The 72,089-nt window shown below is 38.0% G+C and overlaps 3 protein-coding genes and 1 long non-coding RNA gene across 4 annotated transcripts; all 4 read right to left on the reverse strand.

The window, feature by feature from the left end:
• Nucleotides 1–31,687: 31,687 nt before the first annotated feature.
• On the reverse strand, nt 31,688–33,539 carry LOC141632370 (uncharacterized). The gene is made up of 4 exons (XM_074444923.1): nt 33,396–33,539; nt 33,029–33,207; nt 32,821–32,941; nt 31,688–32,625 (listed from the first exon to the last, which is right to left on the reverse strand). Exons 1-4 carry the CDS (start codon nt 33,537–33,539, stop codon nt 32,458–32,460), a joined length of 612 nt encoding a protein of 203 aa, XP_074301024.1. The 3' UTR covers nt 31,688–32,457.
• A 4,160-nt stretch (nt 33,540–37,699) lies between these two features.
• On the reverse strand, nt 37,700–39,645 carry LOC141626434 (uncharacterized). Its single transcript, XR_012536019.1, has 3 exons — nt 39,470–39,645; nt 38,596–38,748; nt 37,700–38,154 (listed from the first exon to the last, which is right to left on the reverse strand). It is a non-coding gene; the product is annotated as an uncharacterized LOC141626434 (long non-coding RNA).
• A 1,416-nt stretch (nt 39,646–41,061) lies between these two features.
• Nucleotides 41,062–41,970, reverse strand: LOC141632371 (uncharacterized). Its single transcript, XM_074444924.1, has one exon. It carries the CDS (start codon nt 41,968–41,970, stop codon nt 41,062–41,064), a length of 909 nt encoding a protein of 302 aa, XP_074301025.1.
• A 185-nt stretch (nt 41,971–42,155) lies between these two features.
• LOC141632372 (uncharacterized) lies at nt 42,156–43,421 on the reverse strand. The gene is made up of 2 exons (XM_074444925.1): nt 42,616–43,421; nt 42,156–42,528 (listed from the first exon to the last, which is right to left on the reverse strand). Exons 1-2 carry the CDS (start codon nt 43,419–43,421, stop codon nt 42,156–42,158), a joined length of 1,179 nt encoding a protein of 392 aa, XP_074301026.1.
• Between the last annotated feature and the right edge of the window lie 28,668 nt (nt 43,422–72,089).

Raw genomic sequence — 72,089 nt, forward strand, 5'->3', positions numbered from 1 at the left:
GCGCAACCTCTTGACACATATGAGAGCATTCTGACAAACACCGAAATCGCTCATCGGATTCTACTTGAGAATTCATGACGTTTCTATTGTGGCTTACCAATGAATCATCATGCTCTTATGCATATGATTCACTATTGGACATGTGCATGATTATTCTAATGGCGGAAACATTAGTTACTAATAATCATGAGATCAACCATTGATAGGTTCAATGAACGACCATGACTGCTAATGGCAATTCCATTTTCATCTATATGAATAACCTATGTGTATGTTGATATGATGTGTATTTCTTAATACTAATCCAATATTTCTTGTCGTAATTGTATTCATCATAGTCCAAATTCATCCAGAATTGAATACTCAAAACTTCCTCTGTGAATGAAGGTGTTAGCTCGTCATTCTTTAATGAGTGGTGAGTTGTAAACATTCAAAGGATGATAGCTCCCACTAAATTCCATGTCTTCACATGATAATTTCCTAACTCCCACTCAGTTCCACATATTTCGAAATTGACTTCTCAATCGAAACTTTTCAAGAATTGAAATATAAATTGCATTGCCAAGTTATTAAGATAAAACCATATATGTTCCCATCATATCCCTTCAAAATACCTATTTCGAAGAGGTCTCTTTTTAACCTTACGGAAAGAGATTTTAAATCTCTAACACACTCATGTCATAATGATGTGTAGCAATGTCATTATTCAAATATAAATAATATCTAGAACACGTCCTTCGAAATACCCTTTCGGAAGGAGGTTTAACCATTTCATAATGAGGTTAAGCAATGACATTTGCGTGGTTAAAACTTGGCCATTGAAGATATCGGTATATCAATCTTTGCAACTCGATCATAACTAGTATGTTACTATGATTCATTTAGGCTCTTAAGTAAATCTCAAGGTGGAAACTATTGGTCAAAATTTATCATATAGAACTTAGTCAAAAACTTGTTAAGACTTTATATTAGTCATTTTTCTTCCAAAACTTTCTTTTGGTCTCCTCGTGTAGTTATCATAAGAATATGTTCTTTCGATTACTTCACTTGGTCCTTTTTGTCATATAGAACTTACTTGAGACCATAGATCTCATCTATTCGGTATACTTATGTAAATAGATATACCTTCATTCAAATCATTCTCTCTTGCGTAGATCTTCATTTACACAAGTACACAATTTTTATCTTGTCTCGTGTGTTGTGTCCTCATTTTTCTCCCACTCTATCTTTAGAATAAATACACTATAGATTCAAAGATAGCATATGAGACACAAATAATGATTTGAAGTATAAGGAGAAATATCTCATAGATTGACTAATAGTTTAAGATTTCATATGTGTACTTGGTGATTGACATTCCTTTAAGAGAGTTCATAGACTCAAAATCGCTTTATAAATGATCATACACAAGCCTTAAGCATGTGGACATATAATGAAACCCGTCATTATATTTGTCTATTAGATCACTTTAAGTTATATGTTTCTAAGAACAAGCATTTAAACATGAATTTTAGAACAAAAGGATAAAATGATTAAACGGGTGACTTGGGTTGCAAACCAAGTCACCATTATCCAAATATAACCCATTATCCAAAATACTTTTCCATGTCGAACACGGAAACTTAAGGTTCTAAAATCCAAAACATAATTTAAAATAAGACAATGAAAAGCAAAGCTCCATGAAAGCTATCCCTAGCTTCTTGATGGTTTCTCATGCTTGCTTTTCCTTTCCCTTGTCTTTGCTTGGTGGAGGCCCTATTTACAATAAAAAGGGAGATACATTATCACAACTTTGCATCATAATACCATAGTTGAATTAGAAACATAAAAGAAGGATAGTCATTTACCTACTGGAGTGATCTTTCCAGCCTTAATATAACCAAGGTATTTGGAACAATTTCTTTTCCAATGTGCCATACCATTACAATAATGGCATTTATCAAGAGGACCCTTCTTGATTTTTGAAGTGCTAGCTTCACAAGTCTTGGCTTTGGTGAATGTGGGAGTTTGCTTCTTACCCTTCCTCCCATTCTTCTTGAACTTCCCCTTACTCTTAGTGCTTATGTTAAGCACATCTTTTGGAGGGTTCACATTTAACCCCATGTCCCTCTCGGCTTGCACAACTAACTTGTGCAATTCTTCAAGAGACACATCCTTGTCTTGCATGTTAAAATTCACCCGGAATTGAACATACGCTTTCACTTTGGACAAGGAGTGTAGAATCCTATCTACAATGAGTTCTTTGGGGATTTCAACCTTTTGAATTTTCAAGGTCTCGACAAGCTCCATGAGTTTGAGCACATGAGGGCTAACCTTTTGGCCCTCTTTGAAGTCGAGATCAAAGAATGCCGCGGCCGCCTCATATTGGACGATCCGCGGAGTTTGTGAAAACATTGTCACAAGCTTTGAGTAAATCTCATTAGCATTGCCCATTTTAAAGGCTCTCCTTTGGAGATCCGCCTCCATCGCAAATATTAAGACATTTTTCATTGCGGCGGACTCCTTTTGGTAAGCCTCATATGCTTCCCTAGTGGCGGCGGTCGACCTAGTAGTAGGTTCGGGTGGAGAGGCCTCGGTAAGGTAACGAAGCTTGTCGTCACCTTGGGCGGCCAATTTGAATTGGGCATCCCAATCGGAGAAATTTGACCCATTCTTTTCAAGTTTACATCGATCCATGAAGGATCGGAGCCATGAAGTATTAGCGAGAGGTGTGGCGTTTGGTGTTGGTGTTGCCATTTGTAATGAGGAAAAAGAAGTGGTCTACAAAACAAAATATAAGGAGTAAAACAAATGTCGTTTTAATAATAATACTCGTAAAAATGTATGATTTAAACAGTTTTATGCATTTTTCTAGTGACCTCTACCCAACTAGATAAATGATTCCAAGACCCAAATTCATATTAACTTGGGCACGGTGTGGCCAATGAAACCCTTATCAATATAACTTGGTGGATTAACGTTTAATCGATTCTACTTTTAGAACTCTTGGTCGATAATATTACATTAACATATATCTTTAGCCCAAAACACATTCAACAAGGGGACGGTGTGGCCGATAAAACCCTCATTGAAAAAATTTTGTTGAATTCAATCCAAATTTCGAATAAATGTGTCCATGATCCAAACCCATATTTAACTTGGGCACGGTGTGGCCGATGAAACCCTTATCAACATGAATTCGGTGGATAGACATTTATCACCCACTTCCCCTACGTAACTAGGTTTGTACCCCGGTGTGGCCGAGTGCACTCCCTCACGAAATAGGTTTTCATGGTTTCTACTCTTTGGTAAGGCTATGTCTCAATTGATTGTTTTAGCGAGAGGTCATGTCAATTTATTATCTATCACGTTTTAAGTGAACTAAAGCGATGAACTACGATAATTTTAATTGACACGGTCGATAAACTCGATAAAATAAGGATGCATGATTTAGTTATGGCGATTTAGCGATGCATGTGACATAAAATAAAATGCAAGCATAAAATAAATAAATCCTAGTATGGCCTTCCTAAAATAGAAAAACTATTTAACTATTACATATTCGGAAACCAACTCCATTGGTCCCTTGAACTTCGGTTGTGACACGCATCTCGAGGTAACACCGTCTTTATGTATCGCCATTCTTGAAGAAATCCGTCTTTGGGAACTCCGGAATGAATAAAATTACATAATAAATTACATAATTTCCTATTATACATTTGTAACTAAAATAAAATAAATCTATTAAATTACAAAACGGTGATACGCGATCACAATAAAATTACAACCGAATCGATATTCCCATACATTTCGGGAAATACCAATTAAAATCTAAGGCCATACTAAGTAAAATTACATAATTCAAAAATTACATAAAATAAATTACGACAATCATAAAGAAAATGCAGCATTATAATATGTATGACCATGCCCAATTTTTATGCTAAATCGCCTTTAATTAGCCAATATCGTATATTACTCGGTTTTTACGGATTTGCGTGATTTCAACATTTTATAATCACAAAAATTACATAAATTCATATTTATGCATAAGTTAATTACCCCAACCTCTTAGGAGTCAAAATTTAGTCTTCACTAATAATTTGACCATAATTAACTCATATTTATAAAATTGTTCATTAATGGACTAAAAATTACAAAAATAAGCTATAAACTTCAAATAAATCACAAAATTTCAAATAAATTTGAAATTTGAAATTTAAACTCATGAACATTCTGGAAAAATACCATGACACTCATAATGTTCAAAACTTAGGTTAAAAATTTCGAAATTTTTCCGGAAAAACAATGTTGCGGTTTATCGGTTTTAACTAAAATAATCATAAAAACATGGGAAAAATTATGTTCATCAACTTTTCAATTTTAGATCTGAAAAATATAATAAAATGTAACATTGGACGTTTTTCCTTAGTCATAGATTATGTTTTATTAATTTTTTTCACTAATAATGTCACTATTTATGCTATTTTTCTTCAAAAATCCATAAATCATGCAAAAAGACTTCATTATAGCCCATTATTTTACATACATCTTGTAAAATTGCATGTGACAACATATTAATTTTCTATGACCATATTCGAAATTTATCTTATATTAACCTATTTTTCACCTAAATCCGAATTTAATAATGAAAAATCCATTTTTCGAGCATAACAAGTCCAAAAATTATGAAAATTTACAGGTTATATTTAACCAAAATATCCTAAAACATTTTAGGACCAGAAATTTTAACATGCATGAATTAATTTCATGATATATCATAATAACACAAAATTTACAAGTTTTATATGTTAATCTTTATAACTCGGAAATACTTTTAACCGATTTGCATGCAAACAACCATGGCTCTTGAAACCGATTGAAGGAAAAGAAGATCTATATACTTAACATATTCATATATGTTATAATTTAATTTGTCATAAAATTAACTAATGATCTTATGCATGCAAACTATTAAACAAAATAAGGAAGAAACATTGTTATTACATTGTGATTTTCGGTTTAATGGGCACAAGAGAGATCACCTTTCTCTCTTGTTCTTAAGCTTTCCCTTTTGGATGAACTAAGACCCAAGTGTAGGATCTCTCCCAAAGTTTTATACCCAAGGCTCACTCTTAATTAAAATTAATATTATAGATACTAGTACAATATTAATCTTGTATGAAATTGACCCAAAATAATTTGGTATTTGTCTCTCTAAAACCGGTTAGAGGAGAAGAGGAAGGAAGAATATTTTTTATCTCTCTAAAATATTTTTATGAGATGAATGAATGAATAATCAATAATCTTATTGAGTATAAGGTAAAAAGGAGAGGAAAAACCAATTGGTTTTTGCCTCTAGAAAACCGGGTGGGAGAGAGGGCAAAGGGGAGCCAATGCATGCATAAATTGTTCTTTACAATGAGCATTAGGTTTGCATGGCTAGTGACTAGGGTAATCATCATGCCCTCCACTAATATAATCAATATATAATTAGCTTAATCCTCACCTAATTTTCGGTCCATATGGATAATATGGAATCCATATTATTTTTGTCAATTTATCAATTTGTCACATGTCATATGTAACATAAATTTGTTATGTATTTTTAACATATTAAAAATCAACGTATTAATAAAAATGTCATATGCAAAAATCGACTTAGTAATTCATAATTACTTGTACCAAAATAATTTACCAATTTATAAATCGTATTTATAATAATTCATTCAAATTTAATTGTTTCCTTAAACAATAATTTCATCTGAGTAATGATACAATTCGATTACTCAGACCGTATCTCATTTTATTAAATTTCAATGTGATACGTAAATTTTACTTCCAAAATCGTCCGTCAATTTTCAAGTAATTTAATTAACTCGTAACGTTATACGATTAATTAAATGATCAATTAAGAGTGTTGCCCTATAGGTATGACCTAGGGGATCAACTGATCACCACCGTCGCACGACAGTAATGTCAAACTCTAGTCAGCCAATCATTACTGATATATGTTGATCAGTTCACAGTAAAAATACTTCATAATTGTATTCTTTATAATGAGATTTAAACATGTGATCATCATGATCAACAGTCGTGATCGCATTATTGTCGGAGGACACATATTCCAACAATTATGTAGGTCGCAGTTTAGGTGAGTGACTGTGTTCTCTTTCTCTCTTACATACATATTCACCCTTTGCTTTATGAGAGAAGAGTGACCACGTGAGAGTCCGATTTTGTTGGTCTTGCAAGGTCGATAGGTCAGCCTTGTTTATAGACATCTTATAACTCGTTTGCGTATTGACTGTTATGGCTATGACTATTAATTTTTGACTGCATTAAATTGGTTTAAGTAGACAAGTTATAGCTAGCTCTGAGCTTTCTTTTTCCGTTCCGTTAGTTTGCATTTAATTTGCTTGGGGACAAGCAAAGGTTTAGTTTGGGGAGATTTGATTCGTGTATTTTATATAGGTATTTTGTACTTTATTTGCATGCATTTCTATGCATTTTGTGTAGTTTTTACCTACATATGTCCCCCAAATTGGCTACTTTTGTTTGTCTTGTATTATTTGCAGGTATAAACCAGAAATGAGCATAATCAAGCCTAAAATGTGTCCCTATGCATGCATTTAGGAGATAAGTTGAGTCGGAGCTTGCAAACTACTATTTTGAGATGCGCAAAGGAGTAAGATAGCTAGGCGAGCAAAGGAAAAACTTCAAATTACTTGTGCCTACTTTGAAGAGCCATATCTCGAGTTCTACAACTTATTTTCAGGAGATTCTAATTGGAGATGAAAGCTTGCCCTCCTAGCTTTCCAACTCCACCAGAAACACCCTATTTTCCCAAGTAACGAAGAAATGGCAGCCGTTTGAAGTTCAGTGTGCGAAGCAGGAATTGTGCGCTGGAAAGTACTCGATCGAGTACAATTGTGTTCGATCGACTCCTTTTTCTAGTCGATCGAGTAGTGCCTATTTAATAAGTGCTCGATCGAGTACCTAAACTACTCGATCGACAGGTTTTATCTTGGTTTTGCTCGATCGAGTGATATAATAGTCCTCGATCGAGTATTTAGCTATTATACTCGGGATTTTTAGTCCGTGATTAGGTTTATGTTTGTAAAATCTCGCTTCCCTATATAAAGGAGGTCGGGATTAGGTCATAATTATCTTGGACACTGTTCCTTGACATCTGATACATTACTCTTTTCCCCTTTTCACTGTTAAATACTACCTTCTCTCTTCTTCTCCCCCTGATACCTTTTCACATTATTTTTCCTCTGTTACTGCTGCTACTTTATTTCCTCTCCTTTTCCGGATTTACTGTAACTTTCTCTCTTTCCCTTTTCTCCTTTATTTATGTTTATGTTTATTTCTCTCTTTATTTTTGTTCTTCCCTTTATTATGTCTAGCTAATTCTCTCTGCTAGGATTAGGGGAGTCGATGATTATTGTTAATTGTTAATTGTTAATTAGTTTGCAGATCTGTCATTGTTATTATGTCTCTGTTGTTTATCATTGCTTAAATTGTATCCTGCTAGTTGAGTCGACGTAATTAGCTTATTTAACATTGGTAAGCCTTGACCTAGACCGGAAGGTTGGAAGGGGTGAGACCTGCAATGAGTATTAGGGCACTTTAGTGAGGGCGGAAGCTAAGCTATTACTGTTTTAGGGCGAATTGAGACCGGAAGGAGATATTCGTTGCCCCTTAGACCGATAAAACTGACTAATCTGTGACCATAGCTGCAAATGACCGATGATCATTGACGACCCGACATCCTAGTTCCCTTTTCTTATTGTTAATCTCTCTTTTTATTTCCTCTTGCCTTAATCTCGTTAGTTTAATTAAATCAATTCAAACCTCTACACTGTGACATTAGACAGATCGAATAGACAAGTGAATAGTGACCGCCTCCCTGTGGAGATCGACCTTACTTATCGCTGACTTCTGTTAGTAGTACTTAGGTATTTATTTTTGGTACATAATGACCGTATCATTCCGTGCAATCGGGCTCGTCACCGTTAGAACTTAATTCTACCACATAAACACATATCACACACGAGGTATATATATGTAACCGTTACTAAATCAGTCAACGATCCATATACGTTCCTTATCTCAGCTACAGCAACAACCACGTCACAAACCAGACAAATGTCTAAGACTAGCTATTCGCCGGCAAAGATTAGCCTATAACGCTACCACATCCCAATTTCTACAAGTCGTTCCATACCCACACCAATCTAAACAGTCATCTAGCGATAATCATCCTATGGTACAAAAATTGTCAAATGGGTCATTCAACTTAATCTTGCTATGCACAAAAGTTTTCACATTTTATCCATCATAATTTCCAATCACAACTCGGCAACCATTCCAACCAGTTCCAAAACTTTATCACTACCATCGTCACTGCATGCAAGACTCACATTGGTACACGTTTACGGTTAGCAAACATACATGTCAATACGCTTCAAGCATCTACACATATTAACTACCCTTTCCCAGTGGCTGGCTTAAGCACGATGGGGCCAGGATTTTGAAAAAAGGGCGCCTACTCACCCAAAATCTAGCATCGGCTGGGGCTCCCAACGCACATACACCAGGTTCATTTTAATTCGACATCCTATATTCATTTGGTTCATTGGTTCATGTTCCAAAATCGTCGGCTCTAATACCACTTTGTAACACCCCCGGACACCAGGATGCCTTACCAAGGACCATCCCAGTGTATGAAGGTATTACCATCTCGGTCACCCGAGGTAGTAGATCAAATAGACAATTAAAGAACATTTATATTACATTACTTTAATTCTTTACAACCCAAAATCCAAACTAAATGCCAAGTGATAACTATGGCTGCTAAAGAGCTCATGCGTCAAGACATCTATGCCGGTAGCGTGGTGACTCGATTCCCTCCATGCCCAACAGCAACAAACCACTGTATCTGCTAAGCCAACTGCTCTCCATCCCCGAATGGATCACCACAGTTTTGAAAACATAACACGGGATCAGTTACTGCATATTTACAAAAAGACAAGTGCATAAAGTAACCAGCTGATCATCCTCCAACCCCAGTCTCCCAATCTCACACAGTAACCGACTACACACCAAGGTGTGTAGCCCTGCCAGACAACCCATCGCAACAGGTAGCCCACGCCGCCAGTGGGGGACCACAGCTAATCCCCACCAAAATCCCGCTCATCAACGAGCGATAACCCTGTCCCTTAATGTACACATCCCCTCCTGTGGCGTGTTCCACAGAGGGTGAAACTATGGCGTGAAGCCACTCCCGCAAGTGACTCCACTCAGCCAAGGACGCGCCTCGCGAAGACCACCAACAACCATCACAACACCAACACCAACTCCAATCCAACAACAGCAGATAATCACAATATCAATCGTATAAACAATTACCACATAATCTCAAATAAATTAAATAGTAAACCGAGTAGGGAAACCCTACCTTATCGCCAACCATGAAAATGCATCCACATATAGCCAAGCAATACTCCGAGACGCATCCTACAACGATAACCACATCCCATTACAGAACTACCCCCAACAAGTACTGGCAGAGACAACAAAACAGCGACTTACCTAGTAACGCGGGCCAACGGTGACACGGACGATGACCACGCACGCATCCTCCCTACGCAAGCCCCGTCCTTCCCATGGTTGAGGTCTAGGCTACATATATGAGAGTGGATGGAGGTAGGGGTGATAGGTAAGAGAGATATACTAGGGTTAGGGGAAGAGAAACTGTCGAAAATGAGAAAATGAAATAAAACTTGCGTTTTTATAGCGACTCGTCAACAGCAGTTATACTCGGTCGAGTACTCACATACTCGGTCGAGTACTCACATACTCAGTCAAGTAAGCTCTACTCAGTTGAGTATTCACACTACTCGACCGAGTAGTCCCTACTAGGTCGTGTAGACACTATCGTATGGTACCTATCTGATACGTGCATTTTATATAGTCTTATTAGCCTACTTTATGCACGTATTTCTATGCTTTTATCGTGGTTTTATGCTACAAAATGCTCCGAATATGCTACTTTGGTTTGTTTTGTCTTATTTGCAGGAATGAACCCAAAAGTAGTGAAATCAAGCCTTTTACCATCCTTTTAGCATGCATTTGGAGGAAGAGTGAATTTGGAGCGGGAATGAAGCTATTTTGAGGTGCGCATTGGAGTAAGGAAGTTAGGCGAGCCGAGAGAGTGCTTCAATTTGCTAGTTCCTGCTTTTAAGAGCCATATCTCGAGTTCTACAACATATATTCAGGTGATTCCAATTGGAGATGAAAGTTTGTCCTTTTAGCTTTCCAATTCCACCGGAATCACCCTGTTTGACCAAGTAACGAAGAAATGGCAGCCGTTTGAAGTTCAGTGCGCGAAGCAGGAATTACGCGCTGAGAAGTGCTCGATCGAGAACTATTTCTGTTCGATCGAGAGCCCATTTGCTCGATCGAGAGCTACTTCTTCTCGATCGAGTGATTAAAGGGAAATAAGTCTTCGATCGAGAGGAATTCTAAGGAATAATACTCGATCGAGAGCCTTAAGTGCTCGATCGAGCAACAATCTTTGACGGGCTTGGACTTTTTAGTTAATTTCCGTCAATTAGGTTTAGCTAATCCTATTTTCTTATAAATAGGAAGTCGATGTCATTGAAAACTCTCTCACACACACTATATACTCTCCCTTTCTCTCTGGTTCGAATACGCTGCTACTCTTTCTCTTTGTTACTTTTGTTCTTCCATTTCCTGGATCATTTATTTACGAATTTCTCTTCCCTTTTTCTCCTTAATTTCTTAATGTTGTTTATTGTTTCTCCTTTATTTCCTGTTCTTCCTTTAATTATGCATAGCTAATTCCCGTAGTATGCTAGGATTAGGGAAGCCGTGGTAGCAATGTTTTAATTGTATTAAATAGATTAGCCTTCACGATAGGAATTGTATTAGGCAATTTAACCGTTATCCCATCGAATGAATGCATGCAGGAGACCATAAATTTAGTTAACCCCGACCTAGATCGAAAGATTGGAAGGGAAGGCTTGCTTAATTACAATAGGGTATTGCAGTGAGGGCGAAAGTTAAGTCTGTTTTACGCTCTAGGGCGGTTTAAGGACCGAAAGGTGACGACCATAGCTCTTCTTATCAATAGTCTAATCGCCTTAATATTCCCGATAATATAAGATCTGATAGCTGCCACGGTGGACCGACTCCTAGCATATTCCCTTCTCTCTTGTCTTTGTTAATTTCTCTTATTTATTTCTCTCGCTTTAATCTCTAGTTTAGTTAACACAATTCAAAACCCCATTTCGTGACACCTCGACAGCACCGAATTAAATGGATAGATAGCAACTTAGCCTCCCCGTGGAGATCGACCCTACTTACCGCCGACTTCGTTAGCGAACTTAGGTATTTATTTTTGGTACAAAACGACAAAGATCAAATTTTGGCGCCGTTGCCGGGGAGGCGACGCTTTTTATCTGTTTTATTTTGTTTGTCCTTTCGCCTCAAGGGAAGATTGAGCACCTTGAGGTCGTTCTTATCTTTTTCTTTAGTGCTTTTTTTTGATAGGCCTACGGGTTTATTAGACAAAGCACGAGGGAGATTATCGAAGGGAAGGCTTGAGTACCTTCGATCCCTTTTGCCAAGATGACATCTGTCTCCCGACTAATTGCTCGCCAAGCCCAAGCCGAGAAACCCGCTAGTTGGGAAAGGAAGAAATCTTGGGGATGTGGTGCTGCTGAGCACAATGCGGCTGTAGTTGTGCCACCACATCCACCCCATCAATGGCCACCGCATCAAATTTTGGCGCCACCGCAACAAGATCCCCGTGATATACGAAAAAAGAAATCGCGGAGCCGAGATCCTTAGTTCTGAATTTGGTAGACATATGGATGCCCAAGTCACCGAAATTGCTTTGAGTTGCAGTCCGAAATTGCTCGGTTAACATCACTGGTTGGTTGCTCTCGGCAACCAAAAGAGGTGTGCTTGACCAAGAGCGGTTTTTCCCATGAAGAACCCGCGATGCCCAATGCCGAAAATGATTTCTATATTTCGGATGACGACTTTCTATCGTATTTCCGAGTGTATGCAAGGATGTCGGCACAGACAGAAGAAAGTCCTCGATCGAGTAATATCTCTTCTCGATCGAGTGACATGCATGAGGAAAGTGCTCGATCGAGCGATTTTGTTACTCGATCGAGTGAGATGCGGGAGGAAGTTGGTCGATCGAGTGAGTATTTTGCTCGATCGACTGATTTGGCCATTGGGAGCTTAACTCCGTCACTTGGGTTCATATTGGATGACGAGTTTGACGATGATGAAGGTTACGGTGAACCTCCCTTATTCACGCCCAAGTCGGATACACTTGAAGCCGCGATTTACGGGATGGACTCCACTGAGGAGGTTGATGAAGAAGCAGCTGAGACGGTAATTGCTCCTAGCACGGATGAGGTAATGCATTCCTTTGTCAGTGATTCCGTCGTTGAGAGCGACCAACCCGAGGTAGTAAGCGATAATTTCATTATTGTTTGTTTTAACAAAGATGTTGCCTCGTTTAATTTATGCTCCTTCTTCTAATGCTACACCCTCTCATATGTGGACGTTTAAATTAGCAAATTCTCACCGTACATGTCATCTCAAAATTGCTAATCTGAGTCGGGACCCTTATATATTGACTGTTGCTCCCGCGCTCCTTTATTATGTGGATAAATTTAGGAGCTCACATAGGAAATTTGTTAGACTCAAACGGTTGTTTAATTTCATTTCCTATTTCTTGATTCCACTTTGGTGCTACTTATGTCTTTGTAGCACATGCGCAGCCTATTTGACAAAGTTGTCGCGCGCTTTGAGTCAATTTTTTGATTGTGATTAATTATAGAGGCTCGAAGAAAAAGAAGGTCGAGCTGGGACTGATGGGCTAGCGCTACCCGGGAGGCAACCCGGAGATTTTATTTTGCACTTTATTTAATTTCAGTTGTAATAAATGGTTTTATACCATAGACTATCTCAGTATGCTTGTTTTTGTCAGTTGCGGGCTGTTTTTCATTGTGTTTTGCAGGTACACGCTGAGGATCGCTCGATCGAGTGGTTTTTCCACTCGATCGAGTACTTTTTCTGAGAAATCCTTTCGATCGAGCTATCATTCCTTTCGATCGAGTGCCTGCAGGAAGAAATCCACTCGATCGACCACTATTCCAGTCGATCGAGCAGTTTTAGACGCCCATTCTACTCGATCAGCCACTATACGACTGCTATCGAGTGCTATCGACTTGAATTAGCTTCCTGAGACGGTTTTCCGGGCCCTTAGCAACCTCCCATTTCATGGTCGGTTTGGGGAGGTCCCCTTATTCGCGCATTTTGTGAGTTTTTTCGCTTTTACTCTCTTTCTCCTTCAGTTTGCATTTCCTTTCCATGTTTTGGTACAATGGGGGCATTGTACGGTTTGGTTTGGGGAGGTTATGCATCCATATCTGTGTCTGCATATTGTTTTTAATGCATTTCTGTTATCACGTTTTATTTATGTTTGCATTGTTGTTTATTTTCGTTAAAATTCAAAAAAAATTCAATAAAAATTGAAAAATTGATAAAATTCAAAAATTTCACGTTTATTTTAGCATATAGGTTGAGTCGAACGCTAGATTTCAATGATGAAATTGCACCGCAAATTGTCTTTTTGCTTAAGCCTTGCATTAGACTATATATTCTTTTAGCTTTGTCTTTTGCATAATCTACGAGTTAATGTTTAATTTAGTCGAACGAATAGACTTGACCAAATTTTGGCACCTACTTATAATTTCTAAGATTTAGAGCCCGTATAAACTGGTGTCATTTATGACCAGTTTCATGTAGGATCGTGAGTAGTTACTCCTTGCATAGCATGTTCATCAAATTGCACATATATGAAATTCAATTGCTTTTTGCCTGCATACATTCGGGTTAGTGGTTGGTGTCACATGCAGGGAGGTGCTTACAAATTCCCTTTCTTTCATTTTTACCCATTTAACTCCACATTAGCCAAATTTGCCAGTTGACCCTTAACTACATCCCAAATTTAGCCTGCCTTGTCAAGCTAGTTTAGATTGTTCTCAGTATACTTTGTTTATTGTATCAAATCTTGGCTCATATCATATTGATTTGGAGTTGGTAATTTATGAAGAAAAGGAGGTTGATGAGAAAAAAAAACGTGAAAAAGAAAAAAAAAAAGAATTGAAAAATGAAAAAAGAAAAAAATCAGAAAAGAAGAAACCGAAAGAAGAAAAATAGAGAAAGAAAGGAAAAATTTGAAAAAAAGATGGTTAGTTGTTGAATCGGTTTACCTCCTATGTTCTATCTTATATCACTTGAGGAGTATGTTTGGTTTGGTTTGGTGAGATTTTATGCCAAATGAAGGGCATGTGCTTAATTCATAATTGCTTAAGAATCGGATGTTGATATATGGCTTTGTTTAGGTACTAGCTTGGCCGCCTATACCTCCACATTCCCATAAATGTTTTGCCTTTTCTTACCCATTGCCTCACTTTACCATATTTTTGTAAGCCCTCGGCTGTGACAGGACCTTGTTTGGTTGGAATGTATGTTCGGTAGCTAGAATTGTCTATCATATTAGTTGCATGCATGTTTATGTGGGTCGTAGTTTAGGTGAGCGACTATATTTCTCTCTCTCTCTACATATATATGTTCACCCTTTGCTTCATGAGAGAAGAGTGACCCGTGAGAGTCCGATTTTAAAGGTCTTGCAAGGTCGATGGTTCAACTTTATTATAGACATCTTACAACTCGTTTGCATTTGACTATTTGCTACAGGTGTTAGTTTGCTTGCATTAAATTGGCTTAAGTGGGCATTTGTAGCTAGCTCTGAGTTATCTTTTTCCGTTCCTTTAGTTGCATTTTAGTTTACTCGGGGACGAGTAAAGGTTTGGTTTGGGGAGATTTGATACGTGCATTTTATATAGTCTTATTAGCCTACTTTATGCACGTATTTCTATGCTTTTATCGTGGTTTTATGCTACAAAATGCTCCGAATATGCTACTTTGGTTTGTTTTGTCTTATTTGCAGGAATGAACCCAAAAGTAGTGAAATCAAGCCTTTTACCATCCTTTTAGCATGCATTTGGAGGAAGAGTGAATTTGGAGCGGGAATGAAGCTATTTTGAGGTGCGCATTGGAGTAAGGAAGTTAGGCGAGCCGAGAGAGTGCTTCAATTTGCTAGTTCCTGCTTGTAAGAGCCATATCTCGAGTTCTACAACAGATATTCAGGTGATTCCAATTGGAGATGAAAGTTTGTCCTTTTAGCTTTCCAATGCCACCGGAATCACCCTGTTTGACCAAGTAACGAATAAATGGCAGCCGTTTGAAGTTCAGTGCGCGAAGCAGGAATTACGCGCTGAGAAGTGCTCGATCGAGAACTATTTCTGTTCGATCGAGAGCCCATTTGCTCGATCGAGAGCTACTTCTTCTCGATCGAGTGATTAAAGGGAAATAAGTCTTCGATCGAGAGGAATTCTAAGGAATAATACTCGATCGAGAGCCTTAAGTGCTCGATCGAGCAACAATCTTTGACGGCTTGGACTTTTTAGTTAATTTCACAATTAGGTTTAGCTAATCCTATTTTCTTATAAATAGGAAGTCAGTATGTCATTGAAAACTCTCTCACACACACTATATACTCTCCCTTTCTCTCTGGTTCGAATACGCTGCTACTCTTTCTACTGTTACTTTTGTTCTTCCATTTCCGGATCATTTATTTACAGTAATTTCTCTTCCCTTTTTCTCCTTAATTTCTTAATGTTGTTTATTGTTTCTCCTTTATTTCCTGTTCTTCCTTTAATTATGCATAGCTAATTCCCGTAGTATGCTAGGATTAGGGAAGCCGTGGTAGCAATGTTTTAATTGTATTAAATAGATTAGCCTTGCGATAGGAATTGTATTAGGCAATTTAACTGTTATCCGGTCGAATGAATGCATGCAGGAGACCATAAATTTAGTTAACCCCGACCTAGATCGAAAGATTGGAAGGGAAGGCTTGCTTAATTACAATAGGGTATTGCAGTGAGGGCGAAAGTTAAGCTGTTTACGCTCTAGGGCGGTTTAAGGACCGAAAGGTGACGACCATAGCTCTTCTTATCAATAGTCTAATCGCCTTAGTATTCCTGATAATATAAGATCTGATAGCTGCCACGGTGGACCGACTCCTAGCATATTCCCTTCTCTCTTGCTGTTAATTTCTCTTATTTATTTCTCTCGCTTTAATCTCTAGTTTAGTTAACACAATTCAAAACCCCCATTTCTCGTGACACCGATTGCACCGAATTAAACATGATAGATAAGAACTTAGCCTCCCCGTGGAGATCGACCTCTACTTACCGACACATTAGCAGAACTTAGGTATTTATTTTTGGTACAAAACGACAGTATCACTATCCTCACCTAGCCTCTCACCTATCTCCCCCTAAGGTCTTTCCTGGTCAAAGGGTCGGTCAAAAGAGTCCTTAAACATTATGGGTATTACAAAGACAATTTTTATAAAATTGACAACAAATTAGCAAAAAGATATCGGATGAGGCTTTAATGGTCAAAGTTAAATAGGAGAATTATAAACGGCCTGTATATAACGTAAACAGAATGATTGGTCATGATCGATATTGATGGCAGGGCAGAGCATGTATGCAAAATGTTCTGCAGCACATATCCTTTAGTTCAAAATTATTGATTTAGCACTAAAAACACATTAGTTTGATTTGTTATGTAGTTTACCTGTGGAAGCATTGAGTAAAGAGTGGTTGCTTTAATCCCCAAGAGTTTCTCTCTATTCTTAGTGAATGCAGTGAATGTATAGTATCCAGTTTCGTTTGATGCCCTAAATGTAATGGCCATTCTGCATATATACAACGTTTTATGGTTTAATCTTTGAGTTTTCTGTGGATGCATGCTGTAGTGTTAGATTAAATTACCTTGGAGTGGAAATAACTCCTTCACTTATGCACGCAGTACACGTGTATGGAATACCCACATCTTTAATGTCGCATCCGGTTCCACATTTGCTACATCCAAGGTACATGTGCACATTCGCGCACCTAAATTTCTCTAACCTCACTCGTAGATTGTGATGCTCTTCTTGTAAAGTGTCGTTTGGCTGTAATATGAGGAAATTAGTCGAACTTCATTCAGCAGTATTACACATCAGGTAAGGAAAGATTAGAGCGATGGAACTATACATATAGTGACGATCATATACATTCCCATGTTTTTTTAGATTATTATGGGGGTGTGTGTACGTGTAGGCCTTATTTGATATTTTTGCTAAGTAGATAATATGTATAGAATAATTGCATACATTCTTAGCAGCAATGTGACTGATTGTAGTTATAGTTTGCTCGGGATTTGGAGTGCGCACTTGAGAGACATGCTGTTGTTTGGTCACAAGCAGTCCCACGTTCTTGCAGTCCATGTCATTACATAAGTTTAGGAATCAGTCATTCTGAGTATAATAAATAGTATATAATTTACGAGTTATTACCAGGTGCGAAGTGCATTAGCTGCTGGGCCCAGAGGTTCTAAGATGATGGTAGATGAACAGGTTGTTGAAAGGGTAAAACATGTATGGTCAGAGTAGTTGTTAATAAAGATAACTAATGTGATACTTGCGGATCTATTTTCAGCACTCAAACCTCAATAGAGGAAGTACCTCTTTGGAAACTTGATCTTAGGTCTGTAAATCTGACTACTGGAAAGGATTGTGCTATAGAGTGCATGGATTCACAATACTGAATAGCTTGTTTACCCCTGGCCACCGTTAGCACCTTTTCATGACTTTACATGGCAAAGGGATCGTTAAATGATTCTAAATGGTACAGCCAAGAATGTTTGGAGACTATATTATTGTTCATGATACAACGATATTGGCTTTAGTGTACCTGTTGTCAATAATGACCACATCTAGAACATCCAAAACGATGCCATTATGTATTGGGATCTGGCGGCGCTGATCTATGTATAGGACAACTCCCAACAGATCTAATGCCAAATAGATATTTAGCTAGTAAGTGAATGATTATGGATATTATGTTGTTTACTTTCAATGCTGGAATATAAGTTCACAACTGCCTGATATGTGGCTTACCATAGCGATCATCTAGTGTGAGTTTCCTTGGAACACATGCAATTAGTTTGTACTTTGGGTTAACATATTTCTTGGGGCTGACCACGGGCTGGATGATGGTGTTGATGTTGAATTCTATATTGTAAGATGGTACCGTTGATAACTGATCATCTAGTTGCTTTAGCTTGGCATTGGAGATGTTATATAGCATGTTGTTCTCGAACACACCGTCCAATACTTCTAATTCTTCTTGGTATAAAACAGTCTTCATTTTGGTACCCTGAAGTAAGATTCAACATTATAGGTATCGATTTTTTGTTGACGAATTACGAGAATGTAGCTTAGTACGTTACTCTTGATATATACTTTGGATAACACCTAAGCGCATGTGTACAACTTTCTAGGCAATGTATAAATTTTAAAAAACAGATGGGGATAATTTTGAGTAAACTTATTTGTGTGGATGGCTTGTGACCACACTGTTTTCTACACGGATATTCAAGAACGCCAATGTAACCTAAGGAACGGACGATTCATTATGCAATTAGTTGTATTAAACAAGGTGGCCTGATGTGATTAAGTATAAGGTACTTAGTATACAATTGTTTACACTAACATTATAATAATTAATCTGGTTTATTTGACCAATTAATTAGAATATTTGTTATCAAAACACTTTCTATTGTTTCTCAGTGCCTGATTCCTAAATGAACAAGTAAACATGCTAATCGTTTCAGAGTGTTAGCTATGCATAATGAACTGATGAGCAATGTCAACATGTGAAACTATGTTGTATAATTTGTGCGGTTATGGATTAACAGGCAGGAGAAATCATACAATTAATACTATCTTTTAGAGATATTGTTGGGTTCCTTATGTTGATGATAACATGCCCATTTGATTTGTGTCATCTTAGTTTACCTTTTCAGGATTAATGATGTAATCAAGCTTGGATTAAGAAGTGTTGAAGTTGTTACTAATCCCATTGTAATTAGTCGTGTGTCATCTAATGTACAAGTGAGAAAGTTAAGTATAGCGAGTAATAAAATGTCCCGATATGATTTGCTTTAACACGCATACAAATGGTGAGTGGACTTTGCCACAACTCGTAGAAACTTGAAGCTTCTTTTTTCTTTCAAATGCTTTCACGTGACTTATATTTTCAAAGATAAAAATCTGATTTTATTAAGGAGGTAGTATTCTTTAAAGAGTGGTTTGAATTATTCAAAATGTTTCCTCTTTATGCAAATTCAATCCTTTGGTTTTTAAGAAAACAAAAATTGCTTTTTGCCATTTTGGTGCTAACTTGTCATCATGTGACTTGTCTCACATCCTTTGTTTTTCTGAAAAAGCATGAGCATTTAAGGTTGTCTTTCAAACCTTCTTTCTCTATTCTTACCTTTGCAAAAGACTCCTTTTTGGTGCAAGTTATTAGGTGGTTGCAAATGGTCTTCACATGTGAGGTCTTTGACCCTTCAAAACCCTAGCAACCCCTTCACTCACCTCCTCTATATAAACCGTGCATCCTCCTCATTAAATCCCCAAGACTTTTCTGAATTAATTCTTCCAACTTTGCAAATCATTTTCAAAGCTTTAAAATCGTGTTTGTTTGCAAAATCCTTTAAAAGTCTTCAAGTGTCTTTCGGTTTCTACGATCGTGCCACATTTGTTTCTCTATACTAAACTCTCTTGCTTAAAAGTGTTGATCTTGTAAAAGTTGTCCACCTCTATTCTTTGTTAAGAATGTGTTAGTGGAAACTTGATCCTTTACATTTTAAGTGTGTTAGTAGAGTTTAGGACGGAGTAGTCTTTAACTCTTGACAACCTATAGGTTGTGAGTTGGCAACCGGAGTAGGTTGTGAGTATTGAGTTCTAGGACGGAGTAGTCCTTTAACTCTTGGCAATCGGAGTAGATCATGAGTTAGCTTGTCATAGAACGGAGTAGTTCTTGTACTAGCTTTGCAACCGGAGTAGGTTGGCGTCTTTTATTACAAGGGTCTTTTAGTTTTCGGAGTAGATCACTAAAGGAAAGTAATAAAAAGTAGATTGGACGTAGGCACTTGAGTTTCTTGCCGAACCAATTCAAAAATCTCGTGTTCAAGTGCTTATTTTATTTCCGCCGTTTTTTACTTTGTTTGTTTTGTTTCGCTTAAACTTAGAAGTAATAATTCATCATATCACGCATTTGGTCTGCAGTCATACTTCACAAACCGAGACAAATAGATACAAATCGAACGATTGTTGCTTTCATACTTCAAAGAACATTCATCGTGATACTTGTTCAATCTTTCAATATTATTCTAAGTATCCTCTAAATCTCTTTTGTTCACTTAACTTACTTTAATCCAATAAAGTTGAAGTTAAAATTTTTAAAAGAGTACCTAATTCACCCCCTCCCCTCTTAGGTACTTGAATCCATAAACTCAACAATTGGTATCGAGCCTCGTGTTTTGATCGAGGCTAACCGCCTTAGAGTTTGATTCGTGGGTAATGGATTCCGAGAAACACTCCAAGATCCCGGTCTTTACCGGTTCGAATTTTGGTTGGTGGAAACTCAAAATGGAACATTACATCAAAAGTATCGATTATCAATGTTGGAACATCATCCAAAATGGACCTCTTGTCATTGAGGAAATCGATATTCTTAACGGTTTCACCAAGACAAAAGAGGAAAGAAATTACAATGAGAACGACTTCAAGCTTGCCGAAAAGAATTCCAAAGCAATGTCGATTCTTCAACGTTGTGTTGGTGAGGGGGAAGTTAGTCGAATCTCCGGGTGTCCTACGGCAAAATCTATTTGGGATTCTCTTGTACTTGCTTATGAAGGGACGTCCCAAGTAAGAAAACACCGTATTGACCTTCTCATGCAACAATATGAGATGTTTAGAATGTCAAAGGACGAGTCTTTAAATAGTTTCTCTTCTCGTTTTTCTTGTATTATTAATGAGCTTAATAGTCTAGGAAGGAATTTCGAGTCCGAGGACACCATTCGAAAAATCCTTCGTAGTCTAACTCCTAAATGGCAACCTAAAGTCACCGCCATAGAGGAAGCCAAAGACTTGTCAACCTTATCTCTTCATGAACTAATGGGATCACTAATGGCTCACGAGTTTAACCTCGATAAGCATTCTAGTGAGTCATCAAAGGGAAAGAGTCTCGCCCTCACATCTTCTCCAAGTGATGAAGAAGATGAGGAGGAAGACGAGTTTGCTATGTTCACAAGGAACTTAGCCGGGTTGGTCAATGGTCAAGGAAACAAAGGGTTCACTAATAATTACTGAAAAACGCTTTCCTAAGAGATTTACCTACTTCCACCGTGGGATGCTTTAAATGTGGTGATAAAACTCATCAAATTAAAGAATGTCCCAAGTGGGAAGAAATCAAATCTAAGGAAAGAAGAGAAAAAGTTAAAAAAGACTATAAACATAGAGTCATGAGTGCTATATGGGGATTGTCCGACTCCGAGGAAGATGAGGAACTCATCGAGGAGGAACTTGAGGCTAAAATGTGTCTTGCAAATCATGGTAAAGAAAAAGTCTCAAAAACCTCAAAACTTGAACATTTAAGATGCCTCATGGCTAACCCCGACGATTCCGACTCCGATTCCGACAACGAGGTAAATCATCTAAAGGCCAAGGCTAGAACTTACTCCAAAGAGAAAGTATGTAAGCTTCTTGATCATCTTCTTGATAAATGTCGGTCTCAAAATGATAAGCTTGATATAATGCAAAATGAGATTGAGGAAATTGCTCAAGTGAACTTTAATCGAAAAATGAACTAAAAGCAACAGATCGCGTCACTCACCACATCCGAGGCATATAATGAATTCAAAAGAGTCAACAAGTTAAACAAACATTTGACTAAAGAACTTGAGCGTCTTAGGTTGACCCCACGGATGTCTCGACCTTGAAAATGTCAACACTACCTTGGTGATGCAAGTTTCCTCTCTAACCAAGGAACGTGATGATCTTTTGAAGGACAAAGATGATCTTGAAAATGAGATCTATGACCTTGTAGTTGAAGTTGTAGACTTAAAAGAAACAGTGTCTAAGACTCGTTTTTCCGACCACGATTTAGACAAGTTTAAAAGAAAGAGTGAATGGTTGGAAAATGAAAACGAGTGTCTTAAGAGTGAGGTTGTTTGTCTCAAGAATGAAATAGAAGATCTTCATGATAGGCTTACCTTCTTTCAAAAGGGTATGCCCGAATGTAGCACTTCTAGCTCTTCTCCTCATCTTAGATCCGATGAAATCGTTGATCTAAACCAAAGACTTGACAAGATGACATCTAAGTATGAAGAGTCTAAAGAAAAAATCATATATCTTGTGTCTAAACTCAATAACCACACCCATGACTTCATTGTTGAGAAAAGATTGTCAATAGAAAGTGATAACAATGATGAACTCAAGAGAGAAAAAGAAAAGAATTTGCATCTCCTCTCACGTGTCCATGACTTGACCAATGAACTTGTTAATGCTAAGAACATCACTGAAAAATGGGAAGGAAGTCAAACCGTGTTAAACTTCCTCACGAATCAAACCGAGAAATGTGATAAAGTTGCTGGTTTGGGGTTCAAATGGAACAGTCAGACTGATCGATCGTTGCATCCGAAGCCTAAAAACGATTTTAGAGGAAGGAAGTATGTAGGTCTTCCCGAATATATCATTTGCAATTATTGTGGTGACAATGGTCATGTTTTTAATGGATGTACAAAACGTTTTGATGACATTGACAAGAACACCAAAGCTTTAAATGAAATGAACATTAAGAAAGACACCACAAGTTATGTTGATCACAAAAAGGGACCCAAATTCATTTGGGTTCCTAAACTCAAAAACTAATCTTGTGTAGGGCTTGGTGAGAGGCGGCCGCAATTGGTACTTGGATAGTGGATGCTCTCGTCACATGACGGGTGATAGAAGCCAATTCCTCTCACTTAAAGCGTATGATGGTGGCACGGTAAGGTTTGGTGACAACAAGAAAGGTGAAGTAATTGGTATTGGAAAAGTTGGTAAGTCATCCTTACTTTGTGTCGACAATGTGCGGCTTGTCAAAGGTTTGAAACATAATCTCCTTAGTATTTCTCAACTTTGTGATAAGGGTAATGTTGTTGAATTTCGTGCCAATATGTGTCGAATTTTTGATGCCACTACTAATGAACTAATACTCGAAGGAAGACGTGTCAAAGATGTTTACTTAACTAATTTGAACTCTCTATCCAGTCACACCATGTCTTGCATGAGTGTAATGAACAATGATCCTTGGTTATGGCATAAAAGGTTTGGTCATGTTAGTACAAAAACTCTTAATACCCTTAAAAGACTTGATTTGGTTGAAGGCATTCCTAATATAAAATTTGAAATTGATAAAGTATGTGATGAATGTGCTAGGGGTAAACATGTTAAAAGTTCCTTCAAATCCAAAAGAATTATGAGTACATCTCAACCTTTGCAACTTTTACATATCGACTTGTGTGGACCAATGAGAACTAGAAGTAGAGGTGGTAGTCGTTATGTGTGTGTCATTGTTGATGATTACTCTAGGTTTGTTTGGGCACTCTTCCTAAGCTCTAAGGATGAGACATTTGATGAGTTTCTAATTTGGTTAAAGAAGATTCAAAATAAACTTGGTTTAAAACTTGTTTCAATGAGAACCGATCATGGAACCGAATTCGAAAACTCATCATTTGGTGCTTATTGTGATGACAATGGTGTAGACCATAACTTCTCGGCTCCTAGAACCCCACAACAAAATGGTGTGGTTGAAAGGATGAATAGAACCCTTGAAGGAATGGCTAGAACAATGTTATTAACTAGTAAGTTGCCTAAGAACTTTTGGGCCTAAGCGGTAAATACCGCTTGCTACATTTATAATCGTGTCATGATAAGGAGTATTTTAAATAAAACTCCCTATGAATCATTACGTGGAAGAAAACCCAATATTTCATATTTTAGATGTTTTGGAAGCAAATGTTTTGTTCACAACAATGGTAAAAACAATTTGGGTAAGTTCGATCCACGAAGTGATGAAGGAGTATTTATTGGGTACTCCGATCATAGCAAGGCCTATAAAGTTTACAATAAACGAACCTTGTTAATTGAAGAAAGTATCCATGTCATTTTTGATGAATCTAGTGTGCTTGGACAGGTACAAAACATGGATGATGATGATGAGGATGAGGATGATGAATTTGAGATTGGTCTTGTTCGAAAAGACTTCGTGTTCACGGATGAAGAAGCTCCCAGCACTGAATTGCAACAGACACAGAGACTGTCGCCATCAAAGGAGAGCAACAACTCAGGGGGAACACGTAGTATTTCGATTCCTCTCTGAAGCAACAGACCCAACGATCGTTGCTTCTACCTCCGAATCAAGAAAACCAAAACAAAGTGAGGATGAAGAACCTTCCAGCCAATGGAAACAGATCACTGGATCGATGCGATGCAGAGGGGGGAACAAGAAACCTTTGTTCCAAAGAAGTGGAAACATCAAAGCTCTCATCCACTCACTAATCTCACAAGTGATCTCAACTCGGGAATTCGAACAAGATCATCCGTCAACAAACTCGCTCACCTCAATGAGTATTGTGCTCATAATGCCTTCCTTTCTCAAATTGAGCCTTCAAATGTGACAGTCGCCTTGACTGATGCAGATTGGGTGCTTGCCATGCAAGATGAGCTCAATCAATTTAAAAGAAATGAGGTATGGCACTTAGTCCCTAGACCGCCTAATCGTACCGTCATTGGTACTAGGTGGGTCTTTCGCAACAAGCTTGATGACTCGGGAGAAATCGTAAGGAACAAGGCTAGACTAGTGGTGCAAGGTTATAACCAACAAGAGGGTATTGATTACGATGAAACCTATGCACCGGTAGCTAGACTTGAGGCCATACGATTGCTTATAGCTTTTGCGGCTCACAAAGGCATTAAACTCTTCCAAATGGATGTCAAAACCGCTTTCTTAAATGGATATTTGGAAGAAGATGTCTTTGTAGAGCAACCACCGGGTTTTGAGAACAATGACTTGCCTAACCATGTTTTCAAATTAGACAAAGCTCTTTATGGTTTAAAACAAGCACCAAGATGTTGGTATGATAGATTGTCTAAATTTCTTATTGAAAATGGTTTTAAAAGAGGCTCCGTTGACAAAACATTGTTCTTGAAGCAACAGTCAGACGAACTGTTGGTTGTACAAGTATATGTTGATGACATTATATTTGGTGCAACAAATGAACTCCTTTACTTATATTTTTCGGAACTAATGAAATCGGAGTTTGAAATGAGCATGATGGGTGAGCTAGGATTCTTCCTTGGGCTCCAAATTAAGCAATCAAAGGATGGAATCATGATCCATCAACAAAAGTACATCAAAGAAATGCTTAAGAAATTTGGGATGACTAATGGTAAGCCTCATGATACACCTATGGTAGCCGGGTCCAAATTGGACAAGGATGAACTCGGTAAGAATGTTAGTGATAAGGTGTATAGAGGTATGATAGGCTCACTTCTCTACTTGACCGCAAGTCGTCCCGACATTCTCTTTAGTGTATGCTTATGTGCTAGATTCCAAGCAAATCCGAAAGAATCACATTTCAAAGCCGTTAAACGAATTCTTCGGTATTTGATTGGAACACAAAATCTTTACCTATGGTACCCCTTATATTGTCCTTTTGATCTTATAGGCTTTTCGGATGCGGACTATGCGGGGTGCACGGTGGATAGAAAGAGTACCTCCGGAATTGCAACGTTCTTGGGTCCTTGCTTGACTTCTTGGGCCTCAAAGAAACAAAACACGGTAGCTCTTTCTACGGCCGAAAGTGAGTATGTTAGTGCGGCACATTGTTGTTCTCAACTCCTTTGGGTAAAACAACAACTCTTGGATTTTGGTATTATTTTTGACTCCATTCCTTTAATGTGCGATAACACGAGTGCAATAAATATTTCCAAAAATCCTATTCAACACTCCAAAACCAAGCATATTGATATTCGTCACCATTTTATTCGTGATCATGTGGAAAAAGGACATATTAAACTTATCTTTTGCAAGACCGAAAATCAAATTGCCGATATTTTTACTAAACCACTTGCAAGAGAACATTTTGAGAAATTTAGATTAGAAATTGGGTTAATTAATAGCATGTGATTTTTTGTGTGAATTTTACATAATTCCTTAATTGATTTAATTAAATTTGGATATATGTTATTAAGTGTTCTAAGTGCATTGAATTCATGATTAGACCAAAAATTGACACCGTATTTGTGAGTCGGTAATCACTCAACCTCATATCTAAATTTACGTTTATTATATGCTACCTTGCGTTTTTATTTCGAGTAATTCAATTTGTCTAGTTGGGCCAACCACCTCACTTACCACATTAAATGGGCCATTAATTTCTTCAATCCACTCCCTACACCTACCCGTCCAAACCGCCTAAACCCACTAACTCTTCTTCTCCCAAATCCAACTCCCTCATATCTCACCTATCCTAACCCACCATGGTAAAAACATCATTTAACACACCCATTAAACCCACAAAAATTACCTCCCCTGTCACATCAAAACCACCTATATCACCAACTCCAACTATGACCCCAAAAAACATCCTACGCCTTTCCTCCACAAACTTCAAACACCACACCTTCGACAAACCCAGATCCACCTAGCCCTCAACCATCACCAAAACCCTCTGACCCTCCATCATCCGACGACATACCCATCGCCACAATGGTAGGACGACGCACGCGAGGTGTTCGAAAGAAGAGCTCCACTATTCCGAGCTCCTCCTCCAACCGGTGACGGTATTGGTTGAAGATGTTGAAGATGAAACCGAATTTGATTTGAATGAAAACCCATCAAAGTCCGGCGAGTCTGACCCGACTCCGGCGAAAAAGAACAACAAGAGAAAAGAAAAAGCCTCCTCCTCTCAATTACCCCCAATTTCAGAAACTTTCGAGCAAAGCAATGTTGATAACCCGATTGTTGATACCCCAATTGAAAATCCAAATGAACCCCCTCGTAAAAAATCGAAACCTTCAAAGAAAAAGCTTGTCTACCTTGCTCCCTCAGATCCGGTGTCCCTTATCTCGAAGTGGGACTTGGCCGTGGTTTGGGATCACCTTGAGAGTATTGATCTCCCTACTTCAATTTACAAAAACTGTGAGAGGTTAATGAACATCAAAGCTATTCACTCCCCTCGGGTTTACAATCAAACGTGGTTTGACCCGCCTGCCTTTCACTCAGTCCGAGATATGGTTTTAGCTCAAGGTTGGGAAAAACTGTTGGAAATGCGAGAGCCGGTGTTTGTTAGTGAGGTGATTCAATTCTTTGCTACGGTACGGGTTGATAAATCTGGTGAAACTCTTACGGCCAAGGTGAACGGTAAGCCCCTTAAACTGTCTCAATCTGATTTCGCTACCGCCCTTGGTATTCCCGTTGGAGGTTATGACAAACTCCCCTCCGAAACTTGGGTGGCTTTGTCTTATGCCTCACCTCTTAGCATTGCTCAAACCGTGTGTCCCAAAACTGTCTCCCCCGGACCCGTGAGCAACACCCAAATCCCACCTCCTCTTCGAATCATTTTTAACATGTTGTGTCGCTCAATTTATCCTTCGGGTGATAGAGGAAAACTCACCATTGCCATACAATATTTAATCTATCATATTGCTACCCATAAGAAGGTGAACCTAGTTGGTTTGATGTTTAAAAGATTTCACCTCATTTCGACCAAACTTCGTCGACCTTCTTCTAGTATAATTTACCTCCCCTATGGCATGTGGTTATCGGTTGTGCTCAAGGCACAAGGGGTGTTGGTAAACACTAGCTTGGGTTCGTTGGATATGTGTGATGTGATGAGTGATGGGCAAATGGGAAAGATGTTGATCAAAATTGAGAATGATGAGCCGATTTACGTGAAAATTAAAAAGGACCCTAAGTTGGGTCATCAAGTCAAGTGAATGCGGGTGGTATGCGGGAAGTACTCAATGCCGTGGCAGAGTTAGGTGCGTGGCTTAAGGAAGATGCTCGTAAGAAGGACTTGGCCATCACGGCCCTTGCCTCCACAATGGATCTCATCCGTGGAGAGGTGGACATCATTTCCACCCTTGTGTCAACAAAAGAAGTCGGTGATGATCATGTGGATGATGACCCGTTGGGTAGTGGCTCGGATGGTGAACAAGCCTCCTCCCCTTAGCCTTCCTCCTTCCTCTCGGCCCTTTTAACCTTTTACCCGTATCCCTTCATTTTGTTCCACCCTTGGTTGTGCCTTTCTAAGACTATGTTTTATTGCTTGTTATTTTGAACAATTGGTGGTGTACTTTAAACTCTATTTAGCTTTGTTGAACTTTGATTAACTTATGCTTAATCCTTGTTGATGTTGACCTTGTTACCTTGTCACACTTATATGTGTCTTTTTGTGTTTTCTTATGCCTATTTGCACTCTAATGCTTTCGACATCTCTATCCATTTGATGATGTCAAGAGGGGGAAAAGGTAAACTCATGCTCTTAATCTCCTTGCTATTGATTAAACCAATGTCTTGTCTAACCTTCTTAAGCTTGATTCTTGTTTGAGGCAATGTAAAATTGTCTTGATAGTTTGATTCTAGTTTTTGCCCTTGGTAAGGTAATATTGTCCCTTCTCTATCATTTGATCTTACTTGTTAAAAATCTTGAATCAAGGTGTTTACATTGCTTATACATTCGTTTGGGGCTTGTCATCATCAAAGGGGGAATTTGTTGGGTTCCTTATGTTGATGATAACATGCCCATTTGATTTGTGTCATCTTAGTTTACCTTTTCAGGATTAATGATGTAATCAAGCTTGGATTAAGAAGTGTTGAAGTTGTTACTAATCCCATTGTAATTAGTCGTGTGTCATCTAATGTACAAGTGAGAAAGTTAAGTATAGCGAGTAATAGAAAATATCCGGATGATCGTTGCTTTAACACGCATACAGCTGAGTGGACTTTGCCACAACTCGTAGAAACTTGAAGCTTCTTTTTTCTTTCAAATGCTTTCACGTGACTTATATTTTCAAAGATAAAAATCTGATTTTATTAAGGAGGTAGTATTCTTTAAAGAGTGGTTTGAATTATTCAAAATGTTTCCTCTTTATGCAAATTCAATCCTTTGGTTTTTAAGAAAACAAAAATTGCTTTTTGCCATTTTGGTGCTAACTTGTCATCATGTGACTTGTCTCACATCCTTTGTTTTTCTGAAAAAGCATGAGCATTTAAGGTTGTCTTTCAAACCTTCTTTCTCTATTCTTACCTTTGCAAAAGACTCCTTTTTGGTGCAAGTTATTAGGTGGTTGCAAATGGTCTTCACATGTGAGGTCTTTGACCCTTCAAAACCCTAGCAACCCCTTCACTCACCTCCTCTATATAAACCGTGCATCCTCCTCATTAAATCCCCAAGACTTTTCTGAATTAATTCTTCCAACTTTGCAAATCATTTTCAAAGCTTTAAAATCGTGTTTGTTTGCAAAATCCTTTAAAAGTCTTCAAGTGTCTTTCAGTTTCTACAGTCGTGGCCACTGTTGCTTCTCTATACTAAACTCTCTTGCTTAAAAGTGTTGATCTTGTAAAAGTTGTCCACCTCTATTCTTTGTTAAGAATGTGTTAGTGGAAACTTGATCCTTTACATTTTAAGTGTGTTAGTAGAGTTTAGGACGGAGTAGTCTTTAACTCTTGACAACCGGAGTAGGTTGTGAGTTGGCAACCGGAGTAGGTTGTGAGTATTGAGTTCTAGGACGGAGTAGTCCTTTAACTCTTGGCAATCGGAGTAGATTGCGAGTTAGCTTGTCATAGAACGGAGTAGTTCTTGTACTAGCTTTGCAACCGGAGTAGGTTGGCGTCTTTTATTACAAGAGTCTTTTAGTTTTCGGAGTAGATCACTAAAGGAAAGTAATAAAAAGTAGATTGGACGTAGGCACTTGAGTTTCTTGCCGAACCAATTCAAAAATCTCGTGTTCAAGTGCTTATTTTATTTCCGCTGCTTTTACTTTGTTTGTTTTGTTTCGCTTAAACTTAGAAGTAATTATCATACTTCACGCATTTGGTCTGCAGTCATACTTCACAAACCGAGACAAATAGATACAATCGAACGATTGTTGCTTTCATACTTCAAAGAAACATTCATCGTGATACTTGTTCAATCTTTCAATATTATTCTAAGTATCCTCTAAATCTCTTTTGTTCACTTAACTTACTTTAATCCAATAAAGTTGAAGTTAAAATTTTTAAAAGAGTACCTAATTCACCCCCTCCCCCTCTTAGGTACTTGAATCCATAAACTCAACAGATATATATGAAATCCTTGTAAGTTACCTCTTTATCTTGAAAAGTGATCTTCTGGTATAGCAGCGATCGCCCTTCTTCCGCAGCAGTAACATCTGTTTTTTTAATGACTCTCGCTCTGATGGTATACGGACCGGTTGGTCCTGCTACTTCTTTGATGAGTTTTTTTATAGGCTTCATATTAGCCGCACAAGCCTGAAATTTGCGGGTCGATTTTCAAACGATCGGAAGTGGCAAATACGGTTGTATATAAATTTTGGTACACACATAACTAAAGTATTTACGATATTCTAACACGATTATGATTGGAGCTTTCGGAACCGTACAACTTTTCTGGTTTTTTTGGTGGTTTTGTTAATGGATTTGTCTAATTTCCTTTCAAGTGTCATCTAATCTGAGAAGTATCTTGGTAAACAGATGAGAATACATGGCATACCTTTGGACAAAACGGTTGAAGAAACTACTGAACGTTGGACTGACCTATGTAATTGCTTTTTTTTCTTGGGTATACAGTTTGTGCTTTTATCCCTGATTGTGAGAAAGATATTCTACAATAATATAAAAATTAAATGTATTTGCTCATATATCACCTAACATGTATGTTGTCTAAGGTAAATTATTTTTAAATAGCTCTATAAAGTACATTTGTTGCATGTGTGGGTAATTGTCCTCAAATCTTTCAAAGATATTTGATGGTGGACAACCTAGGTTATGGGTAAGCATGGCTATGATGTCTAATCATGTTTCTTCTCCTCTTGTTTGTGATAGTGTGACTTATTTGTAACTATGTATATAACTTGCTAGTTTGGTTTATTTATGCAAGTAACAACAGGTAGTTAGCTATAACTCTGCTAGTTAGTTGCTATTTGGTGTATGTCCTGATTTAAGGAGTTTTAAAGGTGTGTAGGGATACGATCGTTGTTTTTGCCATGAACGTTACTCTATGCTTTGAGGGAACACTTTGCGGTATTGCGTGCTTAATTAGTCAATGGATGATGGTGATAATAAGATAACGGATATATGCTCGTGCAGGGTCCGAATGGTTGTTTAATCACAACCTTTAAGCGTTTGCACGACTGCTCTGAGATCGACAATGTAAAATATGTAATGGCACAATAATTTAGAGTACTCTACATAAATTGTTAGACATGTTAAGTATTTTTGGAAATGCAGAGCTCCATTTATTTAGCATCCACTAAAAAAAGGTATAAACTTACGCTTTACTGTATTTGCCAAGTCAAATACTGCCAAGCTTGCGTAGTTTAGTTGATGTTGATAAGGCGGGTTTTTGTAGTGCAACATGCTAATTCTCCCCCTTACTATTAATGGTTTGGTAAAATCCAAAAGATTACAATCACTGTTCTTTCCAAAACTCAAAAGCAATTGCATATTGCTTTTGGTTAGAACATATTACTAAAGTGTAAAGTGTTCCCAAAACATCGGTGACACCCTATAGCCTTTATACCACCACATCATTTAAGAGATGTGGATAGGAGGCGTGTCACTTTGGCTTATTTGTCAGGGAGGACAAAAGTTCATACTATGTACAGTCATAACGGCTATATACAGTGGATGGTTATATATCAGTACTGTTAATGGCCCTGGGGCGAGCCAGTGCTTGGCTTCTTTTTCTTTGCCGGTGAGCCGACGGTCTTTTTTGCAGTGTTCCTTTTTGGGGTGACTTGAGCTGGAGTCTCGGGGGTCCTAGCTGGAGGTTTCTCAACCTTTGTAGATTTAAGCGAAGGTGTTTCTATCACAACAATTGTTGCTTGGGCCTCAGTGTCAGCTCCTTTCCGTGTAAGTGTGGTGGTCTTTAGCTGCACGTCTGTTCAGGAGGTTTAGCTGAAACCACTGCTTTAGCCGGGATACCAGCCTGTAAATGGCTCTGTTCGGGAACTGTGGTGATTGACGCAAGGAGCTTGTGTGTAGACAGGTAATCAACACTTATTGAAACGTCAACCAGTGTGTGACTATCCCTTTTTTCTGGTGTACTGCTAAAATCAAATTGCCTAGCAACTGGTGCAAGTTGTTGCGGCGCGTCAGCAATAATATTCTACCCCGTTGAAGATGTTTATGTTAAAGGGGCCACGACTGCTGGTTCAACTGTTTCAGGTATGACTGATCGTAGGGCCCACTTCAGTATATTGTTTCGGGTAAGGGTTGTCGTTGGAGACACTTCTATTGTGAATGGTTCATCCTGTAACAAAGCCTGAGTGCTCTCAAACGCCAAATGGTCACCCTACAGGTAGTATCAGTACGCAGTCAGGGCATTGTCGTGGTATGTTTAAGCGAGGAGGAAAGAGAGCTACCCGGTGAAGGTGAGAGCCAGACGAATAAGAGTCAAAGGGTTTGCACATGCGGTTACTGTTAGACAACATGAATGTTGGATTACAAACCTAAATTGATATAAGTATTTATGAGATAGATGGTGTACCGAATGCCGCATGTGAAATATATCTGGTGCTAACATGCGGAAGAGTTTAACAGTGTCGTCCGTGAATGATGTTATTTCTAGTTGTTCAGTCCCATCAGAAACTTCACAATTGAATGTAATTCTGCGAGTAAGTATCAGCAGTAAGAATTAAAACGATGAATAACATCTCGGAGTTTGGACACAATGTTAGTTTAAGATGTTTGGTTACCTCGGTTCTGACACTACCCCTTCTTTAGTGCAGGTTTCGCATTTGAAACACTCACCAGCTGGATAGTCAGAGTGTTTGCCACAGTTGGAACAACCTAAATATGCATTGACCTTTTGCAAGCTTGCATTTGCTACTGTTACTTTCAGCCGGTAACGTTCATCCTGAAGTGTGCTTCTAGCCTTTTTGCAATGCATTTTAACGCAAGATCAGAGGTGCTATCCATACATGACAATCACTTGGAAGTGATCGTTATTGTAAAATATTGTTTTTTTACTTTGATTTTTTTTTTAAATATTAGCCGCAACCATACTACACACAGAGTTTGAATTGGTGGCGTGAATTGTTGTTCGTGGATATACTGATTTACCTTTTTGCTCTTCAGGGCGTTTAAAGTAACAATGTGGATTGGTGCATTAGGGTCTCTAACTCTGTGGATCCTAGCTTGTAATTCGGACAGACTTTCTTTGTTCCGAGTTATCCTGTATCCAGTAACAGTAATTAGAAACGGCATATTGGGTCTTTATTTTAGGAGTTATGGTTAGAAATCTAGAATTCAGTAATAGTAGATTTAGCCGGTTGGCTGGTTAGCTGTACCCTTCTGTGAGGGCGACCACCTTGTCTCCTGTTGAACTTGTGGTGATTGACGTGGACATTGTAGTGGTTAGTGAGAAACCTAATAAAAATGGAAAAAGGATTAGTACAAAATGTGATATAGGCAGATGCTATTTATTTTGTTTGTATCTATAATACCTCGATGGGTAGTCACTCTCAATGCTGTGAAGGCTACCACCGGGAAAGTTCCTGCCAAAGAGGCAAGTTTGCTACAATCGTCTTCAGCAAGATCATTCCAAGCCGATACCACAATAGGTTGGTCGGTGCTGTTACACTGATTACTATGTTATTTTGTTTTCCAAATTTTAACCTTTAAAAAAAATGAGAAATGATACCTATGATCGGTGATGAAAATCTCCCCAACAATGTTCTTACGGCCTTGTTTTGCAAGAACCTCACGTGCAGTTGGTTCGACATAAAATAGGGTTCCAATGACATCTGTGTACGTTAGTTATCATGTAAATGCGCTGGTATCACTACTACAAAACTCGCTATGGACATCAGTCGATGGACATCGGATTATCTGGAAAACCGATGTACATAACATGCACATCGGTTGTTTGCAAAAACCTGATGTGCATATAATTATATGTACATCGGTTGCGTTAAAAAACGCATGTCCATTATTTCTGATTTTAAAGGACATGTGATATTTAATAAAACCCATGTCTATATAAAAGTCATGGACATGGAACATTACATTTAACCGATGTGCATCTAAAGTAAAAATTATAGGCGACAAAAATTATAGGCTGCTTATATTCTAAAACACATACATACCCCACCCCACCCCACCCCCGGTAACTCGTATATTATTTCTTAAAAATACACCCACAACTCCTCATTTCTCTCTCGAATAACACTACAACGCCCATTTTCGCCGCCACTTGCAACACGACTCCGCCACTTGCAAACGACGTCGCCAGCTGCATTACCGACCACGCAAAGTCTTCGCCGGCACGACAGTAAGTCGCCACCATAACCACCGCTATACTAAAGTTCTGGACAATCAATCAGAAGGTATTTTTCTGGGTAATCAATTCCTTCATATATTTATTTAATTTTTGCTTAATTTGCTTTAGGGTAAGGTTTTTCTGGGCAATTAATTATTTTTCTGGGCAATCAATTGTGTTTGTTTCTGAGCAATCAATTTATTTAGGGTTAGGTTTAATTGGCTTGGCATATGCAATTGACTTGTTGTTAATTATGGAGTAGATTATAGTTGTGTTAAGTATTGACATATGCATCCACTTTTAACAATGAAATGAAACACAAGTATTTCCATAGTTCATTCATTCTCTAACTTCTACACTTTCTGCTGGGATTTTGTTGTTGATTAAGGGTATTTGGATCCGATTGACACGATACTATCTTTGTGTAGAACCGTCTTGCACAAAACCACGTGGGTGAGGAGTGAAATTAATGTTCTTTCGATCTAGTATGAAGTAGGATAAATTGGTTAATGTATAGCAAAATTGTTGCAGGGTTAAGCTCCAAATTTGTGTAGTTAGTGGGATAGTTAGGGTGCAATTAACATGTTTTATTACTTGGAAGGTTGACATTTAGTTATTTTAATGGTTATATAAAAGTCTTAGTTATATGGAAATTCATCAAGCCTTTCTCCCTATTCGTATTAGTTATGCGTGTAGTTCAGTCAAGACGTTATTTAGGTTTGTGTCGATGATAGAAATGTAATTTACTGGAGCACCACTGTTTGTTACTTTAGCAGTTTCAAAGGCATTTTTCTGTTGTTTGAGAAGCTATCTTGTATAAAAATAGTTTCAAAGGCATTTTTGTTCTATATTTCGTAGTTGGCTTGTCTTGTGGCTTGTACTGACAAGTCTAATTTTGTTAAGCGTTAAGCTTATTGATCTTTGAGAACCGATAGTTTGTTGATACATTTGTTGGAATATGTTCCAAAATTTACTGCCTAGTGCTAATATTCTCAGAATATACATTTTGTTGGATTATGTTCCAACTTGTTGATCTTTGAGAACTGATTGCTGGACTATTTGCTTGTGAAACATGGATCAAATTAACAGTAAACTCCAAAAATTAGTTTTATGTTCTCATATGAATCACTAGCAGTAGTTATTACGTTATTTGTTGAGTAAATGTTTTCTTCTTTGATGTTTTTAGAGATGGACTGAAATTGGATGTATTATATGAAACGCTCTACACTCTTGTGTTTAGGATTTTAGTGAAGAGATATTTGTGAAATGTGATGCTGAGAATACAATTAAAAAAGGAGAGACACGTATATTATGCCCTTTATATTGATTGTGATTTGTGAAAATTTAAAATGTCAAAAGTTATATTGATTACCTAGCCTTAATGCGGCCTGAGACAAAGGTATTTGAACTGTTTGAATTTGTACTCCCATTGATTTATTTGGTACCATATTATACACACAGGAATTGAGGGTCATTAATAGGTCACAATATACTTTCTGAATTTTTGTTTTCTGCAGCTAATAATCCAGATTGAGCATTTTCTTTGTCCATAACTTTCAATATCTTGAATAATGCAGGCACTATAGTTACACACAGAAGTGAAGTCTTTTGAATTTTGTATGTTGTATTGATGATTTGGTGTTTGCCATTAATTAATTCATTTGTAAATTTGGTGATTGAATGAAGTTATTACTTGTTATCTGCCCTGCTCATAAATCTTAATTCAAGTTGGTTAATTGTGTTAGTAAACCATTTACTCATTTGCAGAACTCCCACGCAAAAGACGGGATAGAAGGCGAAGAAGAAATGTCAGAGTCGTATCTTGTAAGTTGTATGTTCATTGCTTTTTCCCAAGTTCTTATACTCCTTACTATTTATCTAGATCTCGGTGAGTACAAAGATCTACAACTAGGAATTAGCATAAAATTTCAAATGGATTAACTCATTATGTGCATTATGGACACTACTTTTCAAGAGGGTAACCTATGTCTTGTCTCCTGCGCAGCTTGGTTTGAGGTTTGGCATCTTGAGTTGATTGCGGTTTGTTTGTGCTAATATCCGTATCCGTATACACCTTACTAAACACCGGCCGATTTTGCCGAATCAAGTGAATCAACCAACATGCAGGTACTCCCAATTCTCTCTAGAGAAAAAGGATTATTTTCCCTTACAACATTGTCTCGTTACACCTTAATGGCTCCTAAAAATGATTGTATATTACTATAGCTCGAGTAATGATGGAATATATGAAGGTACTTGATTAAACACGACGTTGTTAATTTCTCTCCTTCTCACATGGTCATTTCTTCCAACTTTCATTTTAATGATCTTCCAAACTTTTTCAGAATCGCCATCGGAGGAGATGTCTTTCCTGGTTCAACTCTCTTAGATGACGTATTAAGGTTCAACATTATCCCACAGGTAACTAGGTTCCTACTCGCATAATCATTTTTCACTGTTCTATGGGTAGACTTGAAGTTGTTGAAGCTGCGGAAGGAGTTCTAATTACCTTCATAATTTGGACAGGTTAAGGCAGTAAGGCTTATGGAAGGGCTATGACGATTTATTGCTAATGAAGATCTATTATGCAAAATTAGTAGTACTAATTGCCCCCATTTGGCCGAGGAGCTATGTTTTCTATCGAGTTATGTTACAACTTGGTTTCTATTTTTGTTGATAGGTTAGTTGTCTTAATATATTTGTATCTTTTCGTAATTGACTTTAGATAATCGATTGATTGTATAAACATATTTGTTGATTATTGAATCATCTTTTGCATTTGTGATCATGTGTAGTAATAATGTATTGGGTAATAATATAGTAATATAGTAATATATATATATATATATATATATATATATATATATATATATATATATATATATATATATATATATATATATATATATATATATATATATATATATATAAATTAATAATTATCAACATCGGATTTTTATAAAAAAAACCGATGTCTATATTTTACAATAGACATTAGACTATTTAGATATCTGATGCCTATGGCAAAGAATGGACATCAGACTTCCAAAAAGGCTGATGTCTATATGTCATATGGACATCAGATATATAAAGAAATCCGTTGTGCAAATTTTAATGGACATCGGTTTAAAATCCGATGTGCATTACTCCATAATGGACATGACCAAACTCTACATCGGGTGTGTATCCGATGTCCATATACAAAAAAGTCCGATGTGCATAACAGGTTTTGTAGTAGTGTATCAATATATAAGTGTGCATAATATAATGTACTTTCTCTTTTCTGAACTGACCAAATATGTCATAAGGGGTAGCTGTTTTGAGTATCTGTGACACGCATTGGTAATCTGGAAAGAATGGACCAGGTGCTGATGAGAGTTGTCGGATGAGTGTTTTGCCTCCAAAACCTATAGTATAAGAAACCTCAGTGGGGTCCCTCCTATACTGTAGTTGTGTCGGTCTTATGGGGGCATTTGCAATCTCATAGATGCCATTGTATACAAGTGCCTCCTCATGTCCTGCTATCTGATCCCCAAACAAGGTGCCTTTCATTTTATTTCCCTACATAGTAGCAACCATTAGGGTCTTACGGAGTAAATTTAAATAAACAAATATTAAACAGTGTTAAAAGTACGCTTAATAATCATTTGTGTCTATAAGTATAACATCAAAACCCGTCATGGTAAGTGCTAGACAATGCATGCTTAGGTCGGATCCACTACATCCTGCCTTTAGCCAGTCTTAGAACATACCACATTAAACCCATGACTCTATAAAATAAGTAAAAAGGGGAAATGCATTTCTAAAGATTAACCTGATATGGTTAACTTATGTTTTAAACTATCCTCGGATGTTGTTTGTTAAACTGATCAAAAGTAAGTGCCGCCAAAAAAGACCATTAATTTTTTAGTTCTATTTAAAGTGTCAACTAAATATTAATCAGGATATGCTGAAATAATGTAGTTGCAGTCCACGGAAAATAGTAACCATATGTAAGCTTACCTTGTCATCCTATAGTAGAATAGTTTGGTAAAGCACATTTGAAGTGGATCTTTGGGGTTTCCACTTTTGCATGACCTTCACCTTGACTTTATAATCATGGTTATCACTGTTAAGCTGGTCCAAGTAAACTCTACCATCGTCAACCATCTATGCCTGCATTAGACATGCCATCGGAAAATGAAATGTCACATTATTTACAAGAGAATATTTCTTAACTCAATCTGTTATTCAGCAGTCGAAATTGTCATGAGGCATTTTTATAGTGCTATCTTTTTTTAATGGTGGGTACAGTAGGTGTTGGTAGTTTTAAATATCTCTTATTCCTAGTTTCTAGCCATCTTACTAACACACTGATTTTGACTTTCCCCTACTCTACCCTTTTGAGTTTCAAGTAATAGCTGAGTAAGACCGATGTACCTCACTAAACATTAATGGGTTTTTGCAATACAATGACACGTGTGTCTCTCCATAACAGTAGCCAAAACTACAACACGTATTAAGCCTGAGGAGTCACTAAACAGCTATAATGATATTAAAACGTGTGAAACTTCTAGTTTGCATAAGAAATCATCTGTCAATACTAATTGCGCTTCTATTTTCTTGGTTTATACATACTTAGAGGGAAACTATGAATATAATAATAGTTTAAATGTACACATAATGCTTTATGATTACTTTATTAATGTGTTTAACTAACTGCAGGTAAGATGTTCACTAATAATAACATAACAATTAACATTTAACAAACATAAAAGAGGTACGTGTTTAGAATCAGTGTACATTGTAATGTACTGACAGAATAAGTACACGGTATACCAGCAGTATGAATTAGTGCATAATTTGAAATAAACATAACGCAATACCGCTTTGATACCTGATTTTAGGCGAGAAATCCCTGCTATAAAGATGGTCATGGGTGATGAGTTAGTTTAACCTCAATTATTCCCACCTTTAGTTTGGTTTGCAAAGCAAGGAAGTATGGCTTGTTTTAAGAGGTAATAATTGTTATAAGGACAAGCCTATCATTTTTTTTCCTTTTTTTTTTGTATACTTTTTGAGGTATAGGCAATAGTCCTTTCTCTGTTCATAAACATGTGAAGCTCTCTAGTATCCAATGTATTGCATAAAGGTTTTCTTGTAGGATTGTTTGCAACGTGTGGTTATAGATGGTGTAGTACTTTTGTCTATTATTTGAGCCAACTGAATTAGTCTTTAAACTACAGACTCTATAGTCCCTTTTATTCGAAACTAAAGGCATTTTCAGCATTTATTCTTATATCCGATAGAGCGGTATTTATATGGCTGTAACTATTTCACTTTGAATGCGGTTACTTAGTAAAACGTATATATTTGTTATGTCTATATTTCAGCCAGAAAGAAAAGGCAAACATAAGTATATTTTACTTATTATTGTTATCTTGAGAGATGAAGTGATACTTATATGTGGTGTAAAAAAACGCAAAGCTTCTAATTTAGAGCTTAACATATTTGTTAGTTATCTACTAATTTACTTGAGGTATATCACCAATATTGGTTTAATTAATGTCAACGAATGTTAAGAAGCGCGTTGAGGGGCCTTATTGCTTCTGTGTGAAACTTCCCTACTTTTATATGTTTCTCACTCTTTAATATTCCTATTTTGTTGCACTAATTATAAGTCTATTTAAGTGGTGTCATTCTTTATCGCTAATGATTACTGCTCAAGCCAAAATGCCTAGATTGCTTGCCAAGCATTGTGGATGAAGCCTAAACGATATTAGTCAGCCTGCTCAATTGACCAACATTTATTCCACGAGATAATAACTTGTTATATCGTATTATATTTGAACTTGTAAACCAGAAATGACTACTTCTAAAAGGAGTGTAAATTACTCACACCTCATAAAAATGTGTGTTCATCATGCAATTGTCTAGGCTGTTAATATTCGGGACTATATTTTGAAGCTAGTATACTTTGGCCTTTAAAATTAGCCCAACTCTTAATAAGGTGCTATGGGAGACAATGTTTTTTTGTTATTCCTAGGATGGAGCCGGGTTTTAGTTTTACGATGGCCCGCGAGAATACACTACATATAAGTGATATAACACATTTGGATAGTCGTCACATAGTTAAATAATGTACAATGGAGAACCACCCCTTGGTGAAGGGCCAAACTTCATATTTAAAAAGTCCCAAATAAGATCACAACAATGTAATTTTGCGCACTACTAGAAACAGTGTGATATGTTGTCGAAAGAAGCACCTAAACGGTTCGAAAGAGTTTCAGAGTTAACTAGGAATCAGGTCGCATGCATATCTCTGCATTGTTGTTGGTTGATATTTACTAGATTACATCTAACCACTATATCATGCTCTACAAAAGTGGAGGCAACCAGTGCACATTATTTATAAGATGCATGTGCAATTACGAATAAAGATGTATAGTCAAGCAATTTAATGTGTCGTACCTTGTATGACATTTCTCTTTAAATGATACCTACAAGAGCGAGAACCTCATAAGATATGAGGTTCTTGACAAAATTAGCAGGTACCCCTTCGGGTCCTGGAGCAACTATTACAGTAACCTGACTGGCCTTCCGAGCCCTTGATAGTGCGACGTATAGCTGGCGATGGGCGAAGCACGGTTTTGGGAGGTAAACGGTGACCTGACTAAGCCTCTGACCCTGACATTTATTTATGGTCATTGCAAAGTTGGGCTTTAAAGGGAACTGGCTCCGCTGGAATTGGAAAGGATAATTAGCTGAGGGTGATGGTCGAATCTTGATCCGTGGTATGAACACATGTTCGCCTTTGTGGTTGCTTGACATTATGGCACACTCAATCGAGTTTGGAAGAAATCTCTTGCAGATTAGGCGTGTTCCGTTGCATAACCCAAATGATGGTTGGAGGTTTCGCATAAGTATAACAGGACAGTTCTCCTTTAAAATGAGTTCGTGACGGCTCATTCCGCCTGGGTTAAGTTTGTTGATGAATTCTGCAGGATATACAGTGCAAATATCATCTAACATGGAATCGTGGCTTTTGTAACAAACGGGGGTGCCAGGAAACTTATCAATCAAAATATTGTTAATAGTATCCACATCGTCGTTCAACGGTGTGAGCAATGCTCTAGTTGTAAAAATATTAGGATCAAATTTACTTTGCATCAGTTCTGGAAAGGTAATTGAGGCCAAATGGCCTATAGGGTCCTGCCCATCACCTGAAGGGGCTTTGACAATCCCTGTTGGTAGAGCTATAAATTCGAATTCCTTAGACTGGAGCTCTCCGTTGCCAAGTGAAAGTAGAAATCTTGCAAACTCTGGGTCAGTTTTTGCGCGGATGTTTTCCGTCAGCCTAAGTTTGATCAACTTTGGCCATATATTAGAACTTACCATGCTACCCTATAAAACCTCTCATTGTGACTTGCGAGGCAAGACTGGTAAAGTCTGGCGAAAGTCTCCGCCAAACACAACTATTTTCCCCCAAAAAAGCTGGTCAGGGTCGCACAGATCCTTAAGGAGTATAAGTTAAGGGACTCAACATTTTGCTTCTTTGCCATAGAAGCTTCATCCCATATAATCTAGTTTGCCGCGCGAATGAGTGCTGCGAGACTGCCTTGTTTAGGCACATCACAGGCAAGAGACATGTCGCTATCAAGAGGGATTCTGAACCGTGAATGTGTAGTTCGGCCTGAAGGAATGTTGGATGCAGCAATACCTGACGTTGTTGTTGGCAACATAATGTCTCCAACCAGGCAGACTTTAGCGTATAATGTATTGTATAGAAAGGTTTTCCCAGTCCCACCAGGTCCATCCACAAAAAAAGCTCCTGGTTTGGATTCGTTTACATGTTCCATAATCGCGTCGAATGCCTCTTTCTGAGCTGTATTCAGTTGGCTCTTGCATTTTCTGCATTCCTCGGGAATTGGTGCATCTAGTGCATCAATTATGTCCCTTGTTCATCGCATCTCACAGTCATTAGACGTGTTTAGATGGTCTAGCCCAAAACTTTCCAATGACTTGCCCATTGCCTCTAAATACGTCACCACAGATCTAGCTATAAGCTGCTTCACCTTTTGGGGTTGGCCTGGGAATTTGAAGCGGAAGTCATCTGACAGTGTATTGTAGTGCATATTCCACAAGAGCGTAGGGTCTTTAGGCTGAGCAAAACTCAAGAAGGTTGAAAAAAGACGCCGCAATGCAACAGGCATCTGTACCGTGCACGCTTCAGCCATGCATAATTCAGCAGCATCTTCCTGCGCAAGTAGCCGGTGGCATATAGCTGCTTCCTGGAATGTCGCATATTTGTACCTATCTACTGTTTGCAAAGCTGCAAATGACGTAGGCCCTCTTATGTATAACAATAGTAGTCGTAGGAGATACCTTTCACCTTCAGCAGGTGCTACAAATACAAGTCTGCCAATTACAATAACATAGTTCCTCTGTTTTTCCCAAGTCTTAGTCCCTGTGTCCCAGTGAAAGTGCTCGATGAATTCCCCGTATTGCAGTTTGGGGCAGTCCTTAGTTGAACTTTTCCGGAAGAACTCTGTAAGGGGAGTACGGCTAAGCTTGTCATCAGCGAGGACGTTTGCCAGATTTTCATTTGGCTGCAAACAAATGGTTTGCATATTGGGCAGATGTACTTGTAGGGGCATCACTGTTGGGTGGGTTTCAAACAGGTCGAAACCGAATATTCGCCAGGCTACTTCGCACAGTGAAACCCACCGCCCTGATTGGAACTGCACTATCTCATCAACTACTTGGGGCTGCTCGCAATCCGTAACACTGAATGAGATTCTGTCATGTCCCTTGTAAATATATTTATATAAATAATTCACAGCGTGCATTGTAGAGCATACTTCAACGTTTAGATGGCAGTCAAAGAGCGCTAATAGGAATGGGTTATACGAAATGACCCATCAATTGTCAAGCTAGTGTTTCCGAACAACTGCTGCTTCACCTATGTTTCGCCTTCTGTACTCGGGATATCCTACAGTGTTTGTTGTAGTGTGGGCTGTAAACGCTTTTGGATATTCATACTTGCACCGCCCAGTCGTTTTTGGATGGTTCATGCACGCACATGCCATGTTAAGCTCACCACAAGGCCCGTGCATCATGTGCTTTAGCAGAGATGCACGTAAAGAGGGATTATCCATAGTTGGTATTTCAACCGACACAAACTTGTCATAATCAGCTGTGCACTTAAGTCGATGCCCGTCCTTCAAAATAATTAAAAAGTGTACATGTGGGAGCCCTCTCTTCTGAAATTCAACCACATAAACATAAGCTGCGACTTCTCCAAAATTTTGCTTGTCTACAATTTGTTTCTTTAGAGCCATTAGTTTGGCCCTGAAAACCCTGGCAACAACGTCTGACCGGTTCTGCGACTCTTCCCCTGGTCCTAACTGTTCCTTTATTTTCGGCCAGTTAGCGTTGCACTTCATGGTGATAAATAGGCCAGGCTTCCCATACCTCTGCACAAGGGCCATTGAATTGAGATACCTTTTTTTTCATATCTCGAGGGCCACCCAAAAACGTAGGAGGGAGAATGATCCTTTTTCCAACCTTAAAAGTTGAACACTCACCGGAGCTAACTGTGTCTATAATTCCCTGGTATAGATCAGCTCGTATTATCTGTTGGTTATTTCGGAAATAATCAAGCCGCGTGTTTTCAATTTTCACGTACATGTCTACCACATATGGCTGGAAACAGCGGACGGTTCTTAGCAGCATATTTCTCAGACGAATTTGTAATTTGTAACTGTAATACCTTCTGCATGATATTACCTTATCTTTTGAGGTGTTTCGTGTGCCTGTACCTGCAACGTATATGTTATAATGAAGTTAGCGTAAGTGCATATAGAAGGTACATAAATTACGAATGTAATATGTATAAATATAACATGATATAGCTAAAATAATATTAGCGAGTATACATACGCCTCATTTCAATTTGTAATAGACTTTCAACTGTCTCCGGAAATTCTAAGGGTTCAATCTGTGATGAGCTCACCCTCTCAGTATCTAAATTTGGCGTGACTTTCCTTAGACCTTGGACCCACCCACATTCACCACTGGGAAACAGTAGTGGGTATTACAAAGGATCATAGCATCCATAATAGTGCATTATTCGGTGAGACATGTTATCGGTCCCTATGACCGTTATATGCGGGGTATTAGATTCGCTAGAGGATGAATTTACCGTCCAGATGACTGCGACCTCATTAGAGGTAGGTGCGTTATACACACGCTGATCTAGGACAGTATTCCTGCTAAGTAAGATCTGGGTAGTTTCGGTTATAGGTAGTTCTCTAAGGGAACGGAAAAATCGTGCATATGGGTTTGTTTGGGTAATCTGCATTAGGATATTAATTATATCTCCTCTAACTTCCGGGAAGCACTGTGTTCGATTAAGCGCTTCGTGTTGGCCATCATAAAAATAGAGTTGTAAATATTTGGGTCGGCCGTTGTTGGGAATCAAGCTAGGTATATGATGATAGATCTGACCATGAAGCGTAAACACATAAATACCGTTGTGTGTACTCGCAGAGTAATCTCCGCCGATAGAACTGAATGCAAAGAGGTTATTGTACATTTTCGCATATGTGCGAAAATGAACAGCATCTTCATCAGGAGATGTATAGAGCCGGACCAACGTAGGAGGGTACTCATTGGTGGGAGCTGGATATTCCCATCGACACAACAAAAGGATGGAGACTCATATGCAAATTTCCTAGCTAGGCATTTTGAGCAGTTCCCAACCTGTGGCAGTTTAAGCTGCGCTGTAGGTAGTGGCTGATCTCTGTGTGCTGCAAGTAACCCTGATCATGGAATCGGGGTGAGCAGAGTGTTGTGGAACTGCACAGTAATTGAAGGGACCTTTATATCCGTTTTTTCTGAAAGGAGAACATACCTTGCTGTTTTCTGGCCAGGTTTCTTCTCTTTCTCTGTGCTTAGGGTTGCTGGGGTGTCTCCGGTGCATTGCTGTCAATGTGGTAATGGATAACGATTAATTTTTGCGGTAGATATGAAGTATAGGTAAGGTGGTCAGAGTTCACCTGAAATTAGGTTACCTTACCTGAGGTTAGTTTGCGCAAATGTTGCCCTGGAACGTCTCCCACGCCTATTTTGGGAAGTAGACGGGATATCGGGATATGTAGTGGTTCCTGTCAGCAATTCCATTGGCAAACCATAATTCTGCAGAATAAGGCAGTTAGTAAATTTCCAAGGATAACATATATAGGGGGGCGCGGGGGAGGGGGGATGTTTCAAGGCACAATAATTAGTTGGCCAAGAGAACACACAAAATCTCGCACATACAAGCTCTTGTTGTGCGGTCATGTCGAGCAAGCATCTGCGCATATATTTTTGTAGTTACCATTCCCCCAAATGTGAAACGAACCTTCAAAGTACACAAATGAACGAATACTGCATAGAAGTGGCATTTTTTATTTTACTCTCTTTTTTGTTTTGACAGGAATCAAATGCCCTTTATGTTTTCATCACATGCAGTTTTGTAGTATACATGATGGAGCCATTACAATGCCTGAAATCCTAGATTGTATGTGGGACTTAACGTGTCAGCATTTTGCAATATGGCATCATTCGCCTAAGGCGATTAGCTCAGATGGCTCTTTTCTTTCCATTTTGACCAAAAAGCAAACCCACCAAGATAATAGCTGTAAAAAGTACAATACGTTGTGCGGTAAAACGTCTGCACACGAGGAATTTCCTAAAGATAGACGGGCGGAATGCAAGTGGATTAAGCACATAGTAATAAAACACGTAATGCACGCTCAAGAAAACCTGGTATACAAATAGACACATTCAAACAGGTCGATGTCATTCCAAAATAAAACATAAGCATAATTAACCATACACACAGCAAGTTGATACGTGCATTTTATATAGTCTTTTTAGGCCTCTTTATGCACGTATTTCTATGCTATCCTCGTAGTTTTATGCTACGAAATGCCCCAAATATTCAACTTTGCTTTGTTTTGCTTTATTTGCAGGAATGGACCCGAAAGTGGTAGAATCAAGCCTTTTATCGTTCGTTTTGCATGCGTTTGGAGGATGAGTAGATTTGGAGCGGAAATACTGCCGTTATGGGATACGTGAACTCATTTCGGGAGCTAAATAAACAAGTCAATGCTGAAAGCAACGAAACAAGTAGCTGGTTGAGTCCAAGTCATTCGATCGAAAGCTTTTGTGGTCGATCGAGTAGTTTTGGATAGAAGAAGTCTTCGATCGAGCATTTATGTTCGATCGAAATGCGCATAATTGGAGTTCCTCGATCGAGTAGGTTTTCTACTCGATCGAGAGGTTTTGCCAGGAATCTGTTCGATCGAGTGATTCTAAATTATTCGATCGAGTGGTTTTCTATTGGGCTCAGTTTTTTTCAGTCTTATTTCGTTTTTAGGTCAAATAATTTGTCTTTCCTATAAATAGGAAAGACGACAGACCACTTGATACATCACTTCATACATTACTTTTCTTTTTACTATTGAACACTATTTCTCTCTCTTTTCCTGATCTAATTCATTGTAACTCTCTTCTTCTTTTATCTTTTTTTTTTCTCTCTTATCTCTTTATTATGTTGATTACTCCTTTATCTTTCACTCTTTCCTTATATACTAGTATGCGTAGCTAATTCTCCTGCTAGGATTTAGGGTATTCGACGAATTATTGTTAGTTGCTAATTAGGTTTACAGATCTTCCGTTGTTATTATGTCTTTGTTGTTAATCACTGCAATTAACTGTAAATAACTTCTTGAATCGATGCATTTAGCTAATTAATCTTGGTAAGCCTTGACCTAGACCGGAAGGTTGGAAGGGGTGAGACCTGCAGTGAACATTAGGATGCTTTAGTGAGGGCGGAAGGTAAGCTAATAGTATTTTAGGGCGAATTGAGACCGGAAGGAGATATTCGTTGCCCCTTAGACCGATACAATTGACCGATCTGTGACCTTACCAGCAACTATTTGACATTCATTATGACCCAATAATCCTAGTTTTCTCTCTCTCTTGATAATCTCTATTGCTGTCTTCTCTCACTTTAATCTTATTTAGTTTAGCTTAAACAAATCAACCCCCCAACTGTGACCTTAGACAGACCGAATAGACAAGTAGATAGTGACCGTCTCCCTATGGAGATCGACCCTACTTACCGCTGACTTCTGTTAGTAGTACTTAGGTATTTATTTTTGGTACCTGACGACGGTATCATAAGCATTTGGTCATTCTACTATAACGGATGAAAGAGCAGAGGACCGTAATGCGCCGTGACTAAAGCCTAAAACGTTGGAGAAACTAACAACCCTAAATACTAAACAGTGACTGAGTAGTTGACAAAACAAGGCAACAGGTGCATTCCTGTTTCCTAGTACATATCTACATATCATTCCCAAGGCAGTACTCAGTTATGCTTTTTTGAAGCGGTCAAACATAGCCTCCACGCCTTCAGATACTTTAAAGTATCAGGGTCGGTTGTTTCTTGCGGGCTTCACATACGCCTTGTGTTCACATGTTGCACAGTGCTTCATTTTTTTTGGGGGCGGGGGCGGGCCATTACGCTGAGGAATTTCAAACATAGGACCACGTGGAGTTGTGGGCTCCTCCTCAACCAGTAAACTCTGCAAGTTGAATTTTTCCTTTATGCCTAGTTCACGTTCTCTGAGCCCAAAGAAACTTTCCTCAGTAATGTCGCATCTCAGAGCAGTCAGATTAGCGGCAGGAGTATCATAGTTCGCATCTATGATTTTAAGATTGAGAAGTGGGGTAACATATTCGATCGCTTTCTGAGCCACCTCATTTTTAGCTATTTCTGGGAATTTGAAGCAAGCACTCACGAACTCCTTCTGAACATGGGTTACCCCGAGAAGGGATACGGTAATCCAAGCAGTAAATTGTTCCCTCCTGTGTCGAAGTGTCAGCAAGGTTGTGCACTGCACTTCAAACTTCTCGGTAAGTTGTTTCAGAATTAAAACAAAATCAAGGGTTACTATTTTTGGGACACGTGGACGGGGGGAGGAGGCTCTTCATTAAGCGGTAGATTTGCGTGTCCTTTCAGAAATGCCGCTAGTTCTGAGTGCTTAAGGTTGTAGAGGCCCGCAATCCTCTTCATCTTTTCCAGTTTGGAATGGGTGAAATCTAGCACTGTTACATGATATTTGGTCATAATATCGAGAACAGCTTGCCTAGCTGCATTTTCACAGGACTCCTCAATACTTGAGGATGCGCCGCCAGAATAGATATAACTCACTGATTTAAATTCTAGGCGTACTGAAACATAAACACTATTACTGGCTTTATCTTCATACCGATACAATGGGCTTGACATACGAAGGCATTGTGCTATTTGCTCTAGTAAAGGCTGGAAGGGAATAACTACCTATGTTGGTACCGAGAAGCGGTCCTGCATTAAAAACGCATAATGGTTAGAAAGTACAGTAAGAAATAACTTTTATAACCATCTTGTAACATTAAAGAGTAATCCTTTATAACTTAGATTAGTTCTTCTATCTACAAAGCTATCGTGTTAACGTATATAGGTTGCTTGGCTTGTGTCATTATCATTATGCATTGTGAAAAACGAATCCGTTGGAAGCTGTAATAAAGTTAGAGTTAACTTGTAGCCTGTGCACTAAGTATGTTGGGCCTTTTACTGAATTCACATCACAGTTCATGGGAATTGCACTAAGTATGTTTGGTTACTTACGGATTCTAGATTTTCCCATGATCTAAACTATCATAGGTTGTTTGGTTACATTAATATCTCAATTAACATATTCTGTACAAATAAATACAGGTATGCCCTTTTTGTAATACAAATTTATATAATAAGGGCAGACGAGTAAGCTTTGTAGGAAAAGCATGTAGTAATTTCTTATAACCTAGATCATTAAAAGGAGTTTTAAACATCGCTATTTTACACAAATTAATGTCTTCAAACAATCATTTAAGAACATAGTTTATGGGTTTATGTACAGTCGAACTCCCTTTGAAAGAGAATAATATCAACTTCACAACTATACCGACCCTCTATATTTCCGCCTGTACTCATATACACAAATGTATTTATGCATTTTGTTGTTTTTTTTTTCTTTTTATGTGGAAGAGTATGTATGTAATTACGTGTCAAAATTAACTTTCGGAATCGGAGCACACATATTATGCCTGTAAAATCTTAATTCATCACGCTGTTAACAGCCAACATCAGAATTACAAGCAGCATAAGCATATATGTAAGTAACATGACATTAAGCAGTTAGTTTTTCATACATTTGCAGATTTCACACATGCTCATCAAAACATAAGCGAGCGCAAACTTAACTAACTATACGAAATATTTCAGATTGTAGTTTGTAGCGGGTGTGTATAATGATACACATAATATAACACATGTATAATGTTGGCCGAACTAAATCTTTTTGGTAACTTGTGGTTAGGAGCACCTAGACCAAAACACAATTTATAGCTTCACAAACAACTTTACAATTAGTAAAGAGGCAAGTAAAGGTCGGATCCCAAGGGACGGGAATTGAGATGAGATTTCTATTGCAACTAGCGGTGTCTTAGGCGTGTCACAATTGGGTTGATGTAGAAGGTCACTAAACTAAATAGCAATGAAAGTAAACAAGCAAGATGAATTAAAAGGGTTGTAAACAATTGATAAAAGACACTAGGGTATCATGGGGTCATAGGGGATTCATGGGAATTGATCATACAAACATGTTCTCAAATTATAAGCATGCAATTATTGTTGTGATGGATTGAGTTGGGTTATATCTTACAATCCTAAGAAAGTTTGGGTCCCGGAGCCGAATCGATTAGATTGTACAATACCTATAAGTCGACTTAGTCTTCCCTACTCAACAACATGCATGGTCTAATGAGACTCGAGTTGGTTTATGTCTTACAAGTCTCATTGAAAAGATAGGTGATGGGTAAAAAATGCAAGGATTCATAGGCTCGCATTTCATCAAACATAACATGTGCATGAGTTGAGATCAAAACAAGCAAGCAAATAAACCATGAAAGCATATTAATTTAAGCATGAATCATTCCCCATGTTGGTTTCCCCTAATTACCCATTAACCCTAGCTAAGGAACTACTCACTCATTATCATGTTGAACATGCTAGCAAGGTTGTCAATCATACCAACAAAGTGAAACATGATGAATAAATGAAAGTAATTAGCAATAATTAAAAAGGGATTAAGAGAATTATACCTACTAATGATTCCAATAATAAAGCAAACAATAAAAGAAGTACTTGATGCTTGATTAAGAGGTTGTCAATCTCCCAATAATAACCCAAATAATCTTCAATTACCCAAAATAAAGTATGAACAAAAGAGAGATTAAGGAAATAAAACTTGTATTAAAACTTGATTAATTGTTGATTACAAGATTAAAGAGAGATTTGATTGATATTAACTACACTAAAGATTGCTAAGAAGAACATGCTCTTCTAATTAGACTAATGGGGTATTTATAGTGGGGATTAGGTGTAGGAATTAGGGTTAACTAAGGGTTTAAATGACGATTAAGTCCCTACTTAAGGAAACGCCGGTATTTTTGGAAGGATGGGCATCTTTCTTGAAGCTTGAAGAAACGAAATTGTGTGCCTGGGAATCCGTGCGTCTCTAGCACGGGACGGCCGGATTCGTGGGTCTCTTCCCGGGCGTCTTGGGGAGAAGACGAGCGACTTCTGGGGTTGCTGCTCGGGCGTCTTGGAGTGAAGACGCACGGATTGTGAAGGTGGAGGACGGGCGTCTTCAGGACAATCCGCACGGATTGCTGGACAGTCTCATTTCTTCTTCTTTTCTTCCCTTTTCTTCATAAAATCTTTGGGGATTTCCTCAGGGATGCAAGGATCTTTTCTCATCATTGTCCATCTACTATAGTATAAACAAAGGCCTTCTAATCTTGTCTCTCCTTGATGCTTGGTCATTTGAATTTAATCAATTTAGTCTCGTTTTGCCATGAAAATGCAAGGGTTGTACTCCTTTCCTACCAAGGACACAAAACCTCAAAGAATATGCAAAACAAAGAACTAAAGACAATAAATGACCCAAATATGCACTAAAAAGCATGGGAACAAGGCTAATTCGGGGACTAAATATGCTCTAATTATGGTCACATCAAATGTATCCTTTAGAAGCCCCCCCTGTCGCGTATATGTCTTTTAAAGCGTTAGTTGTAACTACTATCTAATGAAAAACTCATAAAACTTGCATACGGTGATACTATACAGTTTCTCTATGCAGTATGTGTCATTCCAAACTAAACAATGCAGATTGCGTATACCTTTGGCACGGTTGCGGAAGGACCGGGAGTATCATGGACCAAAGCATCCACTACACTCTACATTATGAGAGTTTTTATGTTATTATCTTGAGCAAAGAGTATAAAAAAAATGAACAAGATATTCATATATTTATATATATATATATATATATATATATATATATATATATATATATATATATATATATATATATATATATATATATATATATATATATATATATATATATACCTTGTAGTGAGGCATGGTAGTAATATAATATACAACAAAGAAATACAAGAATAATTGTTTTTTAAATGGTAGTGTTATCAAATCTCACATTTTTTATAACCAAAGCATGGGCGCTGATTGCTTGAATGGAAAATTTTGGCAAGTATGACCTCTCAGTTGTAATTCTAGTTGCAATTCTAGTTCCCATATTGGACAATATAAGTTCCCTGGTTAGTGGTTCCTCTGACTTTGCATAATTTAAGGATTTGTGTTATTTAGGCAAACTGTTTTGTGGCCAAGAAGTGTGCAACAAACAAGTGGGGGTTTTCCTGACCATTCACGATGTGCGAGGGGGAAGAGCTGTCAACCAGTTACGGTATAGTGGTTGTATTTCTGTGGACCATGTTGTAGTCGTAGTTCTATACGCAGGTAAAACCGTGTTTGAATATGTTAGAAAGTGCGGTGACCAAAGGAAATTATTCGTCTGACCTAGTTCGTAAATTGTGTAGTCATGTTTAAAACAGCCTATTAACGTATCGTAACGCAATTAGGCAATACAGACTGACATAAGTTTGTTTTTGTGAAACGCCGTATTGTAAACACAGACACAAGTATTAAAAAAAACAATGATACCAATCCGCTAAATAACAATAGCAATTCCATTAGAAATAACATCATCCATAATAATAATAATAATAATAATAATAATAATAATAATAATAATAATAATAATAATAATAATAATAATAATAATAATAATAATGATAATAATAATAATAATAATAATAATAATAATAATAATAATAATAATAATAATAATAATAATAATAATAATAATAATAATAATAATAATATTTTAATGTAAATTCAGCAAATAACTATGTCAAAGATAGTAAGTAGGGCGTACAATATCGTAGTACTACTAATAATAGTAATAGTAGTATAGTCTAGCCAGATCCTAGCCAATCAACAAAATTAATAACAATAAAATAATTAACGCTGATATTGTTTACAACCGTAAATCCAGAAATATTACGTGTTATTAGGATGGTGATTTACAAACAAAAACGTCATTAGTACTATAGTATTATAATTGTTATTATTATTTCTACTATAAGAAAGGCAGTAATACTAATAGTATTACCCCTAATAATTATACCAATAAAAATCATTATCAATAAAATTGCAATATATTGTGGAGTAATAACAATGATAAAAGTAGTTGAAATCCTTAACAAGGGGTGAGGGGCAGCAATAGCGGAACAATATTAAACGGCACTAATAATTTAGTCTACTAACTATAATCCAATTATCAGGCGATATATAGATGAGTAGTACGGGAAACCCAAGCACATGATTAAGCAATCTGTAGTTGAGCAGCAGAGGAGAACTAAACGCATATCCCTACTCTAATAGCCTTACTAAATTTCTGAGCAGGAATGAAGCACAAGGACGCATTGGTTACACCACATTTCAAAGTGAGTACAATAAGGTTCACATAGTGGAGCGAGGACCCTTAGAGACGTCTATGTCCCATTTTTAGTTGCCCTCAATTGTATGTGATGAGTAGAGCTTGCGCATAACCCATTTCAAAACACTCAATGACGAGCCAGCCACGGCAATTTGACTGTTAGGATACTGCCGGAAGGCAAAGTGCTCCCCATGATTATATCGCGGGAAGGTTAGCCCTCCCCCCCCCCTTAATTGTGTAATTCAACTACGGTAAGTAGCTAATGGCATGGGTTCAACTATTAAGTCAACCAAGAGCACGTAAACTCAAAGATATGCATGAGTGGCCAGAGGATCAGCGGCAGGTTTCCCATGCATTGGAGATAACAGTGTGCTCTGAAGTTGGACCTAGGAACAGGCTAGTGCTAAGGGGATTATTTCAGACTGGTCTCAATATCACAGGTATATTCGTTAGGCCGCACACATAATATTGCTGCACCAGGATTCACCACCAGTAACCGCATAGGAAACAGGCCACACACATACCACCAATCCAAGAATCAACTAAAGGGTGAAGTGTATAAGAAACCAATTACAGCAATTAGGCAGTGCCCTCTACCGACATCGTAAAGTGAATATGCAGCACTTTGGGGGAACTTTGCTGAGGTACGGGAGTAATTATTTGTTAAAACAATCTTAAAGTCAGCCAAATAAAGGAAGGAGGGGGGAAGAGGAGTACTACAATACATTTCACAAAGCAAGGCGATGCAATGCATTTTGTGAGACTTAAAGGATGATTGTAGGTGCCTTGAAGCTGGTATGATTCAGGAATTATATTTAACGCGTAGCGAAGATTTGGCAACTGCTTGTGTTTAGGCTAGACTAAGAGGGATTTTACCATCTAAAGCAGGCAGGTGCGGTTGCAGTAAACAAGTCAAAAGTATGTACAGGAAAAAAAAGGCACTTAGAAGTGCGAGGGTACTAAGCAAGTTAAGTGTTTCATCCATGTCATTTACGTGCCAAAAGATCAAAAGGTGAACCATAGTACGAGGTCGCTAGCAATACAATTCACAAGTGAATTGCAAGCACTACTACTTTTTTTTTACATACACCATACATAGGTCTGTAGCTTACAGGCAAAATATAGGACCAGTTACATCCAAAATATACATAGAAAAAAAACATTAGATTTAGCATGCAGATCATCCGAGGTAAATTAGTGGTGCCCACAACCTAGCATTTAACAATCAGAATCATAGTACCCTTTACTTCCAAAAGCGTCAGACTCGTACACAATGCATTCATCTTTGGCTCTCTGTTTTTTCGCCATTCGGAGGTGATACTGATACCTTTCCTTGTCAGTCCTAAAGTACCTGCATGTGCAGAATCTCTGGACTACCCTACCTTCCCTCAATAAGGTTATCATTCCATCGTAGTTCTGCCTCACCAATTGACTGTTATAATCACGTTCTACTTTTGATGTCTCGGTGCCAACGAGAAACCACGCAGCCCAACACTTACAAACCTCGGTCATGTTTTTCCTGTCGGCCTTCTCTACCCTATTAAAGACCTTAGTCATCATTTCCGCCAGACGAAGGAACTGATGATGCTCCTCACCACCATTCAGAATCGTCTTCTTAACAGAGGTAGTGCTAAAGTTGTTCTTACATCTGAACTGCTTTTGTTTCCAGCCAACGTATTTTTTGATGAAGTTTTCCTTGTCAGTTTCATTGTTGAAGAAGAGTCGTGGGCAGGGATTTTTTTACATGCTTAACAGGAGGGGATGAGCTAAGTAGAGATTGGTTGAGAAACGGTGTATAAGAAATTATGAAGGAAATGGGAAGAGTCATAGCATGGTGGACGGTTTATATAGACTATTAGGGAGACAAGGGCATCTATCACTAATCATGAATAGTAGAGAGATTACCACTTGACCACACTCAATGTAATCAGAATGAATAGTGTAGTCACATCAACAACCATTATGACGTCAGTTTTCCAAGGTGCTGTTTAGTTTTGACCATAATTAGCAACGTTTACACTGTATTGGAAAGGGCAACTTAGATATTTGGAAAGACATTACTATGTTTATTGTGTCGGTTTAGTTACTATTAAGGATATATAAACGTACCGGTTTGTTTGCGTAATTCGGAGGGAATTATTGCGACGTATTTAATTTGTTATAGCCTTGTAGGTATTTCCTTTTTTTTCACAGCGAGGACTGTTTATGGCTCCACATCAAAGTCAAATAGAATATCGGATGACATCAGCCAGAATGAACAATGATCACTCATGTGTACGCAATATTGTTCGCTCGTCGGAACTTTCTGGTTAGCTGTTATCCTTTCAGCCTGAAGCAGCGGTATATATATCTCGACATGCTCACAACGTTGCCATCTAAACTGGAAATCACCGGCATTAATAAAAAAATGCACCTACTGTGATAGCATTCTGGCATTCTCTAATGGGATCTCATATGAAAGGGGTTAGTACTGAGTAGTAGTAGATGCCCTGACCTAAGCGAGATACTCGTACACGTGTACATTATGTTTCTAGTTCAAAGTCAACATGCCATGTATGTCCATAGTTGCTTTCTTTTTATTTTCGTATGTGCGTTTGAAGGAAATACCTTTTTGTGCCAGGCCGGGAACTCAACAACTACGCCAAAAACAGGTCTAAACGAGGTATCTGGTCTCGTAACCACGTATGATCCCAATCAAACTCCCAAAAGGAAGAGGAGGAACACTAATCTGTTCGGTGTAGGGGCGTGGGGTGTGATAGTGGGGGCACTCTACAAGTTTGGTTATGACACATATTTGAGAATTCTGAGATGCAATAAAGCATAATCATAACGCAGATCTATAATTAACAAGTTATGTAAATATTAGTCAGGGTTCATAACATTCAAAGAGTGAAGCAGGCATACAAGGCCAGTACCTGTGTTTTACGAATGCCAATTTGCCAGCCAATGTAAAGTTTGGGTAACAACAGTACGCATCTTAGCAATGGCTAAGTCAAAATTACAGCGCGCAGCACATCGCAAGGCCATCTTTGAAATTTCAGGTCCTACAACCAAAATGCATACATTAATAAAAGGGGGAACCGACAGGTCAGTGCACAGCTGCCATAAGTGGCCACAAGGTAGTTTAGTTTGGAGCAGACATCAAAGGTTTATAGACTGAAGGAAGCAGTACCGGTAGCATCATAGCCAACTGCACTACTGGCAGGCTTGCGTAGGTAGTTGTCTTTAAGGCCCGATTAACAATCACGCATCAAGCATGCACCAGGCCAGAGTGGGGTTGATTTCACTCCTAGGGTAGGGCCCAACACCTGAAGACAAAGCCAGGGAATTAAGTAATTGGTGCATATAGGGTAGCGGGTGCGTTAGAAGTAAATTGACAGTCTCCATGGTCAATGGTTGGCCCCATACTTTTAACCCTGGAAGATTTCCCAAAATCCAAGTAGAAATCTCAACCATGGAGGACTTACTTATCGCATAACGTGTTTGAATGCTAAGTCAATACACGGCAAAACAAGTGCAAAGTTAAAGCACTGCAAATTAGGCACAATGTTCTACGGCAGTGCAATTGCGGCGATATTAGCCGGTGCAGACAATGTAAGTAATAACTGAGTGTAGGTAATGTTTAGTTCGGCTAATTTTGAAATCAACTTGTTCACCAAATCGAACCCAACCCGAATGCGAGCTCGGAGCCTCCTACGCACTTTTCAAAGAGAAGTCAGACCGGGAAGAGGTTGTCCGTTAACATTGAAATATTGTACGCTAAGCTCTGGTCTATTAATAGATGCGAGACTACCCCACCTATTGCTCTAATATCCAACAACCCATCATAGTAATTAAATCACATACGCCAGTGGTACTATACAGGTAGTACACGATCCACTACAAGTAAATGACCTAGACAGAATAAATAGACATATCGCAGACAGTGTAAGTGACAACTCTTCAAACTGAACAATATTAACAGTTTAATTAACAGTAAGAACAGCGATTTTGTAGAAGTGTATTAATAAATATTTCTTAAATTATAACAATGCGTTAGCAACAATATTTAAATTAGTAATGGCATTAATGGGCAGTGCAGTTATTGTAATAGTATAGTAACGACGGTATTCAACAACCGGGAACGACGAGGTAATGTTGTAGCAGGGCACCCCAGAGGCCCAATGCCTAAATAGAGGTCCGGTGTTGCCATCACTGTTGGCTCTGCTATATCATACCGCTACAAAGCGAATATCGTGTAATTATGCTATTAAGTACACAACCTAGGGACAGGACGCCTATGGGCCTCTCACAGCCAACGCCAAATAATAAGGTCTCTTTAAAAGCCTAAGTTTATATGACATAGTAGAGGGACGGAAACTTCAAAACCTCAAAAGTGCCCGAACTGTGTCAGCCATAAGTCCATCCTCTTGCGGGAGTTCGGCAAGTGATGATATAGGAATACACCCTCAATACAATCTGCAGACACAACAGTGTAAACGTTTAGGAAATGTCAGGAGCGCAGCGGTGCCACACGCATACAACCGCGCTGAATACCAACATGGTTGTTCTCGAAGGTACAGCACATTCCTCTCCACTTAAAGCAGTAGCATTTGGTTATTTTGAAACATGCCGGTCGACATTTGTTTATGAATAAAAAGAAAAAAAACATCATGAAAGATCATAGATCCAAATTAGACTCTCTAATAAAAAATAAATTATATCATAATTTATCATTTTGGTGATCTATGTAACATGCATGCAAATATAAAAGCATAAAAATGAAAGTTTAAGAAAAAACAATTTTCTTACATTGATTTTATGGTAATATGGGCACAAACTAGATCACCTTTCTAGTTTGTTCTTGAGCTAAAAAGATATGGATGATCCTCCTTGAAAAACCTTCAAAAAGAAAGTCTCCTTTAAGTTGCACCCAAGAACTACACCCACAAATTATCTTACAAATACTAACTAGATACTTGTAAAATAAACCCTTGATAATATGTAAATAATACTAACAATCTTAGTTATTATTTTTAGTTTACTAACAAATTAGTAAAATGATGGTTATTATTTTTAGAGAGAAGATAGATGAACACATGCAAATGTTCAAGTGTTGTGGTGTAAAAATGAACAAACGATGGAGTGTATATGGGGGATGAGGCCGGGTAGGTGGAGGTGGAGTGTGGGAGTGATTTTCTTATTTTTTGTCAATCTTACATCACATGCAAAAAAGATTATAAGATAACTTATGGAAGAATATAAAGTAAGGTGAAATGATTATGTTCCTTATCATCCACAACTCTATTTTACACGGTCCACTTGCCCATTTACGGGTCCATATTGGTTCTTATATTTGTCGCACAAATACGTGTAATTTTATTTTAAACGTCGTTTCATGTTTAAATACTTCCATAATTAATTCGTTAAAATCACTCCGTAAATATACATGTACCGCTACACATATTATTTACATACTAATATTAATCACATTAATCAATTAGTACAATAAACAAATAATTAACTAAAACCCGTCTCCCAAAATTTATTATTCAATTATCGCATAATTAAATAATAACTGCCGTGCCTCGAGTTCGCGACTCGAAATCTCTCTAAAAATAATCGACTAACCTTTTAGTCTATAAATTAAGGGACTAAATAAATTGTATCTCATACAATTAATTAGTTGTCAATTGAGGTTCGTTCCTTTAGGTGTGACCGAAAGGGCCGGATTGATCACCGCCGTCTCACGACAATAACGTCAAACTCTAGTCTACCAACCGTTATCGATTTACGTTAATCAACTGACGAGGATCAAATAATTAAATATCTAATGATATTCCTTTAATGAGATTTATTATGTAAACGCACTATTGTGGAGGACACTAACTCCAACAATCTCCCACTTGCCCGACACAAGGTGTGCGCTACCAATTCTCTTGTTCGTTTTAATCTCCCACTCAATGCAAGGTGTCTTTCAGGTCGCACTTGCACATGAACATATCGCGAGTGGTTTTCTCGATCGGGAGTGTGACTACCTGACCGAAAAAATCTCTCACAGATTACTTCCGAGCGTGGCCACGCATTTCTATTCATTAACTCCTCGAGTGGCCTTGAGATATAGTTTACCCAACGTGGGTGGACAATTCTTGTATGCCCTATCTATCCAATTGCACAATACAGATCACCATGACCTAGTAAATGCCCTTTTGGCCTCCTTTCACGGCACGACCTAGGACAAAAACCAAAGTCACTCGGAAACTGCACTTGCTCAGATAATAGTCTCCAGTCAAAAGAATCGACTCATTAGAACATCTTAGAGATCCCCGCCACGACCAGGCGTCTATAATAGAACTTAGGGACTCTCTAAATGGTCACTGTCCGGCAAAGTGTCACACACTCTGCCTATGTAATCGACTAGTCATCATGTATGACCTTATGATGTTGAACAACCATCAATCGACTTACAATCTAGTCACTCCGAGACGTCACCTCATTAAGTGACTAGGGACAAAATACAATGTTTATCTTATTCACTTGAATAGTGTTCAACATTGTCTCCACAACTTATTCAGATAAACAAGGTATTAAAATTTAGTCACACTAAATAAAAGATTCATAAAAGAATGAATGAGAAAACAATGAATGTGATTATCATATATATAATAAGAGATACACTATCCAATTAGTACATATCCATAATCTAAAGAAAATATGGTACTTGTCTCAATACCATTGCGACGACATGACCATCATGCTTAGCCTTTGATAAAGGCGTGGTTAAAGGATCAGCAATATTATCATCTATCCCAACTTACAAATGTCAATTTCCTTCCGTTCCACATAATCTCTAATTACATGGTATTTCCTTTCAATGTGTTTAGATTTATTACTAGACTTCGGCTCTTTGGCTTGAAAAACAGCTCCATTGTTATCACAATATAGAGTGATCGAATCTTTGGCGGAATGGACTACTCCTAGCCCCTCCATGAATTGCCTAATCCAAACAGCTTCCTTCGCAGCCTCAGACGCTGCAAGGTACTCAGCCTCTGTTGTAGAATCCGCGGTAATGCTTTACTTGAAGCTCTTCCAGCAAACAGCTCCTCCATTTAGCATAAACACATAGCCAGATTGGGATTTCATGTCATCCCGATCGGTTTGGAAACTTGCGTCCGTGTAACCTCTTACACGCAACTCAGTTTCTCCGCCAAACACTAAGAACGAATCCTTAGTCCTTCTCAAGTACTTAAGGATGTTCTTTACGGCTATCCAGTGACTCTCACCAGGCTTGGCTTGATAACGACTTGTCATGCTCAAGGCATACGCAACGTCGGGACGAGTGCAAATCATAGCATACATGATAGACCCAACAACGGAAGCATAAGGGACGGTCTTCATGTGTTCAATTTCCTTAGGGGTGGAGGGAGATTATGACTTGCTCAAAGTAATCCCTTGGCCCATAGGTAGAAATCCTCTCTTGGAGTCTTTCATATTGAACCAGTCTAGAACTTTGTCAATATAAGTTTCTTGACTTAATGCTAGTATCCTCTTGGACCTATCCCTATAGATCCGGATACCCAAGATTCATTGTGCCTTTCCCAAGTCCTTCATCTGGAAGTGTTTCCCTAGCCACTCCTTAACGGAAGTGAGCGATGGAACATCATTCCCGATGAGCAATATGTCATCCACATATAGGACAAGGAATGCAACTTTAGTTCCACTAAACTTCATGTATAAACACGGTTCTTCCACACTTCTATTGAAATCGTATTGTTTAATAACATGATCAAAGCGATGATTCCAACTCCTACATGCTTGCTTAAGACCATAAATGGACTTCTTGAGCTTACACACCTTCTTAGGGTTAGATGTATCCACAAAACCTTCAGGTTGTATCATCTACACCTCTTCTTCTAGAATCCTATTCAAGAAGGCGGTTTTGACATCCATTTGCCAAATCTCATAATCATGAAATACGGCAACCGCTAAGATTATCCTAATGGACCGAAGCATAGCGACTAGAGCGAAGGTTTCCTCATAGGGCAAACCATGAACTTGGGTGAAACCTTTTGCCATCAATCTATCTTTGTAAACATCTACATGTTTATCCACGCCGAGCTTAATTTTATGTATCCATTTACAATGAAGGGGTCGCACTCCCTCAGGTAAATCTACCAAGTCCCATACTTGGTTCTCGTACATGGAATCCATTTCGGATCGCATGGCTTCTAGCCAAAGTGAGGAGTCGGGACTAGACATGGCCGATTTGTAGGTAGTGGGTTCATCACTTTCCAAAAGTAACAAAACACCATCCTCTTCGATGTTACCAAGGTAGCGGTCAGGTGGATTAGAAATCCTACTTGACTTTCTAGGAACAATTACCGTTTCAGAGGAAGAGGGAATGCTATCCTCCACGTTCTCCTCTACCTCATTCTCGGTTTGTGGATCTCGAACTTCTTCAAGTTCAAATTTTCTCCCACTATGTCTCCTAGAAATAAACTCCTTTTCTGGGAAGACAGCATCACGAGCCACAAATACTTTGTTCTCGTGTTTATTGTAGAAGTAATAGCCATGTGTTTCCCTTGGATATCCTACAAAAAGACATTTGTCAGACCTGGGTGCAAGCTTATTGTCAGACTTGATCTTAACGTACGCTTCACAACCCCAAATACGCATGAATGACAAATGAGGGACTTTTCCTGTCCATATCTCATATGGAGTCTTATCGGCCGCTTTAGTCGGGCTTCGATTTAGTGAAAATGTTGCATACAAGAGGGCAAAACCCCAAAATGAACTAACAAGCTCAGTTAGACTCATCATAGACTGAACCATGTCTAATAAAGTTCGGTTTCTCCTTTCGGCCACACCATTTAATTGCGGTGTGCCAGGAGGAGTCCATTATGATACTATACCACAATCTTTTAGGTGTGAATCAAATTTATAATTTAGATATTCACCACCACGATCGGATCGTAGGGTCTTAATCTTTTTATCCAATTGGTTCTCTACTTCATTTTGGAACTCTTTGAACTTGTCAAAGGCTTCACTCTTGTTCTTCATTAAGTAGACATACCCATATCTACTTAAGTCATCAGTAAAAGTAATGAGGTAGTGAAAACCTCCTCTAGCGGTGATGGTTAATGGTCCACACACATCCGTATGTATGAGAGTCAAAACCTCACTAGCTCGTGCCCCTTTTCCTGCAAAAGGTGCACGAGTCATCTTGCCTAGAAGGCAAGACTCGCATGTACCATAAGATTCAAAACCAAATGGTTTGAGCACTTTTGATGAAGCAAGTCTCTTAATGCATCTTTCGTTTATGTGGCCTAAACGACAATGCCAAAGGTAGGATTCGTTTGGATCACCCGTTTTGAGCTTTTTAGTTTCTACATGATAAACGTCATTAACATCATTTAAAACATAAATGCCTCCAATTGAAATAGCCTTGCCATAAACCACATCATTTAAATAAAAAGTACAACACTTGTCCTTAATCATAAAACAAAAGCCTTCCGCATCTAACGCGGAAATGGAGATGATGTTCTTGGTTAAAGTTGATACAAAATAACACTTATTTAAATACAACTCTAAACCACTAGCTAAAGTGAGCACATAGTGTGGACAAGGCCCTCGGGAACTGCGTCCGCGGGATCCACACTAGGCATAATCGACTCGAGGTTCTTTCGAATCGAATTAAGACAAATTAGAGTCGCCACCAAGTTTTTTGGGAACTTGGAACCGTTCAAGTCAACTTTACACCTTTCATCGAAAAGCATAAAGCCAATCGACTACGAGTGATTAAAGATAAAGACTTGTACCCTATATCACTCGATTTGAATGACTCTCGTAATCCAATGGTATTTAGACGGAACCACAAACCATAGATCTTGAGTAAGGGGTGAGGGTACGTGTTAGGAAGCCCATAAGGACACCTAACCCCGCCCGTCAATAACGGCCTCTACTAAGTCAAGTATCGGATTTCAAACAAGGTCATAGCTACTACGATATATGATATGCAAACATCGTTTTCAAAACCCTAACATGTGAAGTTTCTATGTCGATTTAGATGCAACTAAACTAACTTTGTCAAAGTTCTAATTTAGCATGTGGGTTGATTGATCTAACAACATACAAAACGAAACAAACAAGGCTTGATGGGAATGGGGGAGCCGTTGGGATCTACCCTATTACAACCTAGGCATTTCATGCCGACACAACGAGAAATTAGAGATACAACTCGATCTAAAATACAACGCTATACACAAAACCGTACATGACACATTACACGGCCATTCGGCCTAGGAAAACGTGCACAAAGGGGTGGCCCACGGTTTACATAACTCACGGCCTTGGGTCACTCCTTGTAGTGCGTGCTTTCGCTTAATCTTATCGAATTAGACATTGGGTCACACACCAAAGCATGCATTAGCATAAATCGGGCCATGTTGCTTTAAACAACATGCGATTTACTACGCTCTTACATGAATTGGAGCACAACTATCTAACCAAATAAGACTAAGGTTTTTCTAAATCGATTGACTCGACCCAAAATAAAACTAATTACAAGTGAATTACAAGAGGCGACTCGATAAGCAAAAAGGTAATTACAAAATACAAAACAACGATAAATAAACGATAAAAAGATGAAGCAAGAATGACAAAAAGGCACGGCCAAGCACACGGCCAAGCTATGTCCACCCTAGTTCCTAGGTTAGATTCATTAGTTAGATCAAATGGTTGCGAAACAAGTTCGAAAGCGGGCTAGAAAACAAGTTAGAAACGACGTTGATCGATTGAAAAGATGTCTTGCAAATGTGTATTCTACACGGCCTAAAGGGGTCAAATTAGGTCAAGAAGTTACGATATTAACGCTACTCATCGAGTGTTAATAGGAAGGTGCTAATCACGCACTCCTATGCTAGCGAGAAATCGAGTGAAAAGAGAGATGCGTTCAATTAGGTTATAGAATTGTTAGTCGATTTTTAAAGCTATGTCGATGTACCCTAACGTGTCTAATTAGGTTATTAAATTGATCTAATGTCATCTAAACGAGTTATATGTTAACAATCAGAGGTCATACTAACATGCGAAGGGTCCTAGGGTGGGTCGAATTACACGAAACAAGAAAGGGGTCAAAAGCGAAGAGCGAAGTTAGAATTCGTTTTATTAATGCCCTACCTTGAACACGAGGATATGTAAATGAGACGGGGGTTACGACCGACTGATGTAGTGGATTTCTTTCCCATCTCAAGTCAACGCGGGTGTTCATGGTGGTACTTTAACTCATACTCGGACTAAACTAGTTTCATAGTTAATGATAACAATCGATAAACAAAATAAAACGAACTATAAAAAACAAACATAAAAAAACGAAATAAAAGGGAGAAAGAGGAGGATTTGATGTACCCTCAACCTACATGTATCGTTGACACCGTCTTGGGTTGTAATCGATGGTAGATTTTATCTCGAGAGGCCGTCGTCGACTAAGAAACAAAGCAAACAACACGTTTTTTGCAAATCTGGACAGCAACTTTCAAACTGCGATTTCTCTCTCGTTTCACGGTGAAAATTCGATTTAAAAGATGTTTTGAAAACTTGAAAGAGAGGAGAACAGAGATCTTAAAACAATCCCTGCTCGTTTTGAGTTATTGGGCACGAAAAACGAGCACAAACAACTGACAGACAGAAAAAAGCGCGAAACAGAGTGTATAACACTCTGTTTTTCGAGGGAATTCGTGTACTCTCAAGGGCAATTTGGCTCGTAAATTTTTGTCTAATGTGTAGATGGATGTTGTGTGGTTGATTAGGAACAAGAAACTCGAATTTTTATGGAGGTTTGGAGGGAGAACGAAGGGTTTCAAAGAGAACACACAAACTGATTCTCAGTTTGGATGTCGGTTTTGTCGAGGGTTTTTGGGAGGCAATTAGGGTTTGTTTCTGGAGTTTAAAGCTTGTAAGTGAAGGTAGTATGTATGGACAATTTAGAGGAATGAATGTATGGTGAAGGGGTGGTATTTATAAGGAGTTAAGGTAGGGTAAAAGGGGGGAGAGGCAGACGGGCTCGGTTTGCACATAGCTGCTGTCCAGCAGCTTTTGTGAGGGTTTGAGAGGGTTTGTGAGGGGTTTTCTTGGTGGTTAAGCTAAGGTAATATGGGTATGATATTAGGTTATGGGTTTGGGTTAATGGGCACGGGTTTTGGTGGTGTTTGGAGCGGGTTTTGGGCTCGGGATTTGGCACGCAAAACAGGGGGGGTTGCTCGTGTTTTATGCGGGTTGTTGTGGGGGTGTTTGGGACGGGATTTGGGCCATGGTTATGGGGTTCGAACTGGGTTGGATGGGTAGAGGCTTAGGTTGGTTAGTGTACTCGAGATTCGTGCCAATTCGTAAAGAAAACGGGCTCAAAAACCGAGCTATAATCGAGCTCCAAAACACGTGTTTAAAACGAGTTTTTTCGATTTTTAAATCGATTTTTCAAATCGATTAACACATTAAAATAAATGATCTTTCAAATCAAATATACTCATAAAAGGATTTTTCAAATCAAATATTTATTTTATTTTCAATAAAATAAATTTGAGAAAATAAATTCAAAATAAAATAAAATAAATTGAATTCACCTAAAAAAAGCTTTAATTTAAATATCATTTAAATTAATAAAATACTCCGTCGACAACGCTCATTCTACATCGTAAAACGAACCCAAATAATGACAATGACAACTAAAGAATACATGTGTCCTATCATCATCGAGTGTTTGTCGGGTTCTCTATAAATTCCAATATCGACGGATACGGGTATCTACACATAGGTCCCCACGGAAACGGCGGCTACTCTAGCTCTATTGCCCATGCGGAGATCCACATCACCTTTTGCTAGTGCTCTCACGTCCCTTAAACCCTGCAAATGATTACAAAGGTGAGAGCCACATCCGGTATCAAGTACCCAAGTGGAAGTGCAAGCATAATTAACGTCTATCACATAGAGAGAGAAAATCATACAAATAGGCGTCACACGCCTTTCCTTGAGATCCTCCAAGTATTTGGGACAACTCCTCCTATAATGCCCTTTTCCATTACAATGGAAACATTCGGCCTCGGAGAGTTTGACACTTTTTGCCTTGGGATTGCCATTCACAACGGCCTTCCCCTTTCCCTTGTCATGTTTGTTTGACGATTTCTTGAATTGGGACTTTTCCTTCCCTTTTCCTTTCTTAACTCCAAGGGACATGTTCTTTAACTTCATGGTTAAAATACCCCCTTTGTCACTCCCACTAGCTTCCATATCCCTCTCCGCTTGGGTGAGGAGTGCATGAATTTTATGATAACTCTTATCCATGCCATTCATGTTGTAGTTTACCCTAAAGTGGGCACACTTGGTGGGAAGTGAGTGGAGGATTCGATCCACCATAAGAGTCTTAGGAATGTTACACCCTAGATGCTCTAGGATGTCGACATATTCGACCATTTTGAGTACATGGGGACCAACCTTTTGGCCCCTCTCAAGCTTAGCTTCAAAGAAGCGTGCCGCCGCATCGTATTGACGGACTTTAGGTGTTTGTGAAAACATAGTGATCATACGAGTGAATATCTCGTACGCATTTAAAGAAATGCATGATAGCTTGAGCTTTGGGGACACTGACCATATCAACACATTCTTGATATCATTCGACATCCTCACATGGTCATCATAGGCGGTCCGCACCGCCGATGAAGCCCTTGGACCGGGCTCGATGGGAGGAGCTTCGGTCAAGTAAGTGAACACATTGTCGGACAACGCGGCACTTTTGATGTTGGATTCTCATTCAAGAAAGTTACTACCGTCATCTTTTAAGATACATTTGTCCATTACGGACCTTAGCCATGAATCTTTGCCTAGTGAAGTAGTTGATGGAGGTGATGAAGTTGCCATTGCGAATTAAAATGCTACAACAAAAAGGAAAAATTAACATCCATTGTTTAAAAAATACTTGTGAAAACATGTTTAACAAGTTTTAGCATTTATATAATGATCTCCCACTAAATTATATAAATGATTCCAAGACCCAAATATTAAACAAAAATGAGCATCGCTTGGGCGAAACATCCCATAATTGTGTAAATTCGGTAAGTCACGTTGACTAATTCTACCTCTAGAACTCTTGGTCGACGAATTTCCTTAAATCCATCTACTAGCCCCGGAACACAAGACCGTCTTATATCCCGTTGAGTCCAACCAATTTTAGCGTGTAATAACCGTTTACCACCCTACTTACCCAAGGTAAAAAGAGAACACCCCGCTTGGGCGGGCGTGGCTCTAATAAACAAGAGATTCATAGGTGTTACTAATTGGTAAGGCTAATCTCAATTTTAGTTATGTGAGAGATCTTGTCAATTTAGTCATAAAATCCCTATAAGTGAACTAAGTCGGTGAATGTAAATGACGTGAATTGACAACCGCGAAAATAAAATGCATGTGAATGGCGATTTTGGCATGGGCGAAAATAAAAACAAGTAAGCATATAAATAATTCCTAGTATGGCCACCTAGTTAATAAAATCTAGTCTATTACATTTCGGAAACCAACTCCTTGGTCCCTTGCCTCTTCATTCCAAAAGTGGCTCATTCTTGTGGGATTTGGAACACCTTCCAAAAATAGACTTCGTCTCGATGTAATCCGTCTTTTGGAAACGCCGGTAAGAATAACTATTACAAATGAATTACATAGCTATTCCTATTATACATTAATTAATAAAATAAATAAAACTATTAATTAATTACAAACCGACGATACGAGATCGTATTTAATTACAAACAAATCGATATTCCCATTCATTTCGGGTAATAACGATTAAAATAAACTAGGCCATACTAGGTACAACAAGATAAATACTATTAAATAAATGACAATCATTCATTCAACTTAAATAAATATGCTTAAAAATGCTGTAAAATAATGCCAAAATCGCCCTATCTATCAATCGTTGGTATTCATCTCGATTTTTGTGGATTTAATCCATTTTTAACATGTAAAAATCAATAATCAACTCTTAAATCTCATTTAAGTCCAAATTAATTGTCCAAACTATTTTGACCCTCAAAATTAGTCCTTACTAATTTTATGATAAATAATTAGTTTGATTTGGTGATATTTTGCTAATTTAATCTGTAAAATCATAATTTTTAAGTAAAAATCCAAAATAATTGAAAAATTACCCAAAACAATTGAAACAAAAAATTTGAGTATTCTGGAACACTCCCAAGAACACCAAAATGTCATAAAAATTGCCCCAAAAATCTGGATAAAATTTATGAAGAAAAAGATCGATATTTATCGGTTTTTAACCACTAAAACCAATAAACATCAAAACAAGGTGAAAACACATTTAAAAATTCACTTTTAACATTTAAATAATATTTTTGAATGTAAATAAATTTATCAAGGGCAGAATCAATTGTTTCAAAATTATGATTAATTTATTTCACTTTTATCGACTTTTATCTCATAAAATCAATAAACATGCAAAAAAATCAAACCAACCTTCAACCTTTTGCATACAATAAGTAGAAAACATGCATAAAATACCATAAAAATTCCATGGCCCGAATCAACTCTTAACTATTTTTAGTCAATTTTTAACTAAAATACGGCATTTTGACTCGGTTTTCTACCAAAAATCATTAAAAGTAGCAAAATAACTTCATAAATAACTAAACTTAACCACAAATCTTTTGAGATCAGTAGGTATGCATGCCCCAAAAATTTCGTGCTAAAACCTCTTCTAACACATTTTTTTGAATTTTTATAAATTATCTCATAATTCATTAATATGCTTAAAATCAACATGCAAATTACAAGTCTAAGCTCTGATACCACTTGAAAGGTCATAGATCCAAATTATACTCTCTAATAAAAATTAAATTATCTCATAATTTATCATTTTGGTGATCTATGTAACATGCATACAAATATAAAAGCATAAAAATGAAAGTTTAAGGAAAAACAATTTCCTTACATTGATTTTATTGTAATATGGGCACAAACTAGATCACCTTTCTAGTTTGTTCTTGAGCTAAGAAGATATGGATGATCCTCCTTGAAAAACCTTCAAAAAGAAAGTCTCCTTCAAGTTGCACCCAAGAACTACACCCACAAATTATCTTACAAATACTAACTAGATACTTGTAAACCCTTGATAATATGTAAATAATACTAACAATCTTATTTATTATTTTTAGTTTACTAACAACTTAGTAAAATGATGGTTATTATTTTTAGATAGAAGATAGATGAACACATGCAAATGTTCAAGTGTTGTGGTGTAAAAATGAACAAATGATGGAGTGTATATGGGGGATGAGGCCGGGTAGGTGGAGGTGGAGTGTGGGAGTGATTTTATTATTTTTGTCAATCTTACATCACATGCAAAAAAGATTATAACTTATGGAAGAATATAAAGTAAGGTGAAATAATTATGTTCCTAAGCATCCACAACTCTATTTTACACGGTCCACTTGCCCATTTACGGGTCCATATTGGTTCTTATATTTGTCGCACAAATACGTATAATTTTATTTTAAACATCGTTTCATGTTTAAATACTTCCATAATTAATTCGTTAAAATCACTCCGTAAATATACATGTACCGCTACACATATTATTTACGTACTAATATTAATCACATTAATCAATTAGTACAATTTTAGTGAATTAACAATTAATTAACTAAAACCCGTCTCCCAAAATTTATTATTCAATTATCGCATAATTAAATAATAACTGTCGTGCCTCGAGTTCGCAACTCGAAATCTCTCTAAAAAAAATCGACTAACCTTTTAGTCTATAAATCAAGGGACTAAATAAATTGTATCTCATACAATTAATTAGTTGTCAATTTGGGTTCGTTCCTTTAGGTGTGACCGAAAGGGGTCAGTTGATCACCGCCGTCTCACGACAATAACGTCAAACTCTAGTCAGCCAACCGTTATCGATTTACGTTAATCAACTGACGAGGATCAAATAATTAAATATCTGATGATATTCCTTTAATGAGATTTATTATGTAAACGCACTATTGTGGAGGACACTAACTCCAACACATCACACTATAACCTGAGATAATACTGTATATGGCCCTTGTGGGCCTATGACTACAAGAATAATGCCGATATGAAAAAAATGAGCAAAACACCAAGTCAGACACAACAGGTTTTCACGAGGATCACCTTGTGGTTTCCAGGTTACTGACCAGGGAGGTCAGTTTGGGTCCGAGTTAAAGTTTACAACTGAGTGCACAACTCCGTAAATAATCGTGCTCATTCGGATGAAACGGCACTTGGTAGAAATGCATTTTAGGGGCAGCGCATTGGATTTGAAAAGGATGACTAATAACATCTCAGGATGAAACGACACTGGGTAGAAATGTAAATAGAAGCATCAATGGATTCAGTATGCAAATCGATTAAAACATCAAGGCGTGAACAGTAATTAGGGGAGTTTTTTTTTGTCTCGTTATGTGCAGTTGTTGTGTGATGGGCAATATTCCAGCCTGTTAATGGCTCCTTCATTTCGCAGTGCGTAACAATATCATTCAAATCAATGTCAAGTGACCATAAAATGGAACCACATACATCAGTCCAACAGTAAACACATACATTTTGGCGTCATATGTATGACTTCTTGCCAATCCCGATACAGCCAATTTCGAGGTAAAAGCAGCGGCACCTATCACGATAAAGAAAGGTATACGATTAAGAGAGTAGACAAGCTAAGTTTATATGACATAGTAGAGAGACTGAAACTTCAGAACCTCAAAAGTGCCCGAACTGTGTCAGCCATAAGTCCATCCTCCACCGGGAGTTCGACAAGTGATGATATAAGAATACACCTTCAATACAATCTACAGACACAACAATGTAAGCGTTTAGGAGCTGTCAGGAGCGATGCGGCGTCACACACATACAACCGCACTAAATACCAACATGGTTGCTCTTGAAGGTACAGCACATCCCTCTCCACTTAAAGCAGTAACATTTGGTTAATTCGAAACAGGCCGGTCGACGTTTGTTTTTGAAGAAAAAGAAAAAAAACATCACACTATAATCTGAAATAATACTGGATATGGCCCCTTTGGGCCTATGACTACAAGATTAATGCCGATATGTAAAAAATGTGCAAAACACCAAGTCAAACACAAGAGGTTCCCACGAGGATCACCTTGTGGTTTCCAGCTTACTGACCAGGGAGGCCAGTTTGGGTTCGGGTTCAAGTTTACCACTGAGTGCATGATACGTGCATTTTATATAGTCCTTTTAGGCCTTTTTATGCACGTATTTCTATGCTATTATCGTAGTTTTATGCTACGAAATGCCCAGAATATGCTACTTTGGTTTGTTTTGTCTTATTTGCAGGAATGAACCAGAAAGTAGTGAAATCAAGCCTTTTACCGTCCGTTTAGCATGCATTTGGAGGAAGAGAGAATTTGGAGCGGGAATGTAGCTATTTTGAGATGCGCAAAGAAGAAAGATAGCTAGGCGAGCAAAGGAAGAACTTCAAATTGCTAG

This window comes from Silene latifolia, chromosome Y (assembly GCF_048544455.1).
Source record: "Silene latifolia isolate original U9 population chromosome Y, ASM4854445v1, whole genome shotgun sequence".
Taxonomy (NCBI): domain Eukaryota; kingdom Viridiplantae; phylum Streptophyta; class Magnoliopsida; order Caryophyllales; family Caryophyllaceae; genus Silene; species Silene latifolia.

Bases quoted from the DNA above. Each gene is read 5' to 3' on its own strand.
- LOC141632370 (XM_074444923.1), bottom strand. From the start codon at position 33,539: ATGCCGTTTCTAATTACTGTTACTGGATACAGGATAACTCGGAACAAA. The intron at 33,208-33,395 runs GTAAATCAGTAT...CATTGCAAAAAG, and splicing joins ACGCCCTGAAGAGCAAAAAG to GCTAGAAGCACACTTCAGGA. The intron at 32,626-32,820 runs GTACACCATCTA...TACTACCTGTAG, and splicing joins TATTTCACATGCGGCATTCG to GGTGACCATTTGGCGTTTGA.
- LOC141632372 (XM_074444925.1), bottom strand. From the start codon at position 43,421: ATGCACGCTGTGAATTATTTATATAAATATATTTACAAGGGACATGAC. The intron at 42,529-42,615 runs GTATTTAGAGGC...GCGATGAACAAG, and splicing joins ATAGCTAGATCTGTGGTGAC to GGACATAATTGATGCACTAG.
- LOC141632371 (XM_074444924.1), bottom strand. From the start codon at position 41,970: ATGGTAAGTTCTAATATATGGCCAAAGTTGATCAAACTTAGGCTGACG.